At 43.9% G+C, this 72,089-nt stretch overlaps 2 protein-coding genes across 2 annotated transcripts; both read left to right on the top strand.

The window, feature by feature from the left end:
• Positions 1–30,914: 30,914 nt before the first annotated feature.
• LOC130285393 (olfactory receptor 10J4-like) lies at positions 30,915–31,862 on the top strand. The gene has a single exon (XM_056536753.1). The coding sequence runs from the start codon at positions 30,915–30,917 to the stop codon at positions 31,860–31,862; it is 948 nt and encodes a 315-aa protein (XP_056392728.1).
• A 10,643-nt stretch (positions 31,863–42,505) lies between these two features.
• LOC130285392 (olfactory receptor 10J4-like) lies at positions 42,506–62,995 on the top strand. The gene is made up of 3 exons (XM_056536752.1): positions 42,506–42,758; positions 60,634–60,714; positions 62,046–62,995. Exons 1-3 carry the CDS (start codon positions 42,506–42,508, stop codon positions 62,993–62,995), a joined length of 1,284 nt encoding a protein of 427 aa, XP_056392727.1.
• The last annotated feature ends 9,094 nt before the right edge of the window (positions 62,996–72,089 follow it).

Below are 72,089 nucleotides of genomic sequence, written 5' to 3'. Positions count from 1 at the left end.
CCTGTGTGTACTGGTGCATCAGCCAACTCCAGGCTGTGTCCTTCAGACAATAAATGGGTTCCTGATGCCGCAGGGGTGGGGCCTGGGTCTGGGAATTTAACATTTTTGGATTGCGGGTGCTACAAAAAAAGATGGACACACCCTAATCCGTTAAGTGGAGCACGCCTGCGGCCCCGGACATCTGAGGGCATAACACACCTGTTATTGCTCGATCTCAGGAGAAGGAGGTTCATCATTGGGAGAAGAGAGTTGCAGGTTGCCCTTGAGTCAGCAAGGCGGTAGCACGGTTGACAGTCAGCGTGGTGTGGCAGTAGTGGAAATTCTGGAGCCAAACGTGCCCAGGAAAGGCCACCTGCTTCGCGGCAGCTTACCTTTCCGGGAGTTAGCGGGTTACCAGCACCGGTCGATGAAAGATAGAGACACGCTAATCCGTTCAGTGGAGCGCGACTGTGGCCCCGGAAATCAGAGGGCATAACATACCTGGTATTGCTTGATCTCGCAATTGATCGTGCAAAGGTAGGGGGTTATTAAAGCCTCTTGGGTACTGCTGAGGTCTACTCTTGACTGCTCCTGGTGTAATGTATGGGGTAATTAAACACTCTTGGGTAGTGTTTTTTTTAATTTACTGATAATTTTATCAGTAATAAAATAGAATTTTCCAGAATGCTAGTCGTTACACAACAGAACGCTTGTTGCATGTGATTTTTTTATGAAAATTAAAAAAATAAATACGGACAGGGATTAACTCTGCTTCATCATTTTGGGTGAAAAAAGTCCTTTGGTGATCTGATCTTTTGGAGACAGATGCGCTTACACACATATTGAATTAGTTTTTGTAAAAAAATTTCAAACATTGTGTGGTTTATTATTTTTGAGAAGAATGTCTTTGGGTGGTCCACCGTCCTGCATTATAGAGTCTTGTGAACGGTTGGATATGCGCTTGTTCTTACACAAAGGTATTTCTTTAAAAAAATTCTAAAATGTTGTTTTTTGGAGGGGATTGTGAAGCCCGGGTGTGTACTGGTGCATCGGCCAACTCCAGGCTGTGTCCTTCAGGCAATATATGGGTTCCTGATGCCGCAGCGGTGGGGCCTGGGTATTGAAATTTCAAATTTTTGGATAGCGGGTGCTACCAATGAGAAATCTTTGACAAAAATGTCTCATTGTGTTGATTTTCGGGGGGGGGGGGGGGGGGGGGGGGATTGTGAAGCCCTGGTGTGAACTGGTTCAGCAGCCAACTCCAGGCTGTGTCCTACAGGCAATATATGGATTACTGATGCCGCAGAGGTGGGGCCTGGGTCTGGAAATTTCAAATTTTTGGATAGCGGGTGCTACCAATGAGAAATCTTTGTCAAAAATTTCATAATTTGTGTTGTTTTTTTGGGGGGGATTGTGAAGCCCGGGTGTGTAGTGTACTAGTGCATCAGCCAACTCCACGCTGTGCCATTCAGCCACTAAATGGTCTCCTCTTGCTGCCAACATGTCCACGCTGTGTCATTCAGTCACTATATGGTCTCCTGACACTGATGCCACCACCAGGCTCTGTCATTGTGCTGCTGTGCGGCAGTGATTCTAAGAGCGATGCCGGTAATCTGCATGCTATTCTGAATAACAGTATTATTTCACTACCCCAGCACACTCCATATGCGTTTTAGGACACAGCAAAGTGTTCTATACCCCTATAGAGGCTGTATGTAGGCTAGAAATAGCCTTTTTTAACATCGATTCGCCGCAAATAAATTTGGATCGAAACAAACTTTTCGGGAAAATTCGTCGAATCGGCCGAATCGAATTTTTTAAAAGTTCGCTCATCTCTAGTCATTTCTTGTCGAACCAAGCCAAACTGAACCGACAACTTTTCAAAAGTTTAGCAAAAGCAGCAAACTTTCAAAAGTTCTCTCATCTCTAGTTAATTGAATCTCTGCACATTCAGTGTATCCTGTGAATTACTTACTGGAAGAATAATAGATGGAGAGAACATGAGAGATGGATCTCCGGAGTCGTATTATTATCCAGGGACACATCTCAGAGGAGGCAGATGGATATAAAAGCTGCTATCTCCTCATGTCACGTCCTGTATAATGCAGCACAGAGGAACTTCAGTACAGACCACATAACATGCAGGTCCTTCAGATCCCATCACCATAACATGCAGGGAGTTCAGATCACATCACCATAACATGCAGAATCTTCAGATCACATCACCATAACATGCAGGGTCTTCAGATCACATCACCATAACATGCAGGGTCTTCAGATCACATCACCATAACATGCAGGGTCTTCAGATCACATCACCATAACATGCAGGGTCTTCAGATCACATCACCATAACATGCAGGGAGTTCAGATCACAACACCATAACATGCAGGGTCTTCAGATCACATCACCATAACATGCAGGGTCTTCAGATCACATCACCATAACATGCAGAGAGTTCAGATCACAACACCATAACATGCAGGGTCTTCAGATCACATCACCATAACATGCAGGGTCTTCAGATCACATCACCATAACATGCAGGGAGTTCAGATCACATCACCATAACATGCAGGGAGTTCAGATTACAATCACATCACCATAACATGCAGGGAGTTCAGATCAGGTGATGTGCACTTGCAGGAGAGTAACACACTCTGGTGAAGTAAATGCAGGAAGTGTTGGGGAGAATTATTTGCCTCTGTAAACATTGTCTCTTTTTATTTATTTCTGGTCTCCAGTCATGTAACACAATGTGATATCAGACACAGAAAGAAGAGGAATCGCTGTATCTGATTTTATTATCTGAAGAGAATTAAAGGTCTTTTTGATTTTTCCTTATGACTTTACTCCAGTAAGAAGGTAGGATTTTCCTTTAAGGGGCCTGTACTGTACATTTACCGTAGGCTAAATACGATCTAGACAACTTTCCTGTGTCATGTAATTCCTCTTGTTCCCTTTGATTTCTTTTGGACAATTTCTTCCTCTCAGTGGTGTCCATGATCCTATGTGTCCGTCCATCTCTCCATCTTCTTCCACTTTCCTTTGTATTGTCTTTCTTTATACTATAGAGGTTCCCGTACTGTGTTCACATAAGTCTTTATTCAGATCAGGAACTTATGAAACCTGGTTCTACTATAAACCTATTAACCCCAGAGAAATGCATCTCCTAAGATGGAGGAAGACTATGGGGAGATTTAAAAAAGGTTTTCTGTGGTGAGTTAATTTTTATTTTTTTTCTTTCTTTTTGCTTTGTTTTTTCCTTGCATGCACCAAATAAAAATAAAAAATAAAAAAAAAACAATAAATCACTTCAGAACACCATTTGTATGATTTTTCCTTTTCTCTGCAACTTTTCTACAGAAAGAGTCACAACTTTTTGTGTGAATTTTTTTAAAAGAGCTTTCTAGAGGCAGGCCTGACCTGGCTTAGGTTTGCCATTTCTTGAAGTGGTTGGCGACATTTTGTGCATCATTCACAGTTTCTAAATATGTTACCTTGGCAAGTTGAAAAATGAAAATGAATTAAGAAAGTGTGTTTGCACAATTTATCTTACATTTGTAAAAAGCAAGAAAGTCGCACAGAAAAGTGCTTAGGCGAAAATGCCACATTTTATGCGCCAAATGTAAGCAAAAAAAAAAACTTTATAAATAACTTTATAAATCTTCCCCTACATCTCAAGGTTGAACTTATGTGTAATGTCTGTTTATTTGTTTTTAAGTGTTTTGGTGTGTATTCACACACTAGTTTGTTCTGAGCAGTTTGCTATTCTCCCTGGATAGGGAATAGTAGATGCTCTGAAGGAATGAAAACTTTAACTCATTTACGGACATTATTTTGTGATGGAAGATAGTAACGGGAGAAATAGTGCATGCACTACTTCTCCCGTTACTATCTTCCGTCACAAAATAGCGGGCTATAACAGGTTAAAACGGCTATTAGAAAAATCCCATAGACTATAAAGAGATTTTCTAATGGCCGTATAGGATTTTTTAACGGCTGTTTTCAGCTGATTTTCAGATGGATCTTTGTACGCATCTTATAAATGAAGTAATTTTGTAGTGTGAAACAAGCCTAACACTAGAGGAATTTTATTTGGTGGTCGTGTGAACAAGGAGACGCACATCTATGTAGGGGAGAAATGACATCCTAAATATCTACAATGTGGACCGACTCAAAAATCTGGGAACCACTATGTTTTAATGGCTGGAAGATGTCATTCTTGTCACGTGTTCCTTTCAATCTAATAGCTCCACATTAATAGATGGTTGCCAGATGCTTTAGCCATTAATAACCCTCGACTATCTGATTAGTAATAAGTTTAATAACTTTTACCAGAGTGCAACCTAGTGAATTAGTACATTAGGACCCCACTCTCCCAGGTGCAGAAGTTAGATCTCACATGATGTTGGTAAGATACAAATGGCTTCTATTTTGATAAAGACAAAATTGAACATTTGGATGAAATGATACCAATAAGTATGTACGATGAGCAGACCTTTCCTAATCTTCAAGTTGAGGTTGTAGAGTTCTGGCATATGGGCCACCCCTCCTTCTCCTGCAGAGACGTGATCTATGCATATAAGTGCATTTATATAATGTATATCAAATTATTTTATCCTTCACCATCTAATTGGATGGACTTTCCAACAAACTAGGAAGCTTCTGAACTTTCCCTCCAAAAAGTGTACAGTGTATCCTGTAATGTGTCTATAAAAGTGTCTTACCCAGAGTCATGTGTCGTAGTTAGAAGTGGGCGGGGTGTAAGATATTACTCACATTTTTATATATCTAACGAGTAGATATGACTCATTTTGATATCATTCGATTTTGTTTCAGAGTAATAAACCTTCTTTCTGCATAATATGTGAACTAACCTTGTAACTGATGTTATACTGTGATATAGTTGTTATTTTCTTACTTGTAGTTTACTGACATGAGCTTATAAAGCGTTATTAATATCCTTATATATTCATATATTTTATATATATTTCACTGTGTTTGTAATGCACTCATTTATGTTTATTACCTATTACAAATATATCTCTACGTTGTTTGTGGAAGCCACTGCATCTGGTGGACATCTTCCGGCATTTGAATCTCCCACCACTTTTGGAGCTCCAGCACTACTGGAGCTTTGCTGTTCCTAAGTCAGGTGGCACAGGCTCGGCATTCCTTGCCGCCCATCACCCACATGGTAAAGTATTTTGGGACACATCTGCTACAAGCTTACTCCGCCCGCCACAGTGGCAGAATCCGGGAGCAGCAAGCAAGTATAACTTAACTTGGGGCTGTGTCTGTTAATAACTCCCTCAGTATATTTAAAGGGGTACTCCGGTGGATTTTTTTTTTTAAATCAACTGGTGCCAAAAAGTTACACAGATTTGTAAATTACTTCTATTAAAAAAATCTTTTAGTATTTATCAGCTGCTGAATACTATAGAGAAAAATCTTTTCATTTTGGATTTATTTTCTGTCTGTCCACAGTGCTCTCTACTGACACCTCTGTCCATTTTAAGAACTGTCCAGAACAGCATATGTTTGCTATGGGGATTTTCTTCTGCTCTGGACAGTTCCTGACACGGAAAGAGGTGAGAGCACTGTGGACAGAAAGAAAATAAATCCCAAAAAAAAAAAAAGAATTTCCTGTGTAGCATTCAGCAGCTAATATGTACTGGAAGGATTAAGATTTTTTTTTAGTAGAAGTAATTTACAAATCTCATAAATAAAGAAGTGATGAAGGGAGGCACATAAAACCAAGTGTGCAGGTATAAGGGTGGAAGTAGCGTGAACAAACAAAATTAGGGTCCACGTCTCAAGATAAGGTAAGAAACAATGCAGTCTAACCAATATAATAAACTGTAGTCCAGTAGTGGTGCTGGGATCCAAGAAATAGGACAAATACGCAATAAACAAGAGAAAAGATCCAGCAACTCACCGCCGAGATGACCGAACAAGTGGAGGCACAACGAGGAAGCAGGTGGCCAGGTGGATGTATCGGGAGGCTCAGAGGCGACTAACTGGTTTGTTTCGTACAGGTGTACTTCATCCAGCCTCACTGAGGCCGGTCATTTCAGCGGTGAGTTGCTGGATCTTTTCTCTTGTTTATTGCATAATTTACAAATCTGTTTACCTTTCTGGCACAAGTTGATTTAAAAAAAGTTTTCCACTGGAGTACAAATAACCAAATTCCACATAGAGGGGAGGGAGATGGTATTTGGCCTCCGGGAGAGGCTGTACCCTGTAAGCCAGCAGAGAACCAAGTAATTAATCTGTTGTCTAGGATTCTGTCCCCTTCCGAGATTTCGGTTTTATCTAAGGGCTTGGGATTTGTCCCCATCACTCAATTTAAGGCCTTTTATTGGGTCAAAGATATAATTAGTTTTATTAGAAAGCTTAAGTCAAGAGCATTTTTCAAGAATAGTGATAGGAACAAATGTCGACAACTGGGAATCTCAGAGGAAGACTTACCACATGTAAGAACTATGACAGATCTACTTACAGAAAGTGAGAGGGACATTGGTCAGGGACCTTTTACAAATTTGAGATGTAAAAGTACAAGGATGCCTCGCCCAATGAAGTCGTCAAATTTGGACATTTTCCTTGAGGGGGTGACTCTGGAACTTTTGAGAATCCCTTCTTGGAATAAACAAATATCGTCAAATTTGTCAAATAGTGAGATGACTGCACTAAAAGGGTTGGAACAGGATTCCAACATTACAGTTAAACCATCTGTTAAAGGTGGGAATCTGGTGGTGATGGACACAAGTAGATATAGAGAGATGGTGTTGGCACTATTAAGGGATCATGAATCCTACCTATCAGGTTATCCCGAGGGATCCCACTTCCTGTTTTAAGGAGGAACTTGAACAATCATTGATATGGAGTGTTGATCTCCGATCATAAGTTGATCTCCGATCAGAAATGTAGATTCATGTGTCCAGGGTGCCCCCAGATTCCCACTTTTTATGCACTCCTGAAAATTCCCAAAGAGGTGTCCCCTTTGAAGGGGTGCCCCATAGTATCAGGGGTTGATTCTATTACCCGGAATGTTGGAATTTATCAAGATCAGGTGTTTCGAGAATATGTGTCTTCATTACCATATTATATAAGGGACACAAGTGACCTCCTACAGAAGATAGACGGTATTCAACTTGACAATGAAATGCTCCTGGCATCAATAGATGTAAAGGCCCCATATAGTTCGATCAGACATGTGCATAAAAAGAGGGCTGTCTCCTATTTTCTTCAGACCAGGGGCATTTACTTCAGGACCCACAGCGAATATGTCATCCAATTGCTTGAATTTCTTCTGACCCACAATTATTTTATTTTTGATTCATGGTACCACCAGCTTAGGGGAACTGCCATGGGGAGCCCAGTGGCTCCCTCGTATGCAAATTTAACCCTGGACTGGTGGGAGAGTAGGTGGAACCCACATATTATTTTTTGGGGTAGATCGATAGATGACGTGTTTGTTGTCTGGTCCGGAAGTGAAGGTCTATTTAAGGAATTTGGGGAAGACCTTAATTGCAATCCCCTGGGTTTAAAATTTACATTTGAAATCAATAGGGACAAATTACCATTTTTGGATGTGTGTATTAGGAGAGGAAATTGTGTTTTTTTGGAAACATCTATAGGATTAAATTAATCAACCTAAAAAAAAAAAATGCTAAAAAAATTGGTTAGAAGATACCCGACCTATTGGTAATTTCTGTTGCGGCACATGCAATAAAAGTAATTCCCTCAATTTAGGAGGTTTTCATGTGCAGGTCCGGCACGTCGTCACTTGTTGCCCTCTATATGTGGTGTACTGCCTGATCTGTAAATGTCAGCATTTTTACATAGGAAAAACAATTAGACCATTATTTCACAGAATTAGAGAACATGTTTGTTCACTTCACACAGGGATAGGAGCTAGTAGATCACACGCACCGACGCAACTGGCCCATTAGGTTTAAATGAAAAATTAGAATCAGGAGCTCTTATCCTTTATTAGCTAGTGAGCAACTCAACTAAAAGGTTTGTTTTTAGAAAATAATGTTTTTTAGCATTTTGTTAATGGTTTATTATTTACCTTGATCACCTGGGTAAACTACCTTTGCTATAAACACACCCGTTCCCGCACGTCACTTCACCTGAGCCTGACGAAGCGCTTCGGCGTGATAACGGCCCATAGCTCCATACCCCCGTGTCTTCACCATCTGCCTCCCCGCACTGCTGCATTCCCGTAGGTTCGGATGAAGGAATAAAGAAGCCACTGCAGCAACATCTGAGTGAGTGCTCTGTCTTTCTCTTGTACTTGTTACTATTTCTGTATTTTTATTTTCCTTTTTTTCTTTATTAGTTTTTTGTATCTTTACAAAAATATTTCATTATTATTATTTTTAATACTTCAATTATTATGTTATTTTATTCTTCTATCTGATCACCTTTGATTTGTTGCTTATATTATCTTTACCCACTTCTTACTTCATATTCCTGTTGCTGGTGCCTATGATCGTCTGCCCTGTTAGTGTCATATATATTATGGCTGTAACGTTGAGCGCTCCAGGTCCCGCTCCTCCCCCGGAGCGCTCACGGCGTTCTGCTCTTGCTTGCAGCGCCCCACTCAGACTCGCTGACCGGGAGTGCGGCTCTGTGTCTGTCAGCGGGGATGCTATCCCCGCGGCGGGACGTGCCTGCCTGCGAGTTGCATCCCGTGTCACTCACCTGCCCCGTCCTCCTGGTCAGTCCTGGCGCGCGCGGCCCCGCTCTCTAGGGCGCGCGCGCGCGTGCCGGGTCTCTCAGATTTAAAAGGCCAGTGCACCATTAATTGGTGCCTGGCCCAATCAGTTTCAATCACTCCCTACTCTATAAAAACCTGCTTCCCCTTCCTGTCCTTGCCGGATCTTGTTGCCCTAGTGCCCTGAGAAAGCGTTCTGTGTGTTCCCAAGCCTGTGTATCCAGACCCTTGCTGTTGCCCCTGACTACGAACCTTTGCCGCCTGCCTTGACCTCTTGCTACGTCCGACCTTGCCTTTGCCTTGTCCTTGTGTACTACGCCTATCTCAGCTGTTAGTGAGGTCGAGTCGCTATCGGGGGATATGACCTGGGAGTTACCTCTTCAGCAAGTCCATCCTGCCTTGCGGCGGGCTCTGGTGAAAACCAGTAACTTCTTAGAACCGGTCCCCTGGTACGGCCCACGCCATCGCCTCACTAACACAGAGCATTCACTACCCGCTTCCAGTCCGGTTCCTGACAGTAGTTCCGGCCATGGATCCCGCTGAGGTACCACTGCCAAGCCTCGCTGATCTCACCACCGCGATCGCCCAGCAGTCCCAGCAGATCGCCCAACAAGAACAGCAGCTGTCACAGTTGACTGTTATGTTCCAGCAGCTTCTACCTCCACAGCAGCAACCATCTCCTCCGCCAGCTCCAGCATCTCCTCCACAGCGAGCTGCCACCTCCACATCGAGAGTCCGCCTGACCCAGTGTTCGCTGCACCTGGAGATCATGTCTGACCACTTTCCCACGGAACGGTCTAAGGTGGCATTCGTGGTCAGTCTGCTATCTGGAAAGGCCTTGTTCTGGGCCACACCCCTTTGGGACCGCAAAGATCCTGCTACTGCTACCATCCAGTCCTTCTTCACCAAACTTCGCAGTGTCTTTGAGGAACCTGCCCGTGCATCTTCCCCTGAAACAGCCCTGCTAAACCTCGACCAAGGAGACTCTACAGTGGGCGAATATGCCGTACAGTTCCCTACTCTGGCCTCTGAGTTGGCCTTCAATAATGAGGCTCTCTGCGCGACCTTCAAGAAAGGTTTATCCAGCCACATCAAGGATTGCCTGGCCGCTTGAGAGATCCCTTCCTCCCTGTCTGATGTAATTCATTTGGCTACCTGCATTGATATGCGCTACATTGAAAGACGCCAGGACCTTCGCCAGGAAAAAGATCTTGTTCTCACCAGGCGTAATCCGCGCCTGGCTCCTCTCTTTCAGCATCCATTGCAACCTGTTACTGTGCCTTCCGCCGAGGAGGCCATGCAAGTGGACCGGCCTCGCTTGATCCAACAAGAGAGGACTCGCCGTAGGAACGAGAACTTGTGTTTATACTGTGCGAGCTCTGAGCATTTCTTAAAGGACTGTCCTCTTCGTCCTCCGCGTCAGGGAAACGCGTGCACCTAGTGTACGTGGGAGAGGCGTTATTGGTGTGAATTCTTCCTCTCCACGTCTTACCATTGCAGTACGTATTTCCTTGCCCACTAAGTCTTCCTTCTCTGCTGAGGTCTTTCTGGACTCTGGTTCAGCAGGAAATTTCATCGAAGCCTCACTCATCAACAGGTACAATATTCCAGTTACCCGTCTCGTCAAACCTCTCTTCATAGCCTCGGTGAATGGAGAGAGACTGGTCTGCATTGTGCGTTATCGCACTGAACCCCTGCTCATGAACATTGGAGTTCACCATCTTGAAAATATCTAATTTTTCGTATTGCCCAATTGTACTTCAGAAATTCTTCTTGGCTTGCCCTGGCTCCAGCGTTACACACCTATCCTCGACTGGGCCACTGGGGACGTTAAGAGCTGGAGCTGGATTCTTCTTTGTTTCCAAAAAAGACGGATCTCTATGCCCTTGTATAGACTACCGCAGTCTTAATAAAATCACAGTAAAGAATCGCTATCCTTTGCCTCTGATCTCCGAACTCTTTGACCGACTGTGTGGGGCAAAAATTTTCACCAAACTGGATCTAAGGGGCGCATATAACCTCATCCGTATGCGACAAGGTGATGAATGGAAAACCGCCTTGAATACTAGAGATGGTCACTTCGAGTACCTTGTCATGCCCTTTGGACTTTGCAACGCCCCTGCAGTGTTTCAGGACTTTGTTAATGAGATCTTTCGGGACATGCTGTATTCCTGTGTGGTAGTCTATCTAGATGACATCCTCATTTTTTCCCCCAACCTAGAGGAACATCGCCTCCATGTCCGTCAAGTGCTTCAGCGCCTACGCAAAAATCATCTTTATGCCAAGATTGAGAAATGTCTCTTTGAATGCAGCAGCCTACCCTTCCTGGGTTACATAGTGTCCGGCCAAGGCCTTCAAATGGACCCTGACAAGCTATCTGCGGTAATGGATTGCCCACGCCCCATAGGTCTACGAGCTATCCAACGATTTCTCGGATTTGCTAATTATTACCGACAATTCATTCCCCACTTTTCTACCATCGTTGCTACTATTGTAGCATTAACCAAGAAGAATGCTAATCCGAAATCCTGGCCACCACAGGCGGAGGAAGCCTTTAATCATCTCAAAGCCGCCTTCGCCTCTGCACCAGTCTTGTCCAGGCACGATCCTCTCAAACCTTTCTTCCTTGAGGTTGATGCCTCTTCAGTTGGAGCCGGAGCTGTTCTTCTACAAAAAAACGCTAAAGGAAAAAATGTCACTTGCGGATTCTTCTCCAAAACATTTTCCCCTCCTGAAAAAAACTATTCCATAGGTGACCGGGAATTATTGGCCATCAAGTTGGCACTCGAAGAGTGGAGACATCTTCTGGAAGGGTTCATTCATCCCATCATCATCTACACGGACCACAAAAACTTGTCCTATCTCCAGTCCACCCAGCATTTAAATCCTTCCCAGGCTAGGTGGTAGTTGTTTTTTGCCCGTTTCAATTTTCAGATCCATTTTTGCCCTGCGGACAAGAATATCAGGGCAGATGCTCTATCACGTTCCACCGATGTCTCAGAATCTGAAGCTTTTCCTCAACACATCATACCTCCAGAATGTCTGATCTCCTCTGCTCCTGCTTGTCTAGTGCCAATTCCTCCTGGAAAAACATATGTTCCTCCACGTCTTCGCCTCCAAACTCTCAAATGGGGTCATTCCTCCCACCTGGCTGGTCATGCTGGAATCAAAAAGTCCATACAGTTAATTTCCAGACATTATTGGTGGTCCTCTCTGGAGAAAGATGTGACGGATTTTGTACGGGCCTGTACAGTGTGTGCACGTGACAAAACTCCATGCCAGAAGCCGGCTGGTCTTCTCCTTCCTCTGCCTGTGCCTGAACAACCATGGTCCCATATAGGTATGGACTTTATCACTGACCTTCCTATATTTCATGGCAACACTGTCATTTGGGTGGTCGTGGATCATTTTTCCAAAATAGCTCATTTTGTCCCACTTCCAGGTCTTCCCTCTGCGCCTCAATTGGCAAAACATTTTTTTCTCCACATTTTTCGTCTCCACGGACTTCCCACGCATATTGTGTCTGATAGAGGCGTTCAATTTGTTTCTAAATTTTGGAGAGCACTTTGTAGTCAATTAAAAATCAAATTAAATTTCTCTTCCTCCTATCATCCGCAATCCAATGGACAAGTGGAAAGAGTAAACCAGATTCTTGGCGACTACCTTCGACATTTTGTCTCCTTCCATCAAGACGATTGGGTTGATCTCCTGCCCTGGGCTGAATTCTCGTACAACTTCAAAATTTCTGAATCTTCCTCCAAATCTCCATTTTTTTGTGGTGTACAGCCGTCATCCTCTTCCCCCCCTCCCCATTCCCACTTCTTCTGAAGTCCCTGCCGTGGACGAATTGACTCAAGACTTCTCCTCCATCTGGAAAGAGACCCAAAAGTCGCTCCTACTGGCCTCATCTCGCATGAAGAGACATGCTGATAAGAAGAGAAGAATTCCTCCTATCTTTTCCCCCGGTGACAAAGTCTGTCTCTCTGCCAAATACATCAGTTTCCGTGTCCCTAGCTACAAGCTTGGTCCTCGGTACCTCGGGCCATTTAAAATCAAAAATCAAATCAATTCTGTCTCCTACAAGCTCCATCTTCCTCCTTCTCCCCGCATCCCTAACTCTTTTCATGTCTCCCTTCTCAAACCTCTCATACTTAACCGCTTTTCCCCCAAGGTCACCATTCCTGCTCCTGTCACTGGGTCCTCGGATGTCTTCTCCGTGAAAGAGATTCTCGCCTCATAAGTTGTCCGAGGTAAAAAATGTTATCTTATTGATTGGGAGAATTGTGGCCCCGAAGAGAGATCTTGGGAACCCGAGGCCAACATCCTCGACAAGGAACTCATTCGTAAATTCTGGGGTTACAAAAAGAGGGGGAGACCTAAGGGGGGGTACTGTAACGCCGAGCGCTCCAGGTCCCGCTCCTCCCCCAGAGCAGTCACGGCGTTCTGCTCTTGCTTGAAGTGCCCCACTCAGACTCGCTGACCGGGAGCGCTGCTCTGTGTCTCTCGGCGGGGATGCGATCCCCGCGGCGGGACGTGCCTGCCCGCAGGTCACATCCCGTGTCACTCACCTGCCCCGTCCTCCTGCTCAGTCCCGGCGCGCGTGGCCCGTCTCTCTAGGGCGCGCACGCGCTGGGTCTCTCAGATTTAAAGGGCCAGTGCACCATTATTTGATGCCTGGCTCAATCAGTTTCAATCACTCCCTACTCTATAAAAACCCGCTTCCCCTTCCTGCCCTTGCCGGATCTTGTTGCCCTAGTGCCCTGAGAAAGCGTTCTGTGTGTTCCCAAGCCTGTGTATCCAGACCCTTGCTGTTGCCCCTGACTACGAACCTTTGCCGCCTGCCTTGACCTCTTGCTACGTCCGACCTTGCCTTTGCCTTGTCCTTGTGTACTACGTCTATATCAGCTGTTAGTGAGGTCGAGTCGCTATCGGGGAATACGACCTGGGAGTTACCATTGCAGCAAGTCCATCCCGCCTTGCGGCGGGCTCTGGTGAAAACCAGTAACTTCTTAGAATCAGTCCCCTTGTACGGCTCACGACATCGCCTCACTAACACAGAGGATCCACTACCCGCTTCCAGTCCGGTTCCTGACAGTGGCTTTGATATACGGACAGAGGACATAGCTGTCGATCATGAGATGGTCACGTAACATGTAGTCACGTGACACATATTGGTTACCGTTTCTATGTACTGGTCTTGTGACATGCAGCATCTGGAAGTGACACATTTGGCGTTCCGGGCAAGTGCAGTTACATATGGATATATGAAGGTGAGGGAGGGGGTTAGGAAATGTCTGTGGCGTGGATTGGCAGCCGCCGAACACTTTATCTCTGTGAATGGCGGATTGGGGGTAAGGCTTTATCTTACTGGCCTTATGGGATATTGGAGTTTATTGTTGTATGGCCCTAGTACATTGTTACTATGTATCTTTAATAGATTAATATCTTGCTAGCGACAGTTTGTTTTGGACTGATGGCATACAAAACATTGCACTATTTAGGTGAGAATTACCAGGTGATGGGGGATATTGTGGATATTATAGCTATTGTGCTCTGATTCATTTTTATACCCTTAGGGGACATTGCAATCTCTTGGGGTCACCCAGCCTTCTGAATATTGGGAATAGGAGTCAGCCTGTGTATGTGGTCCTAGTGGGCAACTTTACTATTGGTTGCTAGGGATGTTGTTGATAACCTCTGACAAGTGTATTTGCATTATTTTAATTTGCCCACAAGTGAAAAGAAGGAATATGCAAATGTTCACTTATGCGCATATGCAAATAAAAGCAAATATTCACAATTTCGAATATATAGTGAATATATTTGCAATATTAGGGAATTTGCAATATTCATGATAAAAACTCGAAATTCAAATATTCGCGCCCAACACTATTTATTTATTTGGTTTCTTTGTAACATTATTATTATCATCATTATTTTCATTTATTATTTATTTTCCCCTTTTCTTTCCATATTTTCCTCTTTTGTGATTTTTTTTGTTATTATTTTTTCCATCTTCCTCATTTGTGTGCAATGTGAATTGTATTATTGTTTTAATTTATGTCAGTAATTTTATGTTTGCTTTCTATGTGGTATGTTGCTATTTTCTGCTGCAGGACTGGCAACTTTAACCAGATGCTACAAGCAATTTGTCCAGCTATATGTCTGCCTCTATGTGATTTATCGAAGACTTAATTTTATGCGCATGTTTATGCTATTCTAACATCTTACTGTCGCTTACATATAATGTATGTATCTGCTTATATCTGTGTTATATAACTGTGTAACACCATCCCCAATCTGTGTGTATTTGTATGTATATATTTCTTTACTTGTTTTTTTTTTGTAATCTGATGAACTGCTGTATATAATAGGATAAGCTGGGAGACACGTTGGGATATGCAGGTGTTCATCATAGGAGAACCTATTTAATATGTGTATTTTTTCTACTTTTTTGCTTTTGATTACTATGGGAGTTTTTAAGGATATGAATAAATGGACGTTTTAGCTCTATGTGGAATTTGGTTATTTATATTGATTAGCTTAATTAAGACTAGTGTGTCAAATTGTCAGTGATAGTGATTTCCACTGGAGTACCCCTTTAATAATGATCTCAGTATACTTGGTGGGAAGCTGGTGTAGGGGCGTGGGACTGGGCTGCGGTGGTGTCCACTGTGGCTGCTCTAATTACGGTGCCCGCGGTACTTACATGATCTGGCCAGCTCTCACTCCAGGTTACGTGTGTATTAGTTGCAGGCGCCACACACTGGTTTATTTTACTGGCGGGATTTTTTTTCCAGTCACTTCAGTGATTGTAGGCTACAAGTAGTATTGGGTGCGAATATTCGCATTTTGAATTTTTATCGTGGAAATTGTGAATTTTCGAATATTGCGAATATATTCGCTATATATATGAAATTATGAATATTCACTTTTTGCCGCATATTGGCTTATGTGATTATACGCATATTCCTTGTTTTCACTTGTGGGCCAATTAGAATGATGCAAATACACTTGTCAGAGGTTATCAACAACATCCCGAGCAACCAATAGTAAAGTTGCCGACCCCCTCACTGGTGTCTTCCTCGAATACACAAATATGCAAATATGCACATATGCAAATATGCACATATGCTAATATGTAAATTTAACAAAAATGCAAAATTTGCAAATATAGGACGAATATTCGTCTATATATTTGCGAAATATCGCGCATTCCAATATGGGCAATGCCGCTCATCACTAGCTATGAGTGTCCCTGATGTTAGGAAGAGTTTTGCAAAAGAACAGCATGGGTCCATGTACTAAAGTTCTCATCCCATTGACATTAGGTTTTATTGTTATCTGGGAATGTATAAAAGACATTTCTCAAATTCCTCTTTAATCCTCTCTAGTTGCATCAGCTCATCTCTCTGCTATAACAAAGCACATAGAAATATAAAGCACACATATAAAGCACATAGAAATATAAAGCACATAGAAATATAAAGCACACATATAAAGCACATAGAAATATAAAGCACATAGAAATATAAAGCACACGTATAAAGCACATAATGCACATACAATGAAGGTCCTCTCCATCTATAACCTCAGGAGGGCCAGAGAAAGAGACTGAGCTCCCGAACTTAAAGGAAATGTGACAGGATGTAGATTTACATGCATAGAATGTGCAGGTTACTCATTAACTCATAGGACACTTTATAATACGGGGTAAAATAAATGTTGTAATACATACTTCAGCTGTTGCAGAACCTCTTTTTCTATAGTAGTGTAGTACTGCTTGTCCATCAATGTTATACTGTCATAGCATCTACTTTATACATACATTCCTAGCATTTATACTATACATGTGTTCATAGCTTTTATACTGAGCATTAGTTAATAGCTTTATATCATAGCACTTTATAGGATTCATACTATGCACATGTTCATAGCATTTATTCAGTAAATACATACATAAAATTTGCACCATGCACATGTTCATCCCTTTATACCGTGCGTACATTCAAAGCATTTTTACCAGGCGCAACGTTCATAGCATTTATACTGACCATATATTCATAGCATTTATACTGTGCATATATTCATAGCATTTATACTGTTCATATATTCATAGCATTTATACTGTGCATGTATTCATAGCATTTATACTGTGCATATATTCATAGTATTTATACTGTGCATATATTCATAGCATTTATTCTGTACATATATTCATAGCATTTATACTGTGCATGTATTCATAGCATTTATACTGTACATATATTCATAGCATTTATACTGTGCATATTTTCATAGCATTTATACTGTGCATATATTCATAGCATTTATACTGTGCATATATATTCATAGCATTTATACTGTTCATATATTCAAAGCATTTATACTGTACATATATTCATAGCATTTATACAGTGCATATTTTAATAGCATTTATACTTTACATATATTCATAGCATTTATACTGTGCATATATTCATAGCATTTATACTGTGCATGTATTAATAGCATTTATACTATTCATATATTCATAGCATTTATACTGTGCATATATTCATAGTATTTATACTGTGCATATATATGCATAGCATTTATACTGTTCATATATTCATTGCATTTGTACTGTGCATATATTCATAGTATTTATACTGTGCATATATATGCATAGCATTTATACTGTTCATATATTCATTGCATTTATACTGTACATATATCCATAGCATTTATGCTGTGCATATAATCATAGCATTTATACTGTGCATAAAGTTATAGCATTTATACCATGCATATATTCATAGCATTTATACTGTGCATATATTCATAGCATTTATACTGTGCATATATTCATAGCATGCATACCTTCATAGCTGTATACTGTGTTTATGTTCATAGCATTTATACTATGCATACATTCATAGCTTAATACGGTGCACACTTTCATAGCTTTACCAGGCATACATTCATAGATTTCATACAGTGCATTGCATTTATATCATGCATACATTCATAGCTTAATACCATTCATACATTCAACGTTTTCATACCGTGCACACGTTTTATAGCGTAACTACTATTCATTCATCACTATAGATCACACCATGCAGTTGTGTCTTCAGAATTTACTATACTTTGTCACTATGACATTTATAACACGCTTATACCAAGGTAGAGTTCATGCCATGTATATCATTGGCTCATTTTGTGCCTCCTTGCATACTCTGTGGTAGAGTTCACACCATGCACTTACTGCGATAGTTTGCATAATGTATACGCTATGATTCTCTGTACCGGGTATACATTAAGATGGAGTTTCCACCATGCATATGCTAAATCATAGCTATACCATGTGTATTACTGCTACACACCCATCATGCCTGCCACATCTGCTGGGGGTGCAATGCATAGTTATTGTTGCTGACCCGTCTTCAACACATTTTCAGAGCAATAAATAGAATAATATAGGTATTAGGACAAAACTAGATGCTGCCAGCAAAGTTAAATCCATATAGTAACCATAGATAATACTCACCACTATAGCTCCAGTCCTCATTGGACCTTTCACTACTCCCAGCTTTGTCTGTATTGTGTTCAGAATTCCTGTCTTCTCCTCTGGTCATCATTATTTTCCCTCCTTCTGTTCCCATGAGATCTGTGTCCAGTCTATTCATGGTCTTCCAGTAGAAGCTGAAGAACATATAACATCTGCCGATTTCTACTTGGAATTAGTGGGATCACCAAGAGGAAGCCAATGGGATAGAAACAATGAACAAAAATACCCCCAGAAATGTGACAACGTTCCTTCTTCTTGGGTTCTCGGATCTGTCTCTTACGTTTCAGGTCTCTCTCTTCTTGTTCTTCTTTCTTTCTTACCTTCTCTCAATGATTGGTAATGGCCTAATCATTGTGACCATCACTCGCAGTCCTCACCTTCATTCCTCCATGTATTTCTTCTTGAGGACTTTATCATTTGTTGAAATTTGTACCATCAATTCTACAGTTCCTAAGGCTCTAGAAAGCTTCTTCCCTATTGGACGGACAATCTCCTTCACTGGATGTTCTGTTCAGTTGTTTGCCTTTCTCATGCCTGCAGTTTGTGAATGTGTCTTACTCACAGTGATGGCCTTTGACCGGTACATGGCCATATGTCACCCCCTCAGGTACCTGTCTGTGGTGACCACCAGGCTCTGTTATCAGTTAACTCTTCTTTCTTGGAGTTTTGGGGTTGTGATTTCCTTTGTTGCCTGCAATTTGCTTTTTAGTTTGCCTTTTTGTAGCTCTAATATCATTGCACATTTTTTCTGTGATGTTCCTCCAATTCTCAGTATAGCTTGTACCGATACATTTGAGCTTAAACTCTTACTGCTTATTTTTAGTATAACAGCCACCATCCCTCCAATCATACTCATCTTCTGCTCCTACACCAAGATCCTGACCTCCATATTCAACCTCCATTCTACAGAAACCCGCCGTAAAGCTTTCTCCACCTGCGGCTCTCACCTGGTCTCTGTTATTATTTACTATGGGACTGTTATGTTTGTTCATTTTCGATTGGACAATCCATTCTCTTCCTATGATGACAGGATGCTGGCGATTTCCTACTGTGTCATAATCCCAACTATCAATCCCCTGATCTACAGCCTGAAGAATAAGGAAATGAAGGAAGCCATCAGGAAACTCCACCTGAGAATGAGGCCCTCATAGGGATAGGCTTTCAGAATAAATACAGTAGTAAAACCTCCTAAAATGGCTTCCTCCTACCTTTGACCAGAGTCATTTCTATATTTTTCAGATTTTTCCGCATGGACCACCATTGGTAGAACCTCCACGAGGTCGATGGGATCCGGGGGTGTGGGGAAAAAAAGGAAAAAAGAGAACACTTGTATGTCACCGAGTTGTCGTCCTCTAAAGTACCATAATTTTGGCTTTCATTTGTGCTCTGATGGTGGGTCCTCTTCCGGCAGCCTTGCTTTGGGTTCTGGAGGAAGGTGCATTAGCCCGCCCCCCTTGTTCACATATTTATTTTCTCCCTGAGCTCAGCGCTCTGTCTGCAGAGTGCATGCATTTAATTTTTTAACCTGCTCTCATGTGCTGATGACATGAAAGCTGTGCATTGGGAGAGCGCGCTCTGCAGTGTAACTGCACATGCTCCGGTGCCTCACTAGACCCGGAAGACTTCAGACATAGGTACTTCCGGGTGTAGGTGTAGTGAGTGCACAGCTCTCATGTCATCAGGACATGAGAGCTTGGTAAAAAATTCAGCGCATGCAGTCTGCAGATAGAGTGCTGTGCTCAGGAGGGCAGGCTTAGGCCCCTTTCTCTAGAACCCAAGGCTGCAGGTGGAGGACCCGCCTTCAGAGTTCAAATGAAGGCCAAAATTATGTAACTTTAGCGGACGACAACTCGGCAGCAAGAAAAACTGAAAAAGTAAGTGACCCCTGTATGGACTCCAGTTCAACCACACTGTAAGCAAGTGTTTTTGGATTTAGAGTGGGTGAACTGGCTGAAAGTTTTACTTTAAATGGGCACTCTCATTAAAAAAAAAATGCTATTGCACTCCTTATGGTAAATAAAAAAAAGATTTCTATGTTTAAAAAAAAATTAAGTTTTTATGTTTTATTTGTGCTTAAAAAAGCTCAAGAGCACACTTTTTCCCATCTCATGCACAGACTTTGGACCGAGGTCCAAACACAGGCTGCACTTCCATTGTTTGGACCTCGGTCCAAAGTCTGTGCATGAGATGGGAGAAAGTGTGCTCTTGAGCTTTTTTATGCACAAATAAAACATAGAAAACTTCTTTTCTTTAAACAAAGTATATTAGAAAAATTTGTTTTAATGAGAGTGACCCTTTAAAACTAATCATCACACTGCATTAAAAGTATTAAGGAATAATAAAAACTAATGGTAAAAAAATAGACACAACATTTATAACCATATTTGTTATATTACTAAATATAATAAATAATGTTAATAAATGGTAATGTTGTGATGTTGTGTGTAAAATAATACTCCCTTTTCTGATAAGTTAAAGGAGGTCTCGGTCAATATATTACATGTTTTTATCTGTCATCTAGTCAGAAGAGACACGGGTAGAAATAAGGACGGGAGACCAGTTGGGGGAACAGTGTCTATAGTTTGTATTTAAATTGGAGGAGTGTGTTACCAATTACTATGTGGTTTGTGTAAACTCTGCTGAAGATAATAGACGTCTGTCATCCACAAAAGAGGAAATACAAAGGCACTCACCTGTACAGTGATTCTTCTTGCTTTCTTGTTCAAAAGTCCAAACAGACATATGGCTGCGGCATGCAGCTACAGCAGGTGAGAGACGCCAGTGCGCACTGATAGGTGACAGCTGTTTCCTTCCTTTCGGAACTTCAACAGACCAATTCCTCTAGCCCGTGCTCCAGTGACTAAGTACACTCCCCTCTAGTGTGACGTGGAACACAGGTAAGTGGAAGGGATGGTACAAATAGAAAAAGTGATATAATATAAATATCATTATAAAACAGTGTAATACATATTTAAAAATCTATCTGTATCTATTCATTTGCAAAAAGTCACAGAAAGACTCCCATGTCTATCCTGTCATTCAAACCTGCGTATTCTTGTGCTCGCGTTCGCAGGATCCATCTGGCTTCTAATTCACGTAGTCTTTTTACATTATCTTGACCCGCTTCTAACTTGAGTTTTTGCAGACCCATGAATTTAAATTTATTTGTATCGCTATGATGTTCGGATCTAATATGTGTTATTAATCTGGGGGAACCTTTTCCAGTTACTACAGATCTGACGTGCTCTCTAAATCTGGTGTTCATTTCGAGAGCACGTCAGATCTGTAGTAACTGGAAAAGGTTCCCCCAGATTAATAACACATATTAGATCCGAACATCATAGCGATACAAATAAATTTAAATTCATGGGTCTGCAAAAACTCAAGTTAGAAGCGGGTCAAGATAATGTAAAAAGACTACGTGAATTAGAGGCCAGATGAATCCTGCGAACACGAGCACAAGGAAACGCAGGTTTGAATGACAGGATAGACATGGGAGTCTTTCTGTGACTTTTTGCAACTGAATAGATACAGATAGATTTTTAAATATGTATTACACTGTTTTATAATGATATTTATATTATATCACTTTTTCTATTTGTACCACCCCTTCCACTTACCTGTGTTCCATGTCACACTAGAGGGGAGTGTACTTAGTCACTGGAGCACGGGCTAGAGGAATTGGTCTGTTGAAGTTCCGAAAGGAAGGAAACAGCTGTCACCTATCAGTGCGCACTGGCGTCTCTCACCTGCTGTAGCTGCATGCCACAGCCATATGTCTGTATGGACTTTTGAACAATAAAGCAAGAAGAATCACTGTACGGGTGAGTGCCTTTGTATTTCCTCTTTTGTGGATGTCACACCATGCTTGGCCTTTCCTACAAATGAGCACCACCGTAGTTGCAGCATTTCTGTTGTCCTGTTGCCACTAGCATATATACTGCACCAGACCATCTCAGCTAGTCCAGCAAGTGCCTGCATATTTCTTTTCTCCCATTTAAGATTATAGATGTCTGTGTTGGGAGCAAATCTTGTGGTTTAACCTGTAGAGACCTTTTTGATTACTTTCAGCTGAATGTATTTAACTTGTGGTTAACCACACAGAGATGCTTGTGATGGTCGAGAATAGCTGATAGATGTCGCTGTTAAAGGGCAACTTCACTGCTAGACATTGTATCCCCTATCCAAAGGATGGGGAATAAGATGTCTGATATTGGGGGTCCCGCTGCTATAGCCCCCCGCGATCCCTTGCAGCACCCAGCATTCTAAACAAACGACGGGTTCCTGCAGCAATGGTTGTGATGTCACGGCCACACCCCCTTTTGATGCCACGCCCCTCCTATAGACCTGAATGGAGGGGTTGGGGTGTGACATCACAAGGGGGCGTGGTCGTGACGTTACGATCAAGGCCTCTGGTTCCGAGCATTCTGAACAAAATGTCCACCGGAGTACCCCTTATCCAGGAATAGGATAACAGAGCCAATTTCTTTCAAAAAAAGCTCCACGTCTGTCTCCAGGTTGTGTCTGGTTTTACAACTTGGCTCCATTTACTTCAATGGAGCTGAGCTGCAAAACCACACCCAAACTGGAGACAGACGGGAGCAGTTTTTTAAAGAAAGTAACTCTGCTTTTCTCCTGGATAACCCCTTTAGGCTAGAATTCCACTGAGGATTTTCACGCAAAAACGCCCCCCAAAAAATGCCCATTTTTCCGCACTGATGTGTCCAGATGTTAGCTGCAAGTCAATAGTAAACTGCAAAATATCAGATCCACTTGCCGTTTTTCAGTTTGCCGTTTTTATAATCCCTTGGCATTTTTCAGCTATTTTGGGCTCAGAGGCTGTTTTTCATAAACGTCATGAAAATCCTAGTTTGCCATTTTTTTCGGGAAAATCTTGGCACGTAGAAGTCTATGGGAATGAAAAAATGCCATGAAAAACGCCATGTGGGTTTTAACTTTTTAACTTTTTTAGCGTTTTGCGGCTGTTTTTATTCTTTTTTGGACTTTAGTAATCCCAAAAAGTGATATAGATAATTTTTTTAATACAATTTTGTAGGGTACCATTAAAAAATAAAAAGATACAGTAGTGATGGAAACAATTGTATTTAATGACATTTATCGAAATTTTTATTAATTTTATTTTTAAAGAACTTACAGTGAGCCTGCAATGTGTTTACAGTATACACATTGCTGGCTCACTTAACCCTTGCTGAATTTTGCGCTATTCGCCAGCCCGGCAAGGAAAGAGATAGCTGTATATAGTGTCTATAGAAGACAAGGTCCACTTACCCCCTTTAGTCCCGGGTGGGTCTGTGTAGCTCCACCCCCTAGTGATGATGTAATTAGGAGGTGGAGCTTCAGACGGGAGCCAGGCTGGTAAGTTTGAGTCTCTGTTCACATTGTTTTTGTATAATGTAAACAGACCCTTCTGGAAGTGTCCTCCCAGACAGGGAGACTCCAGCTGTTGCTAAACTACAACTCCCAGAATGCCCAGACAGCCAAAGGCTGGGCATGCTGGGAGATGTAGTTTTGCACAAATTGTAGTTTTGCACCAATCGGAGGCTCCCTGTTTGGGTAGACATTGCATTATGGGCGCTCCATAAATGTCCTAACCAATTTTCTTTTTTTCTTCTCATTTCAGATCCGTGTATGTAGAGGATTACGGCAGATTCGGTGGATTACGGCGAATGAACTGGAATTCTTTATTTTAATACAATGGTTAACGAGGGCTGTGGGGAAGTGTATTTTAAATAAAATAATTTTTTAATAGAATTTTCAGGCTTAGTAGTGGAAGCCGTCTTATTGACGATATCCACTACTAAGTCAGGGCTTAGCAGTAGCCCCAAAAACAACTAGCGCTAACCCCCAATTATTACCCCGGTACCCACCACCACAGGGGTGCCGGGAAGAGCCGGTAACAACAGGCCTGAAGCGTCAAAAATGTCGCTCCTGGGCAACCTAAATAACACCAGCCTGTTATCCGCTAGGCCCAGGAGCTCCATATTTGATGCTCCAGGCCTGTTGGTACCAGCTCTTTCCGGCACCCTGTGGCGGTGGGTACCGGGGTAATAACTGGGGGTTAGCACTGTTTTTGTGGATAATGCTAAGCCCTGGCTTAGTAATGGATTCTGTCTATAAGATGGCTTCCACTGCTGAGCCTGGCCTAGCCACTCAGCATGGCACATGGCTCTAAGGTCAGTATGACAGCTGAGGCCCCTGTGATAAACCTGCGCTAAAGTTTAAAGGGGTTATCCAAGAATAGAAAAACAGAGATCATTTCTTTCAAAAAACCCTTCCCGTCTGTCTCCAGATTGGGTGTGGTTCTGTAGCTCAGCTCCATTCAAGTAAATGGAGCCAAGTTGTAATACCACACACAACCGGGGGACAGATGTGGAGCTGTTTTTGAAAGAAATAAGCTCTGTTTTCTATTCCTGGATAACCCCTTTAACCCCTTGTAGGCCACAATTAGATCATACTATATGAGCTATCAGAAGATCACCAGTGAAAGTCTCCTATAGGAGGAGTTAAAATATTTAAATAATCTAATAAAAAGTTGAATAAAATAAAAAAAAACTTCATCCCCCAAAAAATCCCACTGAGCCCACTGAGATGACCAGCAATGCATTTTTCCGCAATTAGATGCTGCGGCATCTAAAGAGTCCATGTAGGGCATTGGCCCGATTGGTGATGTCTGGCATTACGTCAAAGTTACGGCAACATATATGAATATGGGTAAACGGATGGTGCCCGATGGTAACTAACAGCTTCTTTGAAAACACAGTGCATTGGTGAATTTTTGACCCTCCAGCACTTGACCAGTGGCTGCCTCGCAAAACAACTAATCCCGCCATCCTCCCTCCCAAAGTTCAGCCTTGAGCCTTATCCACAAGCTAATATGCCTGTGGTCCCAGCGCAAGGAGGGTCACACCTTCCATTGACAAAATGGTTAGTCATGTCGTAGCCACAAGTTCCCTCCATAAATTCAGTATGCCCCCACAATAGAGTCTAGGTACTAAAAAAAGCACAGAACAACTCTCTAACACTAATCACACTGACTAAAATCACAGGAGATTGGCGCTACCGGGGGGGACGACGACGACGTACCGTCTACCTTTGCTGCAGGGACTATCCGCATTCAGGTGGGGAGGTTAAGCCGGTCTGTGCCGTCCATCTTCACCGGGAGGCCCTCTTCTCTACACCGAGTCTGCCCTGGATTAGTGACGCTGCATTGACGCCGCTGTGCAGGGATGTCCGTGCGCAGCAGGCTTCCTTGACATCAGGGGCGTCTGCTGCGGACGTCCCTAGCCCAGGGCTGGACCGGAGTGGAGAAGAGGGCCTCCCGGTGAAGATGGATGGCCCGGTTCACCCTCCCGACCTGTATGCAGGCAGTCCCTGCAGCTACTAGGCATCAGGAAAGGACTGAGTGAGCAACGACTGGGGAGTTGAGTAGACAATGAAAGGGTGGTCTGTATGATCATGGAGGGGGGACGGTCTAGATGATGATGGGGATGATGACAGGGGGGATGATGGATAATGACAGGGGGGTGATGTATTTCCCACCCTAGGATTATACTCGAGTCAATAAGTTTTCTTAGGTTTTTGGGGTCAAATTAGGGGCCTCGGCTTATATTGGGGTCGTATATTTGAGTATATACGGTAATTCAAGAATGTCCACAGAATTAGTCACTACTCCCAATGCTCCTCTTCCAATTTTCAGTTAAATGCATATCATCAACAGATTTCTTGACCACAGATTCCTCTGCTCCCTTCACCCCCCCAATACCAACCACCACCTCACTTGCTGTTGCACCTTCTGCCTGTGCAGTTACATTCCTCACCGACACCATGGTTGCCGATTCCCATCACTGTTTGACCACTCCAAACCACCAGAAACTAATCCTCATGCCCTACCCCCTGATCCAATTACTCCTTGACCCCTCACAACATTCTGCACATTTTCTTAACTAAAGAAAGCCCCCCAGTCCCAAACCCACAGCAGGAATGCTGGTGAACTCATCCGACGATCCCTGGAAAGAGCCCCAAAAGCCATCGACTCCATGGATATCGAAGACAGTGGCAAACATACAGCTGGCTTTTCAATACAGCACTGGCCACCCATGCTAGCACTTGTTTCAGCCTATTACAAAGCAATACTTCATGGCATCTGCACGTCCTGGCCCAACTATCCTTGTACTGGAGAATGCTCCCCACAACAGCTCTGGCACTAAAAGCAGAGCTATCAGGCCTAGTGCCAACCCCCAAGGGACACATGCACTGCTAGAGACTGGGAAGCAAGATGGCTGCTGATCCACCACTTCCGGTGAGGCCATGGCGCACTCTTTCTCACTATGCCGGGTACTTCTGGCCCATATCAACCTGGCTTTCATTCATAGCTGCTGACCTTCTCTAGCTCCTGCAGCTCCACCCATGGACCTTCAGGCCCTCCCCGGCACATAGCACTTTAGTTCTGGTACTTTGGCTCTAGCCACAACAACCACTGGCTGAAAATGTGGACCAGGAGGTAGGGCAGCTCCATGAGACCTTACATCACTCTCCCGTCCAGCCAGATTCCTCATAGCCCTTACAGAAGCAGAGCGGGGAAGATTCTCTGCCTTTGGGGGCACAAGGTAGTTGCTAACTTGCGGCTCCACCTTCTAACTTCACACGTGCCCTTTACTGCCCTAAGCCTACCCAACCCTATTCCTACATCATTCCAACATTTCCCCTTGTCACGCTTCGCTCTTACTACACCTTTGACTACGTTTTTGGGGTTAATTTTTATTTGTTGGAATTGTTTTCTTCTTTTTGTATTTTCCTTTGTGTATTTTTATTATTTAATTTTTTATATTTTGATACAATTAATAATAAATGAGCAGAGGAGATGGCACAGAGCAGAATAATGGGGAATGATGATGTCCCTAGGAGGATAAGTCACAGGAAGAATAAGAAGATATAAGAAGGACTCCTATCTCCATCTCGGAGCCCTGCTCAATGCTGCCCTGAGGTGAGTCACTGTGTGCGGAGGGACATTCTATGTGACTTCTGTACGACATCCCAAAATTCTTCAAAACCACAGCAGAGGGGACTGGATGAAGACTTTGTGCTTTTCTTCTTGCTCCCATCTATATCCTCTTTATTAAATCATTGACATATAACATTGTGTGGAGTATTACAGTCCCTGTTTCTATCTCATATACAATTTAGAATTCTTCTAGAAGGGGAAGTAGATAGAATCTGATGGGAGAGATGGGATTGGTGACGTCTGTGACCTCAGACATCTCCAGAATGAAGCTTCTATGTGAGGATGAGATCCTGCACTCTGACCTCACTGATCCTGATGGGAATCGACATTTGCTAAAATTGTTGGATGAGAATAACAGAGGACAGGAATGTAAAAGATAACCAGGGCTGGTCACACCTCACAGGTCACCCCAGGTCCATTCTAAAAATGCAATAGGACATCAGTACAGTTATCCCCCCGATCTACGATCACTTCAACACACGATGGCATTGCATGTTGAAGGCAGCATCAACATACGATGCTTTTGTATGCCAGGCTATCGCATAAACGGCTGTCCGGCAGCGCAGATTGCTTCAGCTGCTACCGGATAGCTGTTTAATGTGCCCCGTGTGCTGCGGTGAGTGTCATTCACATGTCCCCGATGTTCCGGACCGTTCTCTTCATGCTCTGCTGCATGGCCGTTACTCTCCTTCATCGTCATCCAATAGGAGCGGCGTGCACAGCAACGTGATGGCGGCAATGGAGAGCGACGTTCCAGGGCCTCGGTGACGGTCCGGAGTGGCGGGACACGTCAACTTTCTATATTATTCTTGCCGGATCCCTCAACATACAATGGATTCAAGTAACGGTGGTTCATTTGGAACAAATTATCATCGTATGTTGAGGGATCAATGTATATCCAAAGTCCCATTACTTTACATTAAAAAACACAACTTTTTGGATTAGAATAGTCCCTTCTCATGCCATCACAGCTTTCATTCTGAAATTTCATTTTGGTATCCTCTGCTGGCAGTGTGCACCATGTATCTGTTACTTTTTCTTTTCTGCACAGAATTAAAGGGGTACTCCACTGAAAAAACATGATTTATTTTTTGTTTTGTTTTTTTTAACCCCTTAAGGACACATGACGTACTGGAACGTCATGTGTCCACTCCCGATCTATAACGCGGGGCCACGGCGTGGCCCCGCGTCATAGCGGTTCGGGCCCGGCCTCTAACAACGGCCGGGACCCGTGGCTAATAGCGCGCGGCATTGATCGCTGTGCCGCGCGCTATTAACCCTTTAGACGCGGCGTTCAAAGTTGAACGCCGCGTCTAAAGTGAAACCGAAACCATGCCGGCTAGCTCAGTGGGCTGTTCGGGATAGCCGCGGTGAAATCGCGGCATCCCGAACAGCTGACAGGACAGCGGGAGGGCCCCTACCTGCCTCCTCGCTGTCCGATCGCCGAATGACTGCTCAGTGCCTGAGATCCAGGCATGAGCAGTCATGCGGCAGAATCATCGATCACTGGTTTCTTATGAGAAACCAGTGATCAATGTAAAAGATCAGTGTGTGCAGTGTTATAGGTCCCTATGGGACCTATAAAACTGCAAAAAAAAAGTGCAAAAAAAAAGTGAATAAACATCATTTAACCCCTTCCCTATTAAAAGTTTGAATCACCCCCCTTTTCCCATAAAAGAAAAAACACAGTGTAAATAAAAATAAAAATAAACATAAATGGTATCGCCGCGTGCGGAAATGTCCGAATTATAAAAATATACCGTTAATTAAACCGCACGGTCAATGGTGTGCGCGCAAAAAAATTCCAAAGTCCAAAATAGTGCATTTTTGGTCACTTTCTATATCATGAAAAAATGAATAAAAAGCGATCAATAAGTCCTATCAATGCAAAAATGATACCGTTAAAAACTTCAGATCACGGCGCAAAAAATGAGCCCTCATACCGCCCCATACACGGAAAAATAAAAAAGTTATAGGGGTCAGAAGATGACAATTTTAAACGTATGAATTTTTCTGCATGAAGTTATGATTTTTTCCAGAAGTGCGACAAATTCAAACCTGTATAAGTAGGGTATCATTTTAATCATATGGACCTACAGAATAAAGGTAAGGTGTAATTTTTACCGAAAAATGTACTACGTAGAAACGGAAGCCCCCAAAAGTTACAAAATGGCGTTTTTTTTTTCAATTTTGTCTCACAATGATTTTTTTTCCCGTTTCACCGTAGATTTTTGGGCACAATGACTGACGTCATTACAAAGTAGAATTGGTGGTGCAAAAAATAAGCCATCATATGGATTTTTAGGTGCAAAATTGAAAGAGTTATGATTTTTTAAAGGCAAGGAGCAAAAAACGAAAATGCAAAAACGGAAAAACCCCCGGTCCTTAAGGGGTTAAATCAACTGGTGCCAGAATGTTAAACAGATTTGTAAATTACTTCTATTAAAAATTCTTAATACTTTTCAGCTGCTGTACGCTCCAGAGGAAGTTCTTTTCTTTTTGAATTTCCTTTCTGTCTGACCACAGTGCTCTCTGCTGACACCTCTGTCCATGCCAGGAACTGTCCAGAGTAGGAGCAAATCCCCATAGCAAACCTCTCCTGCTCTGGACAGTGCCTGACATGGACAGAGGTGTCAGCAGAGAGAACTGCGGTCAGACAGAAAAGAAATTCAAAAAGAAAAGAACTTCCTCTGTAGTATACAGCAGCTGATAAGTACTGGAAGGATTTTTTTTTTTTATGGAAGTAATTTACAAATCTGTTTAACTTTCTTGCACCAGTTGATAAAAAAAAATAATAATAATGTTTTCCTGTGGAATACCACTTTAATCTTATGTCAATGGTCTCAAACTAGTTGCAAAACTTCAACTTCAGCCGTTGGCTGTCCGGGCATACTGGGAATTGAAGTTTTGCAGCACCTGGAGGGCCACAGATTGAGACCACTGTCCTACGTAAATGGGTTTGTTTCTATGGTGGAGTCTCAGGCTACTATGAAAGCTCAGGGAACGCCTAGGACTGAGCTACATAAACATTGAGATACACTTATAATTCTGTGTAATTCTGTATAATTTGTGTGCATTATGTAACGAATTATAGGTTATTTGCTTAAAGATGTGGCACTGTATGTATTCTTATTATGGCATTAAAGTCTTCATCTCATTGCTGTCGATACAGGTCCCCATCCTCATTACTTCACCCAAAAATAGTAGACGATAGCTCCATCTCCGATGGCGAACAATTGTGCAAATGTATTCCAAAACTAGCGACCCGATTCCAGCGTCTATCCCGCTATCTAGATCCACACAGCTGATATCTCAAGAAACAGTCAATAAAACATCACTCTCACAGTAGACTGTATTAGGCAATTGTTTTTTGAATTTACGAAGTTGCATAGAAATATTACGTGGCTCAAATCAAATTGTATCCAAAATTCGGATAAAGAAATCTGAGGTTTCTTCACAAAGTGTTTCTCAAATAATATTACTGCACCCCCTTTGATCTACTGACCTGCCGCCAAATCCCCATCTACCACCTTCCAATATGTAAGATAGTCCGAGTCTTCCCTCCAAGCCATCAGCTGGATCTCATATATGAACCATATATACCATATAGAGCTCAGTCACCTCAAAGAAAATGCAAAGAAGAGATGTCTCCTGCAATGGGACAACATTCATCCTTCTTGGGTTCTCAGATTTGTCTCTTGTTGCCCAGATTTGTCTCTTCCTGTTCTTCTTCGTTTGTTACCTCCTCTCATTGGTCGGTAATGGTCTCATCATATCGGCCGTCACGTTCAGTTCTCGGCTCTACACTCCTATGTATTTATTCTTGAAGGTTTTGTCCTTTGTTGAACTTTTATCCATCAATTCTACGGTTCCTAAGGCTCTTCAGAGCTTCTTCTGGGATGGACGGAGCATCTCGCTGGTGGGTTGCGCCACTGAGTTTTTCACCTTCGTAGTGGCCGCTGCTTGTGAATGTGCCTTGCTCACGGTTATGGCGTTTGACCGGTACGTGGCCATATGTCACCCCCTCAGGTACACCACTGTGATGACCACAAACCTTTGTTATCAGATAACATTCTGTATATTTGCTTTTGCTATAGGAAATGCTGTCATAGAATGTTTCTTGATATTCAGTTTGCCCTATTGTGAGTCCCATCTTGTAGCTCACTTCTTCTGTGACATTCCACCAATGATGAGCATAGCCTGTGCCAATACATTCATTGTTGAAGTCTATCAATTACTTATTAGTGTGACCGCGACGGTGCTCCCAACCATATTAATATTCTGCTCCTACGCCCGGATACTGACCTCCATATTCCTCCTCAGCTCTACAGAGTCCCGCCATAAAGCCTTCTCCACCTGTGGCTCTCACCTGGTCTCTGTTATCATATTCTTTGGGACCGCCATGTTTGTTCACCTTCGATTGGACAACCCATTTTCTTCTTACGAGGACAGGATGCTGGCGATTTCCTATTGCATTATTATTCCGACTATTAACCCTTTGATCTACAGCCTGAAGAATAAGGAAATGAAGAAAGCCATCAGAAGACTCAACCTAAAATTTGTAGACTCACATACATGACTCGATGACACTTTCTTAACATATTAAATCAGTGTTTAATGTTCTGATTCGGTAATAACATTGATCACAGATGACTGTTATGCCGAGCGCTCCGGGTCCCTGCTCCTCCCCGGAGCGATCGCGGCGTTCTTCAGCGTGCAGCGCCCTGGTCAGACCTGCTGACCGGGAGCGCTGCTCTGTTATCACCGGCGGGGATGCGATCCGCATAGCGGGACGCACCTGCACATGGGCCGCATCCCAATCTTCTCACCTGTCCCGTCCTCCTGCTGTCCTGTCCCGGCGCGCGTGGCCCCGCTCTCTAGGGTGCACGCGCGCCGGCTCTCTGAAATTTAAAGGGTGAGTGCACCATTAATTGGTGCCTGGCCCAATCATTACTTATCACTTCCCACATTATAAAAACCCACTTCCCCTTCCTGTCCTTGTCGGATCTTGTTGCCTTGTGCCAGTGAAAGCATTCCCGTGTGTCCATTGCCTGTGTATCCAGACCCTTGCCATTGCCCTTGACTACGAACCGTTGCCGCCTGCCCTGACCTTCTGCTACATCTGACCTTGCCTTTTGCCTAGTCCTTGTGTACCGCGCCTGACTCAGCCGTCAGTTGGGGTTGAGTCGCTATTGGGTGGAACGACCTGGGGGTTACCTGCCGCAGCAAGTCCATCCTGCCTTGCGGCGGGCTCTGGTGAAATCCAGTAACCCCTTAGATTCCGTTCCCCTGGTACAGCCCACCCCATTACCTCACTGACATAGAGGATCCACTACCCATGTCATCCCTGCATACCACTCCGGACCCTGACAATGACACAGGGAGGACACACAATGGGACTGATTTTTCCCTTAGACCTAAAAACCATTTGATCTCTTTGTAAGTTTAATCAGAGGGTACCAAGTCTTAGGGTCTTGTCAGAAGGTTTTATTAGTGAGGATCTGAATGTAAAGACATCAACTGATCACTAACTGCGCACTTCTCTCCCTGCTCTTTGACTATGTAAGCGTGACCGTCCCAAAGATTTCCATTTTCAGAGGGTTCCAAACATTTCCAGTATGAGACCGTCTCAGTGATGTGAAGCAGAACTAGAAGAGAACATACAAAGCCTGCACTTCTCCTTGCTTGCTCTAGTGATCGGTGGGATCTGAACACTCAGACCCTGATCGATTAACACTTTTGTATGTCTTCATGACATATCAAAAATATTATTCTTAATCATAATCATACTAATAATAATAATAATTTAGATGTAAGAGAATTGAAGGGGTTTTGTTCAGAAGATAATTTTTTACCAATTAACATTTTTTTATGAAGAGCAGGGAACATTCCAATCTTTATTTTGTCTATTAGTCGGTTCAGGGCAATTTTTAGGTATTTATATCATGGCTGATCCATTGCTCTGGATCAGCTAGTCTCGCTACTAGAGATAAACAAGCCAAGCCCGGTAAACCTGGTCTCACTTAGATCTTTGGGGAAAAAGCGGCTCACTGACTATGAGAACTTCATCCTCAAGCCTGGTTTTTAGATAATTAGTTAAAATATAGTTGGGATTAACCCCTTAAGGACCAAGGGCGTACAGGTACGCCTTTGCTCCTTGGTAATTAAGGACCAAGGGCGTACCTGTACGCCCGTGGGAATTTCGGTCCCCGCCGCGCGTCGGGCGGGGATCGCGCCGGGGTGACTGCTGATATCTATCAGCAGGCACCCCGCGCAAATGCCCAGGGGGTCATTAGACCCCCCCATGTCGGCAATCGGCGCAAATCGCAAGTGAATTCACACTTGCGATTTGCGCCGATTCCGGGACATACGGGTCTATGGTGATCCGGTGCCCGGAATAGAAGGGGGATCGCGGGTGTCTTAGACACCCACGATCCACCTGTAGCGATAGGAGTGAGGTGGCAGGGTTGCCACCCCTTCTATCTCTGCTATTGGTGGTCTAGACGCGACCACCAATAGCAGATCGGGGGCGGAGGGGTTTACTTTCGGTTTCCCCGTCCTGCCCACCCACAATAGGCGGGGCAGAACGGGGAAACCGACAGGGACCGGCGCCCAAGATCCACTTACCCATCGGCGACGGCAGCGGGAGACGATCAGCGCCGGCAGCGGGCGATGATCGGCGGAAGAAGAGGACCGCGACTCAGCTTCCTGGATCCGACTGAAGCCGGTGAGTTACTTAGCAACATCTGGAGGGCTACAGTCTGAGACCACTATAGTGGTCTCTAAACTGTAACCCTCCAGATGTTGCAAAACTACAACTCCCAGCATGCCCAAAGAGTTGTTTAGGCTTGCTGGGAGTTGCAGTTTTGCAACAGCTGGAGGTCTACAGTTTGAGACCACTGCAAAGTGATCTCTATACTGTGCACCTCCAGATCTTGCAAAACTACAACTCCCGGCATGCCCAGACAGCAGTTTGCTGTCTGGGCATGCTGGGAGTTGTAGTTTTGCAACATCTGGAGGTCCACAGTTTGGAGACCACTGTGCAGTGGTCTGTAAACTATAGCTCTCCAGATGTTGCAAAACTACAACTCCCAGCAAGCCTAAACAGCAAACAGCTGTCTCTGCATGCTGGGAGTTGTAGTTGCGATCCCTCCAGCTGTTGCATAACTACATCTCCCAGCATGCCTTTCGGCGATCAGTACATGCTGGGAGTTGAAGTTTTGCAACAGCTGGAGGCACACTGGTTGGAAAATACTGAGTTAGGTAACAGAACCTAACTGAAGGTTTTCCAACCAGTGTGCCTCCAGCTGTTGCAAAAGTACAACTCCCAGCATGCACGGTCTGTCAGTACATGCTGGGAGTTGTAGTTTTGAAACAGCTGGAGGTTTGCCCCCCCCCCCCCCCCATGTGAACGTACAGGGTACATTCACACTGGCGGGTTTACAGTAAGTTTTCTGCTTCAAGTTTGGGCTGTGGCAAATTTTTCACCGCAGCGCAAACTCCTAGCGGTAAATTCACTGTAAACCTCTGCCAGTGTGATCGTACCCTAAAAACACTACACTTACACATAATAAAGAGTAAAACACTACATATACACCCCCTTACACTGTCCCCCTAATAAAAAATAAAAAACATTTTGTACGGCAGTGTTTCCAAAACAGAGCCTCCAGCTGTTGCAAAACAACAACTCCCAGCATTTCCGGACAGCCACTAACTGTCCAGGCATGCTGTAGAAACAGCTGGAGGCACCCTGTTTGGGAATCACTGGCGTAGAATACCCCTATGTCCACCCCTGTGCAATCCCTAATTTAGTCCTCAAATGCGCATGGCGCTCTCTCACTTCGGAGCCCTGTCGTATTTCAAGGAAACAGTTTAGGGCCACATATGGGGTATCTCCGTACTCAGGAGAAATTGCACTACTAATTTTGGGGGCTTTTTTCCTTTTAACCCTTATGAAAAAGAAAAGTTGGGGTCTACACCAGCCTGTTAGTGTAAAAAAAAAATTTTTTTTTGCACTAACATGCTGGTGTTGTCCTTTACTTTTTATTTTCACGGGAGGTAAAAGGAAAAAAAGACCCCCAAAATTTGTAACGCAATTTCTCCTGAGTACGGAGATACCCCAGATGTGGACGTAAAATGCTCTGCGGACGCACAACAAGGCTCAGGACTGAGAGCGCACCATGTACATTTGAGGCCTAAATTGGTGATTTGCACAGGGGTGGCTGATTTTACAGCGGTTCTGACATAAACCCCAAAAAATAAATACCCACATGTGACCCCATTCTGGAAACGACACCCCTCACGGAACGTAACAAGGGGTATAGTGAGCCTGAACACCCCACAGGTGTTTGACAAATTTTCATTAAAGTTGGATGGGAAAATGGAAAAAAAAAAAAATTTCACTAAAATGCTGGTGTCACCCTAAATTTTTCATTTTCACAAGGGAAAATAAAAAAAAGCCCCCCAAAATTTATAACCCAATTTCTTCTGAGCAAGAGCATACCCCATATGTGGATGTAAAGTGCTCTATGGGTGCACTACAATGCTCAGAAGAGAAGGAGCGCCATTGGGATTTTGAAGAGAAAATTTGTCCGGAATTGAAGGCCACGTGTGTTTACAAAGCCCCCATGGTACCAGAACAATGGACCCCCCCATATGTGACCCCATTTTGGAAACTACACCCCTCATGTAATGTAATAAGGGGTACAGTGAGCATTTACGCCCCACAGGTGTCTGACAGATTTTTGGAACAGTGATCTGTGAAAATGAAAAATTGCATTTTCCATTTGCACAGCCCACTGTTCCAAAGATCTGTCAAACGCCAGTGGGGTGTAAATGCTCACTGCACCGCTTATTAAATTCTGTAAGGGGTGTAGTTTCCAAAATGGGGTCACATGTGGGGGGGGGGTCCACTGTTCTGGCACCACGGGGGGCTTTGTAAATGCACATGGCCCCTGACTACCATTCCAAACTAATTCTCTTTCCAAAAGCTCAATGGTGCTCCTCCTCTTCTGAGCATTGTAGTTCGCCTGTAGTGCACTTCAGGTCCACTTATGGGGTACCTCCATACTCAGAAGAGATTGGGTTACAATTTTTTTTTCTGCTATTAACCCTTGCAAAAATGTGAAATTTGGGGGGAAACACACATTTTAGTGAAAAAAATATATATATTTTTTTTACATATGCAAAAGTCGTGAAACCCGTGTGGGGTATTAAGGCTCACTTTATTCCTTGTTACGTTCCTCAAGGGGTCTAGTTTCCAAAATGGTATGCCATGTGTTTTTTTTTGCTGTTCTGGCACCATAGGGGCTTCCTAAATGCGACATGCCCCCTGAGCAAAATTTGCTCTCAAAAAGTCAAATATGATTCCTTCTCTTCTGAGCATTGTAGTTCGCCCGTAATGCACTTCATGCCAACTTATGGGGTGCCTCCATACTCAGAAGAGATGGGGTTACAAATTTTGTGGGGTATTTTCTGCTATTAACCCTTGCAAAAATGTGAAATTTGGGGGGAAACACACATTTTAGTGAAAAAAAAAAATGTTTTTTTACATATGCAAAAGTCGTGAAACACCTGTGGGGTATTAAGGCTCACTTTATTCCTTGTTACGTTCCCCAAGGGGTCTAGTTTCCAAAATGGTATGCCATGTGGGTTATTTTTGCTGTTCTGGCACCATAGGGGCTTCCTAAATGCAACATGCCCCCCAAAAACTATTTCTGAAAAACGTACTCTCCAAAATCCCCTTGTCGCTCCTTCGCTTCTGAGCCCTCTACTGCGCCCGCCGAACACTTTACATAGACATATGAGGTATGTGCTTACTCGAGAGAAATTGGGCTACAAATATAAGTACACATTTTCTCCTTTTACCCCTTGTAAAAATTCAAAAATTGGGTTTACAAGAACATGCGAGTGTAAAAAATAAAGATTTTGAATTTTCTCCTTCACTTTGCTGCTATTCCTGTGAAACACCTAAAGGGTTAAAACACTTACTGATTGTCATTTTGAATACTTTGGGGGATGTCGTTTTTATAATGGGGTCATTTGTGGGGTCCTTAAGGGGTTAAATTAGATGCATAATGGAGTTTACATGAATATAGAAATGGGTCGGTCAGATAAAAGTAAAAGTAAAATATTTAATTGTACCACATAAAAATTATGCTGTGTACCAACTGCAGGGCCCTTGCAGATGAACTCAAAAAGTTATACTCAAATATAATACATAATAAAGTGGTATAACATAATAATTCTAACAATAATAATAATAATAATAATTGTTATTGAATACTATACTAATAACACCCATATGTAGCTGTTTAAAAAGTATGCATTAAATAATTAAATATATATATATATATATATATATATATATATATATATATATATATATATATATATATATATTGTGAGAAGGTGAAGGGCATGGTGGTTGATGGGCGATATGTGTCCCCGAGGCTCCTGGCCTTGGTGAAGTAAGAGCCGGTATTATTCAGGGTCTGTGCTGCGATGCAGACTGACACTGTGGCCGTAGTATGGCTGGAAGGCCAATCCGGGACGGCTCTTACTGGGAATGGTCAAGTGTTGAGTGGGGGCCATTCCCCACAATCCAGGCCATCTTTTGTTGGCCTTAAAGAGGTACTCCCGTGGAAAACTTTTTTTTTTTTTTAAATCAACTGGTGCCAGAAAGTTAAACAGATATGTAAATCACTTCTATAAAAAAATCTTAATCCTTTGAGTACTTTTTAGGGGCTGTATACTAAAGAGAAATCCAAAAAAGAAATGAAAAGACCACAGTGCTCTCTGCTGACCTCTGCTGTCCATTTTAGGAACTGTCCAGAGCAGCATATGTTTGCTATAGGTATTTTCTCATGCTCTGGACAGTTCCTGAAATGGACAGCAGAGGTAAGCAGAGAGCACTGTGGTCTCAGAGGAAATTTATTTATTTTTTGGATTTCTCTTTAGTATACAGACCCTAAAAAGTACTGGAAGGATTAAGATTTTTAATAAAAGTGATTTACAATTCTGTTTAACTTTCTGGCACCAGTTGATTAAAAAAAAAAAAAAAAAAAAAAAAAAAAAACGGGAGTACCCCTTTAACCCCTTAAGGACTCAGACAATTTTGGCCTTAAGGACTCAGACAATTAAATTTTTACGTTTTCGTTTTTTCCTCCTCGCCTTCTAAAAATCATAACTCTTTTATATTTTCATCCACAGACTAGTATGAGGGCTTGTTTTTTGTGCGACCAGTTGTCCTTTGTAATGACATAACTCATTATATCATAAAATGTATGGCGCAACCAAAAAACACTTTTTTTGTGGGGAAATTAAAAAGAAAAACGCAATTTTGCTAATTTTGGAAGGTTTCGTTTTCACGCCGTACAATTTATGGTAAAAATTATGTGTGTTCTTTATTCTGAGGGTCAATACGATTAAAATGATCCCCATTATTACATACTTTTCTATTATTGTTGTGCTTAAAGAAAATCACAAACTTTTTAACCAAATTAGTACGTTTATAATCCCTTTATTTTGATGACCTCTAACTTTTTTATTTTTCCGTATAAGCGGCGGTATGAGGGCTGATTTTTTGCGCCATGATCTGTACTTTTTTTTGATACCACATTTGCATATAAAAAACTTTTAATACATTTTTTATAATTTTTTATTTTTTTCGTTCACGCCGTTCACCGTACGGGATCATTAACATTTTATTTGAATAGTTCGGACATTTATGCATGCGTCGATACAAAATATGTCTATAAAATTTATTTTTTACGCTTTTTGGGGGTAAAATAGGAAAAAACGGACGTTTTACTTTTTATTGGGGGAGGGGATTTTTCACTTTTTTTGTACTTTTACTTTTACATTTTTTTAAATTTTTTTTACACTTGAATAGTCCCCATAGGGGACTATTCATAGCAATATCATGATTGCTAATACTGATCTGTTCTATGTATAGGACATAGAACAGATCAGTGTTATCGGCGATCTTCTGCTCTGGTCTGCTCGATCACAGACCAGAGCAGGAGACGCCGGGAGCCGGAAGGTAAGGGGACCTCTGTGCGGCGTTCTGAATGATCGGATCCCCGCAGCAGCGCTGCGGGCGATTCGATCATTCATTGAAATTGCGCACTTCCGCAGATGCCGGGGTCTGTATTGATCCTGGTACATGAGGGGTTAATGGCGTACGCCCGCGGGATCGCGGGCGTCGGCCATTGCCGGCGGGTCCCTGGCTGTGATAAGCAGCCGGGATCAGCCGCGCATGACACGGCATCGCTCCGATGCCCGCGGTTATGCACAGGACGTAAATGTACGTCCTGGTGCGTTAAGTACCACCGCACCAGGACGTACATTTACGTCCTGCGTCCTTAAGGGGTTAAAGGCAGCCTGCTTCACCAGCTGAGAGAGATTTGCTATTTGGAGCTCACACTGCCAGAGAGAGCTGAGTGTGGAGATCTTCCCTCATGTTGCTCCAAGAAAGGAAGCTGCTGAACAGTGTAGCTGGAAGCTTGGAAAAGTCTTGCTTAGTGCCGCATGGCATGAACTCAGGTGTGAACAAACACCAAGGAAATACAGGGGGACTTGGTAATGTATTTCTTTGTTCTGTGTTTAAAGACTGTTTTGCTGTAAGCTGAGTGTGAATAAACACAGGACTTTGATTTAAAAACCTTACCTTACCTCAATACTGCAACAGCACCTATCTGCAAGAGCGAGTCATCACAATATATACATATATATATATATATATATATATATATATATATATATATATATATACATAAGAATACATATATCAATACATATAGTCCGGGGCAATCGACAGTATGCAATACTTGGCAATATTCTTGCTATTAGAATTGACGACTAATGTCCATATACCGGAGATGGATAGTTCTCATTGCCTTCTATGAAGACTTCTTACTATTGGGTACTATGTATATTGCACTTCTATGAAGTGACAGTAAATATGAGATACATTCCATTACAACGGATACTCTATGTAACAGTTCATGTAGCTCTCACCAGTCTCAACGGGGTCCCGCCGCGCTTTCACACTTACACTCTATGGCTGGCAGCACGGAAGCCTAGTCACTCCTGGGATCGCGAGTTGTCAGTGCCGGCAAGCCTGGGAAGGAATAGGTCAGCTGCCGACTCGATATCTGTCAGAAGTTGAAACTGATGGCGTTCTTCTCGTGCAATCTGCGTGCCAACATGCAGTGATAGTTTTGGACTGCCGGGACTATTGAATAGCAAATAAAAAGCGTTCTGGGTTGTGTAGATGATAGCAGCTGTACATAAGGAGAAGCTAGACGCATTTCGAGATCTGCTAAATCTCTTTTTCAGCGATATCTGAATGTCATAATAGTGCTTCTTTTCTGGCCGTGTTATGACCCCTATAAATTTTTTGTCACCTACGGAGCTGTATAATAATTTTTTTTGTGCCGTGAGCCGTAGTTTATAATTGTACCACATTTGCATAGTTCTGCCTTTTTGATCACTTTTTTATCAAAGTTTTTTTTTTTTTTTTTTCTTTCTGGTATGTGACTAAAAAAAAAGGGGCATCAGAAATGTAATAATTTAGTCGTTCAGACAATTACACATGTGGCCAGTGTTATATTTAAAAAACATTTTGTACTTTATCTTTGCAAATTTTTGGCCACCATAGGGGCCTATTATAAGCCATCAGTAGATGCTATTGCATTACACAAATATATGTTATCTGCACTCAATTGCTTCAGCCTGAAAAATGCAGCTTCAGCAATCACTGAGCCAGGGAAGACCCTAAGAAACAGGTGAGGCCCCGGGCTTCCACAGCACCCATCCATTGGCACCGCACATTTACAATCCAGGTGTGTTGATGGGACCAATAGACACCAAGAATTACCAGCATTTAATGTCTAAGAGCTGTGATCGCTATTGATCATGGCATTTAACCATTTAAATGATGCACATTGGCAGATGTCAGTAGTGGCAGATGTCTACTGCTGATAGCAATGGGCATCTGCCGGTTTTGACCCGGATTTGCAGGCCTGCATCATGTTCCTCTCACCAGACCAATGACATACTGCTATGTTATGGATCAGGAAGGGGTTAAAGAGGCTAATAAAACCCTATGCACTGCATTGCGGCCACCATCTTGGAGAGAAAGCTGACTAGCAGTGAGCAGTGTACAGATGAACTGTGGAACTACTGATCCCAAGTCTAAACAAAGTCAATACAAAACAAATAAGCAAAGCATTGTGTAGAGCAGCAATTTTCAAAAATGTCATAAAAATTGCTAAATCTGAAGGGACAGATGTTACAGAACTACAACTCCCAGCATGCCTGGGCAGTCGAGGCATGCTGAGACTTGTAGTTTGGCAACATCTGGAGGGCTACTGTTTGGGCACCACTGTAACAGTGGTCTCCAAACTGTGACCCTCCAGATGTTGCAAAACTACAACTCCCAGCATGCCCAGACAGCCTTTGGCTCTCTGGGCATGCTGGGAGTTGCAGTTTGGCCCCCCTAGTGGTTGCCACAGTAAAGATCGATTTACTTTCACTTTCAATTCCCCCCCCCCCCCCCCCCCCCCCCCCCCGCTGTCGATTCCCTACCTGATCAGGATCCAGCAGGCTCCAGCGAAGATCCCAGGTCCCCAGGCATCTTCTCCTGCAGGTACGGCCTCCATCTTCTTCCCAGAGCCCCTCGACATCCAGGGGCGGGCAGAACGGGGGGTTGCCATGGCAACCCCCTGTCCTGCGCTGCCATTGGTCAGAATTCCGTTCTGACTAATGCCAGGGGATAGGAGGAGATCGCAGCTTTGCAACCTCACTCCTATCCTTTAGGCTGATCGGGGCTGTTGCTGACAGCTCCGATCAGCCCTATTTTCCGGGTGATCGGGTCACCAGAGACCCGATCAGCCCGGAATTGGAGAAAATCGCATGTCTGAATTGACATGCGATTTTCTCCGATCGCCGACATGGGGGGGGTCTCAGGACCCCCCTGGGCGATGTGCCTGGGTGCCTGCTGAATGATTTCAGCAGGTATCCGGCTCCGGTCCCCAACCGGCTAGCGGTGGGGACCGGATTTCCCACGGGCGTATGGATACGCCCTCGGTCCTTAAGGACTCGGAATGCAGGCCGTATCCATACGCCCTGTGTCCTGAAGAGGTTAAGGAATTGTTGGACAAGGTAGGTGTATAAGAAAGAACACCCCTGATATGTCCACTGCCGGTAAGGATATTCATGACAGTACCAGCTCTGTCTGGCCTGTACAGCCTGGTGTCTGGTAGTAATAGTATCCGCTGTTTCAGCAAGCAAAAGTCATTACTGTCTTCCAAGGGTTGTGTTGTTTTGACTGATATTACAGCCATTGTGGACTGGAAAGCACTAATGGGACTGGTAGTCGTGGGCATAGTGGGGATCATGGTGGCTGTGCTGAGGGAGAACAAAAAGGAGCAGCATGATCACACATCAGAAGTTCTTACTGAGAGGAGTGGTGGGTATGATGAGGATTTCGGGGAACAATAGTGGAGAGGAAAAGGTGCAAGACATCGGCCTCCTAGCTTAGGAGCAGGCAGGGACTCACTGACCGGCTGGTCCATTTGGCCATGGTCCGAAGGCCCGGCCAGGTAAAGGGCCCGCCGCAGCTGCTGAGGATTAAGTTCATTTGTCCCGGATCCCCAGACAGACAAGCGCTACCTTCAGGTGACGTCTTTCTCTATGTAAATATCCCTGCGCTGCTCCTGCTCTGCGTATGCTCAGCAGACACAGACAGCAGTGCAGGGATGAAGGGTACCTGATTGTCGGCTCCGCTCCCAGTACAGGAAGAGGACGGTGCGAGAGCTGACAGGTCTCCCGGAAACACAGAGCGGCCGCTTCATGTGAGGTGAATGATTTCCCTGTGTGCTGCCTCTCTCCCCTCTGATCAGCAGTATAACCTGGGGCTGGGGGGGGGGGGGGGTGTATAGTAGCAGCCCAGTGGGGTCACTTTCCCTCCTCCAGTGTCCCCAGGTCACCGAAAGGTCACATTACAAATTTTTTGGGAAAAATCGCGGCAAACATGGTGCGGTTTTACCGCGATTTTTCAAAAAAATTGCTCTGGTAACGTGACCTGTTGGTGACCTGTGGACACTGGAAAGTGACCCCACTGGATGACAACATGTGACCACACTGCTTGTTTATTTATCATTAACCCCTTAAGGGTACATTCACATGTACAGGATCTGCTACATATTTTTGCTGCATATTTTGTGCAGCTGATTTTGCTACCTATTGAAGCTAATGGGTTGCAAAACCCATTAGCTTCAATAGGTAGCAAAATCAGCTGCAGAAAATATACAGCAGATCCTGTACGTGTGAACGTACCCTAAGTGCTTATTCACATGGACGAATCCACAGCATATTTTACGTTGCAGTTCTACCGGCAATAGACCCTACAGTGCTGCCTCCATCTGTGTCTGTGCGTACATGTACGCCTTGTGTCCTTAGGGCTCATTTACATGGACGGATCTGAAGCGTATTTTACGCTATGGATCCGCCGGCAATGGACCCTACAGTGTTGCCTCCATCTGTGTCTGCTCATAGCGGCAATCCACCACTACGAGCAGACACGCTTCGAGGTGCATGTTCGCCATGCGCATGCGCAGTATACTTGCACACATCACAGCCGCTCCTCCTGTTCCCTGAGCTAGGCCAAGAGCAGTCGCGATATGTGTGAGTATACTGCGCATGGGCGTGGCGAACGCATTTTGAAGAGCGTCTGCTGGTAGCGGGGAATTGCCACTATGAGCAAACACAGATGGAGGCAGCACTGTAGGGTCCATTGTCGGCGGATCCGCACCGTAAAATGCGCTGTGGATCCATCCGTGTACATGAGCCCTAAGGACACAAGGAGTATGCACAGTGCCTGCTAGGTGTGGAGCAGAGGTGTGGCCAAGGCACAGTCGGGTGGTGACATATAGGGGCACAGTCGGGTGGTGATGTACGGGGGCACAGTCGGGTGGTGACATATAGGGGCACAGTCGGGTGGTGATGTACGGGGGCACAGTCGGGTGGTGATGTACAGGAGCACAGTCAGGTGGTGATGTACAGGGGCACAATCAGGTGGTGATGTATAGGAGAACAGTCGGGTGGTGATGTACAGGGGCACAATCAGGTGGTGATGTACAGGGGCAAAGTCGGGTGGTGATGTACAGGGGCACAGTCGGGTGGTGATGTACAGGGGCACAGTCGGGTGGTGATGTACAGGGGCACAGTCGGGTGGTGATGTACAGGGGCACAGTCTGGTGGTGATGTACAGGGGTACAGTCTGGTGGTGATGTACAGGGGTACAGTCGGGTGGTGATGTACAGGGGCACAGTCTGGTGGTGATGTACAGGGGCACAGTCTGGTGGTGATGTACAGGGGTACAGTCGGGTGGTTATGTACAGGGGTACAGTCTGGTGGTGATGTACAGGGGTACAGTCTGGTGGTGATGTACAGGGGTACAGTCGTGTGGTGATGTACAGGGGCACAGTCGGGTGGTGATGTACAGGGACGTAGTCGGGTGGTGATGTACAGGGGCACAGTCGGGTGGTGATGTACAGGGGCACAGTCAGGTGGTGTTGTACAGGGGCACAGTCAGGTTTTGATGTACAGGGGCAAAGTCAGGTGGTGATTTACAGGGGTACAGTCGGGTAGTGATGTACAGGGGCACAGTCGGGTGGGGATGTAAAGGGGCACAGTCAGGTGGGGATGTACAGGGGCACAGTCAGGTGGTGATGTACAGGAGCACAGTCGGGTGGTGATGTACAGGGGCACAGTCAGGTGGTGATTTACAGGGGTACAGTCGGGTAGTGATGTACAGGGGCACAGTCGGGTGGGGATGTAAAGGGGCACAGTCAGGTGGGGATGTACAGGGGCACAGTCAGGTGGTGATGTACAGGGGTACAGTCGGGTGGTGATGTACAGAGGCACAGTCAGGTGGTGATATACAGGGGCACAGTCAGGTGGTGATATACAGGGGCACAGTCAGGTGGTGATGTACAGGGGCACAGTCAGGTGGTGATGTACAGGGGCACAGTCGGGTGGTGATGTACAGGGGCACAGTCAGGTGGTGATGTACAGGGGCACAGTCAGGTGGTGATGTACAAAGGCACACTTGGGTGGTGATGTACAGGAGCACAGTCAGGTGGTGATGTACAGGGGCACAGTTAGGTGGTGATGTACAGGGGCACAGTCAGGTGGTGATGTACAGGGGCACAGTCAGGTGGTGAAGTACAGGGGCACAGTCGGGTGGTGATGTACAGGGGTACAGTCGGGTGGTGATGTACAGGGGCACAGTCTGGTGGTGATGTACAGGGGCACAAACAGGTGGTGATGTACAGGGGCACAATCAGGTGGTGATGTACAGGGGCACAGTCGGGTGGTGATGTACCGGGGTACAGTCAGGTGGTTATATACAGGGGCACAGTCAGGTGGTGATGTACAGGGGCACAGTCGGGTGGTGATGTACAGGGGTACAGTCAGGTGGTGATGTACAGGGGCACAGTCGGGTGGTGATGTATAGGAGCACAGTCGGGTGGTGATGTACAGGGGCACACACAGTCAGGTGGTGATATACAGGGGCACAGTTAGGTTGTGATGTAGAGGAGCACAGTCGGGTGGTGATGTAGAGGAGCACAGTCTGGTGGTGATGTACAGGGGCACAGTCAGGTGGTGATGTACAGGGGCACAGTCTGGTAGTGATGTAGAGGAGCACAGTCGCGGGTGATATACAGGGGCACAAGTGGGTGGTGATGTACAGGGGCACAGTCAGGTGGTGATATACAGGGGCACAGTCAGGTAGTGATGTACAGGGGCACAGTTGGGTGGTGATGTACAGGGGCACTGTCAGGTGGTGATGTACAGGGGCACAGTCAGGTGGTGATGTACAGGGGTACAGTCAGGTGGTGATGTACAGGGGCACAGTCGGGGGGTGATGTATAGGAGCACAGTCGGGTGGTGATGTTCAGGGGCACAGTCTGGTGGTGATGTACAGGGGTACAGTCTGGTGGTGATGTACAGGGGTACAGTCTGGTGGTGATGTACAGGGGCACAGTCGGGTGGTGATGTATAGGAGCACAGTCTGGTGGTGATGTACAGGGGCACAGTTAGGTTGTGATGTAGAGGAACACAGTCGGGTGGTGATGTAGAGGAGCACAGTCTGGTGGTGATGTACAGGGGCGCAGTCTGGTAGTGATGTAGAGGAGCACAGTCGCGGGTGATATACAGGGGCACAAGTGGGTGGTGATGTACAGGGGCACAGTCGGGTGGTGATGTACAGGGGCACAGTCAGGTGGTAATATACAGGGGCACAGTCGGGTGGTGATGTACAGGGGCACAGTCAGGTGGTGATGTACAGGGGTACAGTTGGGTGGTGATGTACAGGGGTACAGTCAGGTAGTGATGTACAGGGGCACAGTTGGGTGGTGATGTACAGGGGCACTGTCAGGTGGTGATGTACAGGGGCACAGTCGGGTGGTGATGTACAGGGGTACAGTCAGGTGGTGATGTACAGGGGTACAGTCAGGTGGTGATGTACAGGGGTACAGTCAGGTGGTGATGTACAGGGGCACAGTCGTGTGGTGATGTACAGGGGCACAGCCTGGTGGTGATGTACAGGGGTACAGTCGTGTGGTGATGTACAGGGGCACAGTTTGGTGGTGATGTATAGGAGCACAGTCTGGTGGTGATGTACAGGGGCACAGTCGGGTGGTGATGTTCAGGGGCACAGTCGGGTGGTGATGTACAGGGGTACAGTCAGGTGGTGATGTAGAGGATCACAGTCGGGTGGTGATGTGCAGGGGCACAGTCTGGTAGTGATGTAGAGGAGCACAGTCGCGGGTGATATACAGGGGCACAAGTGGGTGGTGATGTACAGGGGCACATTCAGGTGGTGATGTACAGGGGCACAGTCTGGTGGTGATGTAGAGGAGCACAGTCAGGTGGGGATGTACAGGGGCACAGTCTGGTAGTGATGTAGAGGAGCACAGTCTTGGGTGATATACAGGGGCACAATTGGGTGGTGATATACAGGGGCACAGTCAGGTGGTGATGTACAGGAGCACAGTCTGGTAGTGATGTAGAGGAGCACAGTCGCGGGTGATATACAGGGGCACAAGTGGGTGGTGATGTACAGGGGCACAGTCTGGTAGTGATGTAGAGGAGCACAGTCAGGTGGTGATGTACAGGGGCACAGTAAGGGGGTGATGTACAGGGGCACAGTCGGGTGGTGATGTACAGGGGCACTGTCAGGTGGAGATGTATAGGAGCACAGTCAGGTGGTGATGTACAGGGGTACAGTCTGGTGGTGATGTACAGGGGTACAGTCTGGTGGTGATGTACAGGGGCACAGTCAGGTGGTGATGTACAGGAGCACAGTCAGGTGGTGATGTACAGGGGCACAGTAAGGGGGTGATGTACAGGGGCACAGTCAGGTGGTGATGTACAGGGGTACAGTCAGGTGGTGATGTACAGGGGTACAGTCTGGTGGTGATCTACAGGGGCACAGTCAGGTGGTGATGTACAGGAGCACAGTCAGGTGGTGATGTACAGGGGCACAGTAAGGGGGTGATGTACAGGGGCACAGTCAGGTGGTGATGTACAGGGGTACAGTCAGGTGGTGATGTACAGGGGTACAGTCTGGTGGTGATCTACAGGGGCACAGTCAGGTGGTGATGTACAGGAGCACAGTCAGGTGGTGATGTACAGGGGTACAGTCAGGTGGTGATGTACAGGGGTACAGTCAGGTGGTGATGTACAGGGGTACAATCAGGTGGTGATGTACAGGGGTACAGTCAGGTGGTGATGTACAGGGGTACAGTCAGGTGGTGATGTACAGGGGCACAGTCTGGTAGTGATGTAGAGGAGCACAGTTTTGGGTGGTGATGTACAGGGGTACAGTCAGGTGGTGATGTACAGGGGCACAGTCTGGTAGTGATGTACAGGGGCACAATTGGGTGGTGATGTACAGGGGCACAGTCAGGTGGTGATGTAGAGGACCACAGTCTGGTGGTGATGTACTGGGGCACAGTCTGGTAGTGATGTAGAGGAGCACAGTCGCGGGTGATATGCAGGGGCACAAGTGGGTGGTGATGTACAGGGGCACAGTCTGGTAGTGATGTAGAGGAGCACAGTCAGGTGGTGATGTACAGGGGCACAGTAAGGGGGTGATGTACACGGGCACAGTTGGGTGGTGATGTACAGGGGCACAATCAGGTGGGGATGTACAGGGGTACAGTCAGGTGGTGATGTACAGGGGCACAGTCAGGTGGTGATGTACAGGGGCACAATCAGGTGGGGATGTACAGGGGTACAGTCAGGTGGTGATGTACGGGGGCAAAGTCAGGTGGTCATGTACGGGGGCACAGTCAGGTGGTAATGTACAGGGGCACAGTCAGGTGGTGATGTACAGGGTCACAATCAGGTGGTAATGTACAGGGGCACAGTCGGGTGGTGATGTACAGGGGCACAATCAGGTGGTGATGTACAGGGGCACAGTCGGGTGGTGATGTACAGGGGCACAGTCAGGTGGTGATGTACAGGGGCACAGTTAGGGGGTGATGTACAGGGGCACAGTCAGGGGGTGATGTACAGGGGCACAATCAGGGGGTGATCTACAGGGGCACAATCAGGTGGTGATGTACAGGGGCACAGTCAGGTGGTGATGTACAGGGGCACAGTCAGGGGGTGATGTACAGGGGCACAGTCAGGGGGTGATGTACAGGGGCACAGTCAGATGGTGATGTACTGGGGCACAGTCGGGTGGTGATGTACTGGGGCACAGTCGGGTGGTGATGTACTGGGGCACAGTCAGATGGTGATGTACTGGGGCACAGTCGGGTGGTGATGTACAGGGGCACAGTCAGGGGGTGATGTACAGGGGCACAGTCAGATGGTGATGTACAGGGGCACAGTCAGATGGTGATGTACTGGGGCACAGTCAGGGGGTGATGTACAGGGGCACAATCAGGTGGTGATGTACAGGGGCACAATCAGGTGGTGATGTACAGGGGCACAGTCGGGTGGTGATGTACAGGGGCACAGTCAGGGGTGATGTACAGGGGCACAGTCAGATGGTGATGTACTGGGGCACAGTCAGGGGGTGATGTACAGGGGCACAGTCAGGGGGTGATGTACTGGGGCACAGTCGGGTGGTGATGTACCTAGCTATTTATGGTATCCTGTTGTGTGGAAATTATTTTCAATGTTACCAGTGCAGGAAAGCAGGCACAGTGCCGTATCTGCAAAGAGAAAGTAAGGTACAGGCAGTGTCCGAATTTAGGAATTAGGCCTCTACGTCAATACATGAAAAGGTATCACAAGACCTGGTTACAAGTATCACTAGTCCATCAATGCCTTCTGTCTGATGGCTACAGCTAACACTACCTCACAACTGCCTGCTGTCCACTAGAAACTACTACTAACACTAATTCACTATCACCCCTACTGCTACTGCTAATAGCAGCCAGGCCTACAAATACACAACCCATAATTCCCCCCAAAAAAGGTTAAAGGGGTATTCCAGGCAAAACCTTTTTTTTATACATATCAACTGGCTCCGGAAAGTTAAACAGATTTGTAAATTACTTCTATTAAAAAATCTTAATCCTTCCAATATTTATTAGCTTCTGAAGTTTTCTGTCGAACTGCTCAATTATGATGTCACGTCACGGGATCTGTGCATGATGGGAAAATATCCCCATAGGAGCTGCACAGCTCCCGGGATGTGAGTCATCAGAAAGCAGTTAGACAGAAAACAACAACTCAACTTCAGAAGCTAATAACTATTGAAAAGATTAAGATTTTTTAATAGAAGTAATATACAAATCTGTTTAACTTTCCGTTCTTGGCCTGGAATACCCCTTTAATTTTTTTTAGCATTTCATACAAAAGCTATTTTTTCTTCACCATTTGGGGTCACCAATCCTGTTGCAAATCCCAAAAGGACTAATATTTGGAATGTTTGGAAAAATCTATGGCGTCTTCCGATACCTCCATGTGCATTATAACACCGGCAGGCATCGACAAACAACCAGGGAGACTTTATGTTGTTTTATCTAAACAAGCTTTTAGTTACCATGGGTTACCGAATGTTGTCAAAACTTAGCCTTAAAGGGGTACTCCACCCCTAGACATCTTATCCTCTATCCAAAGTATAGGGGATACGATGTCTGATCGCGAGGGTCCCGCCGCTGGGGACCCCCACGATCTGGGCTGCGGCACCCCAGACATCCGGTGCAGGCGTACCGGATTACTGGTGATGTGGGGCAGAGGCTGGTGACATCACGGTCATGCCCGTTTGTGATGTCACAGCTGCACTCCCTCAATGTAAGTCTATGGGAAGGGGGCGTGACGGCCCAGTCACGAGCCTTCGGCACTGCACTCGACGCTCGGGCTGAGTACCCTTTTAAAACCACTTTAAACTAGGGGTCCCTAGCAGTGTTATACAGGGCTTTAGAGCTCTTAGGCAGTGTTATTTATGTGTTTTAAGGGTCATTTATTACCACAAAGAGAACTTTATCAAAAAGTTCTGTGAGCTAGGTGAACCACACATTTGAAAAGCTCGCTAAACTCTAGTCAATACCAACCTGGACAGGTAAGATTGGAGTTCCTATTGTTGAGTCTGTCTGTCCCTGGTTTGTACAGTACTATGTGATTTAGAGTGTTTGTTGATGCCAAGTATATATAATACCGTAGCCTTGTCCTACTGTAGTTACTTCAGGGGGTTTTCATTGTAGTTCTTGTGTTTTGATGGTGCTCTTGTGATACTCAGTGTCCTATTTGTTCAGCTCTTGTTATTTAGTTTGTTTTTACTTTTTTGTCTCTGTGTCCTAGTGCCTTTTTGTTGTTTCTGCTATATAAAGTATGTCTAGGGGTTTCCTTATTGGCATCTGCAGGGACAGTGAGGCTTTGTTACTCTGCTGTTACTCAGGAAAAGATCTAGGAAAAGATGAGGGACAGCTAGTAAGTACATTGTTTGTAAGCCTGAAAAAGACATCTGTCCATTCAGTTCAGTCTATTACCCTATAGTGTTGATTCAAAGGATCTACCGCTATTGATTTGTATTTTCTTCTGAACAAGTGCTTGTCGTAGTGTTCTCATCCAGAGGCATAACTTGTAGCTTCTGCCCCCTAATGCAAACTCAGCCACGCGGCCCCATGGGCCTTTTATAAAGTGGGTTACTTATGGGGCAGATGTGCTTTGGGGCCCCAGGGCCCTGGAGCGACTGCTACCTCTGCCACCCCCCCTCCCCTCCTATAGTTATACACCTACTCTCTTCTAATGTAAGTCCTGGTGGTATCTGAGAACCGAGAGCACAGAAAGGACCCAGAAAAAGTGACCAATAATGGTGAAGTCCAGTTCTGCTTTCAAGTACCCAGTTGGCATTCTTACCCTATCCAGTTCTCCAATGTGAATACCTGGAAAGTTAATGAAATCCTGACCCGCAGAAGCCTGAAAACCCAATGTTCTAAAGCCACAATGAATGTAGAGATGAGGGCGATTTCATAGCACACAACCGTAAGAATAATGTATGGCTCTTGATTAAAAAATAATACAATAACAAAAAGAAAATCTTCATAACAATTGTCTTCTGCTTGTCAACATGTGATCATAAGCTACAATAACCTTGATTTACTAATGTAAAACAGAAAAGTTTTTGGTCATGTTTTTAGCTTTAAAGCTTATCCGCCCCTTTTTAGATGGATTCATTTTGGCTTTCTGTTTTTTGTTTTTTTTTCTTGATTTAGTATCAACCTACACAATGAATTGATTCCTGATGCATTCATTACAGGTTTCCCTACAGATTCTGAAGCATGGTGTTTATACTTTTCTGCCAAACTTTAAGCCTGTTTTTATATCAGTGATGTGATTAACACATTGGTGCAAGCAGGGGGACAATGTCGCAAAAGCCAAATACATTTTGCGGCAAACATACAGATAAATCTAGCGAGATGAGAAACTAAAACCACGTGACGTCATTTTGAATACCAGACAATCTTAGATTAAATCTGAGCCAATAGTAAACCCGACATGTTTTGTCGGGTTGTGCGCCAGATTCTGGCAGAATTGAAAAAAAACTTGACTAACTCTTTATTTTACCAAGAAAACCCAGAAAAGGGGCGTGACCATTGGGAAAGTGGGGGTGACTACTGAAAATGGGGCATGTCCTCGACATTTTCACAAAAACCCAACATATTTACTAAGGTTTCCACAGAAAATGTGGTGGATTAGAGCTGAGGAAACCGATAGATCAGAGTGGGCCTCATTTACTAAGAGTGTCTGGTTTTTACTAGTGTGAAAAGTTGTTTTAGACAAGCAGGATTCCTCTCTATTCACTATTGGGAAAAGTCGGGAACATTTTCTGACCAGCTTTTTCTAGGTTGATATTTCCAGCCATTTATCCACAGGAGTTTCTGTGAATTCAATAGTAAATCGGTCGGGTTGTGAAACCACGCCCCTTTTCGGACCGACCACACCCCCTTTGTGGCAGACCATGCCCCTTTTTCGGCTTTTCCCAGTGCAATGTCGGATTTGTCGGTTTTTCCAGGCGCACACTGTCGCAGACTGTCACACACTGGCGCAGACATGTCTCCGACACTCTGCGCCAAAATAACCTGTCAAAAACTGGTTGGTTTCAGCTTAGTAAATGAGGCCCAGTATGTGTAAAAAAAGCAAAATGTAGGGAAAAGTGCAAAATGTAGTGAAACATTAGTAAATACCGGGGAAAAAATTGTAGGGAATTAAAACCCACAAATAAACCTACACAACACTCTTAGTAAATCAGGGCCAATGTGTCTACTTTAGCGGATCAGTAGTATTAGCAGGTGCTAAAGGAAGTGTCATCTCTCTTTATTTGACGAGAAACATTGGAAAAAGTTCTGGTTGATCCTTCTAGATGTAATGAACCTAATTGAGGGATCCTTTATGAAAAATCAGATTTAGTGACAAAGGGCTCTCAGACTAAGACAGTACAAGTGAGACCGGGCAGTGAGAGCCTGTATTATTTAGGGGACAAAATGTTTATTTTTTTGGAGGTTCCAGGTAGTTGGCCTCTTTACCTGTCTGGCCTCTTTACCTAGGTCTAATTATCTGTCTCCTGCCACTGTCTGAGATCTTTTTCTCTGGTCTGCCTTCTGGCAGAGTCTGGGCACTATCTGGCTGGTGTTATTAGGCTAGAAACTGCCAATACAAATGGCCTTTGCCATCCAGGTAATGTCAGGCTGCTATTGCTTGATTTTGTATCTGGCTGGCTATGAAAATTGGAGGGAACCCCACACATTTCTTTATATAATTAAATAAATGAATACAAAATATATATGCGGTCCCTCTATTTGAACCACAAACATTTATTTAATAAATAAATGAATGAACAATATATATATATATATATATATATATATATATATATATATATAGCCATAACCAGCCAAGTACTAAGCTAAACAGCAGTAGCCTGACATCTTTCTGTCTGTTGCCAGCCTAATAATACCAGCCTTCTGCCGCTCAGTCCCGGAGCATCATTATTTTGATTCTTCGACACTGACAGAACTCGGGATAATAGTGGTGGTGGTGGGGAAGGAAGGGTTAGTGTTATCCGTTTTAATTAGCAAAGTGTAAGTAAAAAAAAAAGACACCCAAGTTTAAAAAACAAATAAAGAAAATAAAGAAATAGAAATATGTTTATGTTTTTCTATTTTTGTGAAATAAAAACATGCTAAAGCTTCTTTCTTCTGTTTATGTCTTGAAGTAGTGCTGGTCTTTTTCCTGTAAAAAAAAAAAAAAAAAAATATATATATATATATATATGCTAAAAAAAATAAGAAATTAAAACAAACATTCTTACCTCATGTCTCTAGCATCTTTTGGGGGGCCAGAAGCACAAACTTTCTGCTTTTGGCTGGAAAACCCTATAGCAGATGGCAATTTGAAGCAAACCAATACTGTGTAAGGCCCGGTAAACCTATTACAGTAAGCTGGGGTATAAAGCATCCCTAGATTATGGTATATTATCAAATTTGGCTGAAGCGCATTTCCTAAAGTTCTGACCGAACTCAGGTTCTATTGGTTCTGTTCATTCAACACTACATAGTGGATCCATGGCTAAAGTTGGCCACTGATAGAATTTGTTTCTGCCTTATCAGACGTTGAGGACACAGAAATTCCTTGGATCTTTCCTCTTAGGATGATGCAGCATTTTCTTGTTCATTCTTTGTTTTTTCATTTTTAAATTTCTCTATTTTAATTTAGCATTATGACAGAATATCTAGACTGACATCCTAAACATCTCGGTATTCTTATCTATTTCACCTCTTGTTACTTTCTCCTCAGTTTTAGGTTTCTTAGGTTCCCAATCTCTTTTCATGGACCATTATGTTCTTCAAAGAGATTTCTAGGTTGAGCTTGTTTTTTTGTTTTGATTTCCCTACAGGTCTCTGAATTGTTAATGTTATTTATATGTTAATGCATTTAACAATTATTAGAATGGAGGACATAACAAAAAAATGATTGTGTGTATGGTCCTGGGACTAGACCTCTAAGGATGGTTGAGACAATATAATATTGCATCAGGTTTCTTTCCTTAGCTCTGCCCAACACCAATCTTAGGTGAGTCTCTGTGTTCATGGGATTTGTTATATGTTGCTTCTTCTTGGGTTCTCAGGTCTTATAGACAAACAATATCTATCAGCTGTATTATGTATCTTTATGGTTATGTATCTTTCCATATATGTCATTGTGACTTCATGAGAGACCTACTAGAAAGATACAACACTCGGTTCTACAACCTGTATACTTCTTTGTTTCATTGACAAAGCAGGTAATAAGGCAATTATTTGTAGATAATATATATCAATGAAATGTTATCAGAGTATTTGTAAATCACACAGTCTTGTATATCTCAGGAGTCATGCAGAGTAATTCTAGAGACAGCTCAGTTTTCTTGTCAGATTAGGTCAAAGAGATTGCATAGAAAAGTCCTCTGAGTTATCGGAGTTTGGAAAGCCATTGTTCGGACCCAGGCATAACAAATGCTATAGGTGAAGCCAAGTTCTGCTGTCTAGTGACCATTTGCCATGAGCCGTAACTTTTCCTTACATATTGGAGAAGATTGAAGTAAAGAGACATTTGTGGAAAATTTTCCATCACAAACCCCAATAACTCCTCATAGATATATAAATATATATATATATATATATATATATATATATATATATATTTTATACCCTCTTCAAAGTGATAACAACAGGTTCACCCTTTAAGAACTAGGCCCATTTTAGTTTTTGCTATTTCCTTTTTTCCTCCTCCCCTTCTAAAAATCATAACACTTTGAATTTCACACCTACAGACCCATATAAGGGCTTGCTTTTTGCATCACCAATTGTAATGACATCAATCATGTCATAAAACCTATGACGAAACAAAAAAAAAAATTGTGGACGCACCCGCATGCGAACCCCACTCCGTCACTCTCCAGATGTTTCCCCTGCCTCTGCTTCCACCTCTCTGCTCCGGCACACGTGTAGCCGTCCCTTAGGGCGTGCGCGCGCCGGAGCTTTAAGATTTAAAGGACCAGTATGCTCATTAGTGTAACCACCTGTGTCTTGTTGATAAATTCCTCCACCCTCCTCAGTTCTCTGCCGGATCTTTGTTGTCTTGTGCCCTAGAGAAAGCGTTCCTTTGTATTGCCCTGCCGTGTACCAGATCTCCTGCTCTTGTGACCTTGCTTCTCTGCCGCCTGCCTACTGAACTTCTGCTACGTCCCGACTACGCTACTGTGCTGCCTGCCCTGACCTACAGCTATCTTGACTATGAGTTGTCTCATCCCTTCTGTGCTTCGCATCTCCTCAGCCGCCTGTGTGGTCAAGCCGTTGCCGGGGGTTATGACCTGGGTGTCGCCTGCAGCAGCAAGCCCAACCTGCTTTGCGGCGGGCTCTGGTGAAGACCAGCCGTACCTTAGACTCCGTTCTCTGGCACGGTCCGAGTCATCTGCCACACAGGTCCAGCGGATCCACATTCACCGGAGTTCACATGGTCTTCTCCAAGCTGGACTTACGCGGTGCGTATAATCTCAATGGAATGGATGAATGGAAAACGGCCTTCAATACTCGTGATGGACATTTTGAGTATCTTGTTATGCCATTTGGTCTCTGCAATGCTCCAGCCGTTTTCCAGGAGTTCGTTAATGATATCTTCCGTGATCTTCTTTACACCTGTGTTGTTGTATTCCTGGATGACATCCTGATCTTCTCTTCCAACTTAGAGGAGCATCGTGCTCATGTTCGTCTGGTTCTTCAGAGACTATGGAGAAATCATCTCTACGCCAAATTGGAGAAATGCCTGTTCGAAAAGTCTAGTCTTCCGTTTCTTGGCTACATTGTCTCTCATCAGGGCCTGCAGATGGATCCAGATAAGTTCACCAAAAAACAGCTGCCACTGGAAACAAGATGCACTCCACTAATTTTACAACAATATCTTTATTAGTACAAAAACACGGATCAAGTTAACATACATATTAAAACCATTTAAAAGGCTCCTGAAGAGCCACAACACAGCCTCAGAGCAGGGCCATGACCCCCTGCTCCGGGTAAATGACCCCGTCCTACTGAAGATATAATATGATAGATAGTGTCCACCCAATGTGGCTACTTAAGACAAATAAGGGCACAGTAAAACCACAATAATGTAGCATAAGGAATGTATCTAACTAGAATACAATGGTAACCTATAATACTGCCCTATTGCCAATATACAATACCACACGTGAATGTACTCCACATGGGCCAACGACACAGATGCTGCGACAGAGGACGGGGTCATAGTGATATGGTATTGTATATTGGCAATAGGGCAGTATTATAGGTTACCATTGTATTCTAGTTAGATACATTCCTTATGCTACATTATTGTGGTTTTACTGTGCCCTTATTTGTCTTAAGTAGCCACATTGGGTGGACACTATCTATCATATTATATCTTCAGTAGGACGGGGTCATTTACCCGGAGCAGGGGGTCATGGCCCTGCTCTGAGGCTGTGTTGTGGCTCTTCAGGAGCCTTTTAAATGGTTTTAATATGTCTGTTAACTTGATCCGTGTTTTTGTACTAATAAAGATATTGTTGTAAAATTAGTGGAGTGCATCTTGTTTCCAGTGGCAGCTGTTTTTTTGGTGATATGATGTATTGCACTGAGTTGCACCCATGTCTATATATTGTATTGCGGTGAGCCCCCCCCATAGTGCTTTCTCTTGTTGGATCCAGATAAGTTATCTGCAGTTTTGGATTGGCCTCGTCCCTCGGGCCTACGTGCTATTCAATGCTTTCTGGGATTCGCTAACTATTATGGTCAGTTTATCCCACATTTTTCATCCTTGGTTGCTCCTATTGTAGCTCTCACTAAAAAAGCATCTAATCCTAAGTCTTAAAAACGAATGACCAGGGAGTCAGGAGTTTGTCTGGCGCAGAGAGGAACCATCAGACAGCCAAGTAAAATCAATGGATTTATTAGATGCAACGCGTTTCGCTGCGCATGCGCAGCTTCATGCCTGATGAAGCTGCGCATGCGCAGCGAAACGCGTTGCATCGAATAAATCCATTGATTTTACTTGGCTGTCTGATGGTTCCTCTCTGCGCCAGACAAACTCCTGACTCCCTGGTCATTCGTTTTTGATTCTACTCTTACCCAGGAGGGCTGCAGTGGACCTTCTTCCATATCTCTTCTGCTCTTAACCTTGTTGTGTGTGGGCGCACAATCAACTTCGGTAAGCGGCTTGGGAATCACCGTCCCCCACCCCCACCTACAAGATCTACTGATCCCGCACATGAGGCGCCTTCCTTCCTTTCTCTAGAATCCAAGTCTTGGCCTCGAGAGGCTGAAGAGGCCTTCTCCCGTTTAAAGTCTGTGTTTGCCTCTGCTCCCGTGCTTACAAGACCTGGTCCAGAGAGGCCCTTTGCGTTGGAGGTTGATGCCTCATCTATTGGAGCGGGAGCCGTCCTCACACAGAAAAACGCCAAGGGCAAGAGTGTAACTTGTGGGTTTTTCTCCAAGACTTTCTCTCCTGCTGAGAGGAATTACTCCATTGGAGATTGTGAACTCCTCGCTATTAAGTTAGCTTTTGAGGAATGGCGACATTTACTGGAAGGTTCTTCTCATCCGGTCAGCATCTACTCCGATCATAAGAATCTTCTATACCTTCAATCTGCTCAGCGTTTGAACCCCGCCAGGCAAGATGGTCACTGTTCTTTTCCCATTTCAACTTCTTCATTCACTTCAGTCCTGCAGACAAGAACATCAGGGCTGATGCACTCTCCAGGTCCTCTGACGTCATTGGTTTGGACTCCACGCCTAGGCACATTATTTCTCCTGACCGTTTGATTCCTGCTGCCCCTGACGAGATTCAGCAAATTCCTCCGGGAAAATCCTTTGTGCCCACCAGATTGAGACGCAAAGTCTTGAAATGGGGTCATTCTTCCTTGACAGCAGGACATCCTGGAATACGCAAGACCCTACTTCTTATTTCCCGGCACTACTGGTGGCCTCATCTTGAACGCATGGTGTGGCTTTCGTCCAAATACATCCGCTTCAAGATCCCCTGTTACAAGCTCGGTCCCCGCTACCTTGGTCCCTTCCAGATTCTACAAAAGATCAATCCTGTTTCCTACAAACTCTGTCTACCTGCTACGTTACGTATTCCCAATTCCTTCCACGTCTCTCTCTTCAAGCCTCTGGTTGTAAACCGGTTTTCTCAGAAGAATCCTCCCCCAACACCTGTCTCTGGCTCATCAGATGTCTACAAAGTTAAGCAGATCTTTTCTGCAAAAACTGTGAGAGGTAAACAATTTTTTTTGGTCGACTGGGAGGGTTACGGTCCTGAGGAGAGATCTTGGGAACCTGAGGAGAATATCCTGGACCGTGACCTTCTCAGGAGTTTCCTCTCTCGGGGGGGTACTGTTACGCTATGCGCTCCGGCCTCACACGCTGGGAGTGAGCGCATGGTCCACTTACCTTCTGCTGGTGACGGGGCTGGGACTCGCACTGTGGGACGCACCCGCATGCGAGCCCCAGTCCGCCACTCTCCAGGTGTTTCCCCTGCCTCTGCTTCCACCTCTCTGCTCCGGCACACGTGTCCCCATCCCTTAGGGTGCGCGCGCTGGAGCTTTAAGATTTAAAGGGCCAGTACGCTCATTAGTGTAACCACCTGTGTCTTGTTGATAAATTCCTCCACCCTCCTCAGTTCTCTGCCGGATCTTTGTTGCCTTGTGCCCTAGAGAAAGTGTTCCTTTGTATTGCCGTGTACCAGATCTCCTGCTCTTTTGACCTTGACCATGCTTCTCTGCCGCCTGCCTACTGAACTTCTGCTACGTCCCGACTGTGCTGCCTGCCCTGACCTACAGCTATCCTGACTACGAGTTGTCTCATCCCTTCTGTGCTTCGCATCTCCTCAGCCGCCTGTGGGGTCGAGCCGTTGCCGGGGGTTACGACCTGGGTGTCGCCTGCAGCAGCAAGCCCACCTGCTTTGCGACGGGCTCTGGTGAAGACCAGCGGCACCTTAGACTCCGTTCCCTGGATCGGTCCGAGTCATCTGCCACACAGGTCCAGCGGATCCACATACACCGGAGTTCCTGTCTTCAGAAACGTGAGTTTTACAGTAGTATTTATCGGCACCATTTTTGTTTTCATGAGACATTTTATTCGTTTTTTTTAGGGTGTATGAAGTGACCAAAATTGCACAGTTTTGGACACTATTTTTAACTAACCTTATATTTTAATAGTTTGGACATTTACACATGTGCCTTACCACATATGTTTATGTTTATTTTTTATTACATTATTTTATTTAAAAAATGGGAAAAGGGGGTGATTCAAAATTTTATTAGGGTAGGGGTTAATTCACTTTTGTTAACTTTTTTTTGTCCCAATAGGACTCTATACCATGTGATCTTGTGATTACATACACTGTCAATGCTAAGCTATGGCTCAACATTGATAACTGTTATTGGTGCTCTGCTGCTCCAGCCTGCCATGGCTGGCTGGGAACATCAGAACACCGATCGGACGGAAAGGAGGCAGGGGAACTCCCACCATCTTCTCAGCTGATTGAGACATCCCGATTTTACAGCTCCGCTGAGCAGTCAGGATATTTTTTTAACATTTCAGACACCGCAATCAATTTGGATCGCAGCATTGATCTTGAGTTCCGGGTATGAAGCATGCTCTGCTCGTGAGCATGATTAAAATCCCTGTAATGGGACCAGGGTGTACAGGTACACCCTTGGTCCCTAAGTACCAGGATGCAAGGGTGTACCTGTACACCCTTCTGCCTTAACTGGTTAAGATATATGTTTTTTTTGTCAGGAGGAGATGGGTACATTGTCACATATATGGTGTTGGTTGATTCAGCCTTTCTGGCAGGAGGTGGAGAGAATAATCAATCAGGTAAGTTTCTCTAATATTACATAAAATTAACTCTGGTAGCATTAACACTTCCCACTTCCTTCCTTTGTCCCTCTTAATACTCTTTACCCACCCACATGATCACAGCTGCCAAGCTGCTTATTCCTCTCCTATGGCTTAAAGGAGATGTCCGGTGTGGACTTTTCCTATTCCATCCTGCCCGGGCTGCAAAAAAAAAGAGAAAACAAACTTTCACTTACCTTCCTACGTTCCCCTGGAGCTCCGCAACAGCTGATCAGTTGGCCAGGCTGTCTGCTTCCTACTTCCTTTAGTCCGATATGTCACATGGTACTTCAGCTTATCACCGGCCGAGACGGGACATTGCTGTGGTTGGTGATAGGCTGAAGTGCTGTGTGACATACCGGGCTAAGGGAAGTAGGTAGTAGACAGCCCGGCTGACTGATTAGCTGTTGCGGACATCCGGGGGAATGTAGGAAGGTAAGTGAAAGTTTGTTTTCTCTATTTTTGCAGCCCAGGCAGTATGGAATATGGAAAAGTCTGCACCGGACATCTCTTTTAATACTGCCGCTCCATCCATCCACCAATGGATTGATAGAATTAACCAAATTTGAAAAATGGAGGAGCTTACCTGCTAGGCAAATGGGACTCATTATAAGTGTACTGCCACCTGGGACCAAATGCCACCTTGGATCAAGCTCCCAACTCATAGAGCGATGAACCTCCCCAGATGCCTATGACCTGCCCTCATATAAACTCTGACTCGGATAACTGGAACACAATGTGCAAGATGACAGACCATACTATCTTGCACAGATTTCCTCTGGTTCTCCCCAGTGCCCTCCATGGTGTGCTTATCAGTGCTCCCACACCTCTTAAGAGTTAACCTCCTTTAAGCTTTTCATAAGTAGGATAGACCATGTATTTACCATCTTTCTACTTCTGTGACACATTCTTTGCACATGAGTCCATGGTCCAGCCAAGTCAACAACATTAAAAAGGCCATTTATTTCCTTGCTGCCCTCTTCCCCTACCCCCCCCCCCACCTCCATTTGTTTTAGATAATTTTTCATTTTACTACTATCTGCACATAGGCCTCTATTCTGCTTTTGTGCTATTAGTTGTTCAATAAAAACAGATTAAATAAAAAAAGAGATATGCTTTTTTCCACAGTAGGATTCTTACAGACTGTGCTACATCTGTACAATCTCAGAATCTTTTGACTAATAACCTACTGTCCAGAACATTGCAGAATATAAACAGCTAAGAAAAGGCTCTATGAAGAATGTGTCCAGCGCTACACACTAAAACCAATAGGATTGTCTATATATAAACTGAGGATACTTGCTTTGTAGGGAAGAGTTCATCTCAAAAGATGAAAAGAAGAGAGATCCCCACTAATGGGACAATATTCATCCTTCTTGGGTTTTCAGACTTGTCTCTTATGGCCCAGGTCTCTCTCTTCCTTTTCTTCCTTTTTTCTTTCTTTCTCTCATTGGTCGGTAATGGTCTCATCATCTTGGCTGTCACGCTCAGTCCTCGGCTCCATACTCCTATGTATTTCTTCTTAAAGGTTTTGTCATTTGTTGAAATTTTATCTATCACTTCTACAGTCCCTAAGGCTCTTCAGAGCTTCTTCTGGGGGGGACGGACTATCTCCCTGTTGGGTTGTGCTGCTCAGTTCTTTTTCTTTATAGTGGCCGCAGCTTGTGAATGTGCCTTGCTCACAATGATGGCCTATGACCGGTACATGGCCATATGTCACCCCCTCAGATACATGTCGTTTATGACTGTGAACTTTTGTTATCAAGCCACACTTTATCTCTTTATTTTTGCTATTGTTAATGCAGTCATAGAATGTTTCTTGATATTCAGTTTGCCCTATTGTGATTCTCATCTTATCGCTCACTTCTTCTGTGACATTCCACCAATGATGACTATAGCCTGTGCCAATACATTCATTGTCGAAATTTATCAATTACTCATAAGTGCAACTTCAACCGTGGTGCCATCTATTTTAATAATCTGCTCCTATATCAGGATCCTGACCTCCATATTCCTGCTCCACTCTGCAGAGTCCCGGCAAAAAGCTTTTGTTACTTGTGGTTCTCACCTGATCTCTGTAGTTATTTTCTTTGGGACCGCCATGTTTGTTCATCTTCGATTGGACAATCCATTCTCTTCCTATGATGATAGGATGCTGGCACTTTCCTACTGTGTCATAATCCCAACTATCAATCCTTTGATCTACAGCCTGAAGAATAAGGAAATGAAGGAAGCCATCTGGAAACTGAAGCTAATATGATAGATTTACATAAGTCTACATTCAAATGTTGCATAAAACTTACTAAAAGAGTTTTTTTTTAGGAAAATCTCACAATTAACCCAATCACTATGTGAAATAAAAAAAATAAAGAAAGCCTGCATACTTACCTCACCTGCTCCCTTGACACTGCAACTGTCATGTCTTTTTGTCTCCATTCCTGTCTTGTTTCTTCTTCCCGTAAAGACTTGCTCCCCACTCAGCCAATCACAGAGAAGATCGGGGAGAGGGACATAAACCAAATGTTACTTTAAATGGTCTTAAAGGGAACCTGTCATAAAGTGTTACCGTATATAACATGTATAAAAAAAAAAAATAGAAGGCACTCAGGGAATTGCAGGTAAAACTTGTAGATGGCTTTATTCAGAACGCAATAGGCAGGACAAAATCTGACGAGTTTTGCACGCTCAGGTGCTTAGTCGTAGATAGACACACATTCAAAAGTACGTGTTAAAATACACATGAATTTGGTCACATGACCACATGAGTCTTAATTAAAACAGTTAATTACCAAACATGGAACTGGGATTCCTTGAACATATATATATATATATATATATATATATATATATATATATATATATATATATATATATATAACCAGTCCTCAAAGGACAGTAGAAGATAGAAAAAATGAAGAAAGTAGAGAGGGGGAAAAAAAGAAGAAATAAAAAGGAAGAATGGGAAAGAGAAGAAGAGAGAAAAAATAAAAATAAAATAAAATGGAATAGAATAAAATGAAATAAAATAAAAAGGGAAAAAAAAGGAAAAAAAAAGAAGAATAAGGGTGAATAATGTGAATAAAAATGAATAATTAAGGTAAATGGTGGTAAACCCGAATCAAGGATGAATACAATAATGAATACAATATAGACAATATTTATTACAATATGACCACTCCCATCTGGGCAGGGCGCTTGCACCAGATGTTATATATAGAATAGAAATAAAATTCATATATTAATAAAAATAAATGATAAAAAATATTAGAGAGTAACCACCTAAAATTAGATAAATAAATATGTATACAGTGGTCCCTCAACATACGATGGTAATTCGTTACAAACAAGCCATCGTTTGTCGTATCCATCGTATGTTGACGGATTTGTGCAATGTAAAGTATAGGAAGCTGTACTCACCTGTCCCGGCCGCTCGCGATGGTGTCCCCGCCGCTCCCAATGGTGACCCCGGGCCTCCGCTGGGCTCTTCTGGTCATCTCCGGTCCTCTGCTGGGCTCTCCTGGTCTTCTCCGGTCCTCCGCTGTCTTCCGCAAGGCCTTACTGGGCCTGCGTAGCCACGTCATTACGCCGCTGCGTACGCCATTCCTATTGGATGACGTGCGCAGCAGCGTATTGACGTCACCGGAGAGGGCCGAGAAGACACCGGAAGACCAGCGCTGGACCCAGAGGGCACCCCGGAGCATCGTGGAGGGGTAAGTAATACTTACCGCACCACACGGGGAACATTAAGCTGCTATCCGGCAGCAGCTTAAGCATTTTGCGCTGCCGGATAGCACTTAATGCGATGACCCCGACATAAAAAAGCATCGTATGTCGATGCTGACATCGACATGCGATGGCCTCTGAGAGGCCATCGTATGTCGATTTGATCATATGTCGGGGCCATCGTAGGTCGGGGGGTTACTGTATAGTATATGAATCTGTAGATAGCCTTGCAGTGTCCATATTTGGGGAAAAATAGTCCAACAATATGATAATCATTAGTGGTCCAGAAAATAAGGTACAGCAGCGCTGCCAAAGGCTAAAACATAGGCTATCAGAGTCTTATAAGGTGGTTGTAGTATAAAAATAAATGAATATATAAGGCGTAGGCGTTTCAAGACAACAGTCTCATTCCTCAGTAGTGATGAGCGGCACAGGTCATATTCGAATTCGCGATATTTCGCCAATACATGGACAAATATTCGTAATATATTCGTTAAATTTGCATATTTGTAATATTCATGTTTTATTTCCGCTAATGCGAAAATTTACATATATGGAAATTTGCATATACAAAATTTGCATATACGAAAATTTGCATATACAAAAATTTGCATATGCGAAAATTCGCACGCCAGTCTCACACAGTAGTATTAGAGCCTTCTATACACCACACAAGCTGGAAGCTGAGAGGGGTGATCACTGTGATGTGTACTGTGAAAAAAAAAGACGAATATTCGTAATTGCGAATATATAGTGCTATATTCGCAAATATTCGCAAATAAAATTTGCATTGCGAATATTCACGCGCAACACTATTCCTCAGTAGCCATATATAGTAGGCAATATAGATTTATTCTATTCCATTCTATTTTATTCTTCATTTTTCTTTCTTTTTTCTCTCGTCTTCTCTTTCCCTTTCTTTTTTTTTTTTTCTCTTTCTCTGCCTTCTTCATTTTTTCTATCTTCTACTGTCCTTTGAGGACTGGTGTATATATATATATATATATATATATATATATATATATATATATATTATATGCATTTTGTACAGTACTAGGTCTTTTTGGGATTTAGACCAACCCTGTTAATCTCGGGACGATTGGTGTGAGTGAGCTACACATCTTTTTGTTATATTTTATCTGTTTTTCATATATAACATGTGGCAAAGCCTTATATATGGTAAAATCATCTTCCTTACTATCCCTGGGAGATGTTCCTTCCCTTGGGGATGATGAGGTTAGAAAGTTAGAAAGTCTACCTTATCAACCTTGTAAGTAGTCCCCTGGGCATAGAGCTATACTGACCTAGTCCATACTTTTCCGGCTGTGCCCACGCTCTCTCAGGGGGATTGACAGCCCAGACATGGACCGTGTCTTAGCTCTGCTCCATCTGTTTAGGGGGCAGAGCAGTGATGTGAGCTGTCAGTGTCAATCATGCTGAGTGGTTACAGTTAAGTTGATTACAGCTGGAGATTACAGTGATTACAGCTGGAGATGACAGGACTAGGTGAGTATAGCTGCTTGCCCAGGGGAATACTTACAGGACCAGAGGTGGACACTTTTTAAGTTCATATCCTCTCCATCACTGTGGGCAAAAATGTCTCCCAGGGATGGTGAGGGAGAAAATTTTACTATAGCATGGTTCCCTTTAAGAATACAATTATATAGGCTAGACATACTATTTATGACCAAGGGAATGTTTCCCCAGCCTTTGTAAAGCAGCTCTCACCCCACCTTTTCAGGTAGCTTTCCTTTAACCCCTTAAGGACTCAGGGTTTTTCCGTTTTTGCACTTTCGTTTTTTCCTCCTTACCGTTTTAAAAATCATAACCCTTTCAATTTTCCACCTAAAAATCCATATTATGGCTTTATTTTTTGCGTCAGCCAATTCTACTTTGCAGTGACATTAGTCATTTTACCCAAAAATGCACGGCGAAACGGGAAAAAAATCATTGTGCAACAAAATCGAAGAAAAAACGCCATTTTGTAACTTTTGGGGGCTTCCGTTTCTACGCAGTGCATATTTCGGTAAAAATTACACCTTATCATTATTCTGTAGGTCCATATGGTTAAAATGATACCCTACTTATATAGGTTTGATTTTGTCGCACTTCTGGAAAAAATCATAACTACATGCAGGAAAATTTATACGTTTAAAAATGTCATTTTCTGACCCCTATAACTTTTTTATTTTTCCACGTACAGGGCGGTATGAGGACTCATTTTTTGCGCTGTGATCTGAAGTTTTTATCGGTATGATTTTTGTTTTGATCGGACTTTTTGATCACTTTTTATTCATTTTTTAATAGTATAAAAAGTGACCAAAAATGCGCTCTTTTGGACTTTGGAATTTTTTTGTGCGTACGCCATTGATCGTGCCGTTTAATTAATTATATATTTTTATAGTTCAGACATTTACGCACGCGGCGATACCACATATGTTTATTTTTATTTTTTGCACACTGTTTTATTTTTTTTATGGGAAAAGGGGGGTGATTCAAACTTTTATTAGGGAAGGGGTTAAATGACCTTTATTAACACTTTTTTTAAACTTTTTTTTGCAGTGTTATAGGTCCCATAGGGACCTATAACACTGCACACACTGATCTCTCATCCTGATCACTGGCGTGTATTAACACGCCTGTGATCAGTGTTATCGGCGCTTGACTGCTCCTGCCTGGATCTCAGGCACGGAGCAGTCATTCGTTGATCGGACACCGAAGAGGCAGGTAAGGGCCCTCCCGGTGTCCTTCAAGCTGTTGAGGACGCCGCGATTTCACCGCGGCAGTCCCGAACAGCCTGACTGAGCAGCCGGGTCCCTTTCACTTTCACTTTAGAAGCGGCGGTCAGCTTTGACCGCCGCTTCTAAAGGGTTAATACCGCACATCGCTGCGATCGGCGATGTGTGGTATTAGCCGCGGGTCCCTGCCGTTGATGAGCGCCAGGACCGACGCGATATGATTAAATTAAATAAAAAACAACAATACTTGCAGTGAATATAAAAAGTCTATACAATCTTTAATAATGCCAGGTTCTTGTAATGTTAAAAAATAAGACAAAGATAAATCCTGTCCGAACTTTTTCCTGACCTATAACCTGAACAATTCAATTTAATAACAAACTTTCTTTGAGGTGAAAGCAAAAAAAAAATTATCCCGTAAAACCTGATTGCATAAGTCTGCACACCCTAAAACTAATATCCAATCAATCAGTATTTTGGGGTAGGGATCTAGCATTTCAAATCTCGATATGGTAATATGGATTGGGAGGACATCTTCTGTGCACATCACCCCACAAATCTTCCATTACATTTAGGTCTGGGCTCTGGCTGGGCCATGTAACCCTCCTTCTGGTGAATCCATGCTTTTGTGGATTTGGATGTATACTTTGAGTCATTGTCCAGCTGAAAGGAGAACTTCTTCATCTTTAGGTTTCTAATAGATGCTTAAAGATTTTGGCCCAAATTGTCTGTCATTTGAAGCTGTCCATATTTCACTGCACCCTGACTAAGGCCCTGGTTTCAAAAAAAAAAAAAAAAAAAACTGCCACAAAGCAATATGCTGCCCCCACCGGGCTTCACTGTGTGGATGGTGTTTTCTGGGTGGAGTGTTTTACATTTTGGAATTTTGGACAAAAAGTTCCCCCTTGGTTTTATTAGACTATAATACATTTTTCCATATGTTGTCGGAGGATGTTTGTTGTTACAAACTTCAGCCAGGAGGTTTTTCTTTGTAAGAAGAGGCTTCCATCTTGCCACTCTACCCCATTGCTCATTCATATAAAGAATACGGGAGAATGTTGTCACTTCTAGAACACAGCCAGTACTTGCCAGAAATACCTGCATGTTGCAGTGGACGTCTTGAAAGCCTTCCTGAACAGTCTTCTTTCTTGTCTTTTTATGAGTTTTTGAGGGACGACTAGTTCTTAGTAATGTCTCTATTGTGTCATATTTTCTCTACTTAATGATGATGTATTTACTGTGTCCCATGGTCTATCTGATGCCATTTAAATTATGTTGTTCCTTCTCCTGGCTGATATATTTAAACAATGAGATTCTCTGCTGCTTTGGAAGCTTTCTGTGGACCATGGCTTTTGCTCTGAGATGCATATAAGCAAATGTCAGGAAAATTGTATGAGAACAGCTGAATTTTATTTGTGATAATTCAGAGTCACTTTTTAAATGATGGCTTGTGTGACCAATCAGACTTATCTTTCTAGTGCCTTCTGCAGGCTGAAAGTATGGCACACAGCCAGATAAACTTTCTGCTTCTACTTGGCAATCCCCATAGCAGTCGGCAATTGGCAGCAAGCCAATGTTGTGTATAGCAGCATTGCCTTGCTATGTAAGGATGGAGAAAGCTTCTCTGGGTCGGACACAGTGTGTAAATGGCACATACTACAATTATCTGTATTGGGAGCAATGGAATCCACAAGGATTTGTATTGGGAGCAGTGAAGACCACAATGATCTGTGCTTTAAGTGGGGGCCAAAAAGATCTGTATAATTAGCAGTAGATAATGCAAATACCTGTAGTAGAAGCAGTGGAGGACCACAGGAGTTTAAATAGGGGCAACAAGGATCAGTGCAAGGACCAGTGGAGACCACGAGCATCCATACTAGAAGCAACTGATATCTTAAGGATCTGTTTTAGGGGCAGTAAAGACCCCAATGAACTGTACTGGAAGCACTGGAGACCACAAACATTTGTACTTTTAGCAATTGACACCACAAGGACCTGCATTGGGAACTATGGGAAATCTCAAAGATCTGATCAAATATTTTTCATTTCTTTATTAATACCACTGTAGATGGGATTGAAAGCAAAGTTTTGGTTATTGTTGATGACAAAATTCAGCTTAACAGTTACATTTTATAAAAAATAAAATAAAAACCATGATGGTAGATAGATTGTAATAAATAACAATATATATATGTAAGAACCCGAATGGTTAAACATCCCTGAGAGTGTTTGTTTATTTTGGTTGCTCGGCTACGCCTAGCTCTCTGGGATGGTCAGCTGATCTCGTTGGCTTTTCACCTGTGTAGCTGCCTATTTAAACCTGTAATGTATTATCAGACCTCGCCTACAAAAGAGGTTATCTCTAGTAGCTAGTGTTCATATCTGTAATCCTGATCACTTCTTAGCTTGGCATTCTGACCTTTCTCCTGTTTTTGCAACTTGTCACCTTTGACATTTCCTGGTACAGACTCGGCTAGTTGACAACTTGGGTGTGTTTGTTTAGTATTATTTCTGTTAGTTTGAGTGCTTACTGACTGTATCCTGTCCTGTGTCTGTTTTTATTTATTTTTTATTTAGTTGACAGTGACTTCCATCACTTACTTAGGAAGGAACCGTCACTGTGATTGTTGATCCGCTGTTTAGGGTGGATAGGCAAGTAGGCAGGGTCAGAGGGAGTTGGTGAGATTAGGGATGCACTCCTTCCCTGCCTATACGTGACAATATACAGGTGTGTATATTACATGCAATAAAATTTCTTTTAACAGAACACAGGAAGGACCCGGGCTACACTGGATATGAGTAAGCTAAGCAGAACTCAGTGTCAGGTAGCAGCAACAAAAGCAAATATGATTTTAGAATAAATAAAAAAAAGGTAAAAATCTAAAATTCTAATATATTATTTATTTGCTCTAAATATCTTCTTGGAACTCATCTCATCTCCATGCCAAGTTTTGTTGCCAAGGACACCAGTTGATTGCACAGTGGTATGTCTAGTATATAGAAAAAGTCTAGAATCCTCAAAAGAGCTATAAAAACTTCTAATATCTTTATTTCATCTCAAGAGGAAGTAGAAAAGGCCATTAAAGGGGTACTGCACAGAAAAAGGATAGGGGTAAGATGTCTGATTGTGGGGGGTCCTGCCGTGGCACCCCAGTCAACAAAGCGAACTTCACTCCTTGCTGGGTTACTGGTGACTACAGCAGCCAAGCTCCCTCTATTCATGTCTATAAGAGGGGGCATGATGGCTAGTACGTCACGCCGTCACGCCCCCTCCCATAGACATGAATGGAGGGGACATGGTGTGATGTCACGAACACGGACTCCTCCGCTGTCGGCCCTGAGATCACAGGGGTCCCCATCCGCGGGACTCCCACGATCAGACATCTTATCCCCTATCCTTTGATTAGGGGATAAGATGTTTTTCAGCAGAAAACTATTAGAATAGTCACCCGCACAAACCAGTGGTAGTGCAGGGGATGCTGAGAAAAACAATGCTTACAATGCTTACAATGCCTGGATCCGTTGCTCCATTTGTCTGATATCTCCTTCTTTTTGAATATGCAAATTAGATGTAAGTGGCATGGGGCGGGGTTACGATTCAGCCTTCGGGCACTGTGATGTCAGCGCTGTTTCTTCCGCTCTCGGCCCGACTAATCATTATTCACTGCCTCCCTCCGCCTCTCCCCTTCTCCCCGCTCTGTAATCGTGTTTACTGCGCATGTGCAGCCTCCTGGCTACACCCGGAAGCGGCTTCAGCGCGGCCGAGAGCGGAAGAAACAGCGCTGAGATCACAGTGCCCGAAGGCTGAATCGTAACCCCGCCCATGCCACTTACTGCTAATTTGCATATTCAGAAAGAAGGAGATATCAGACGAATGGAGCAACGGATCCAGGCATTGTAAGCATCGTTTTTCTCAGCGTCACCCGCACTACCAGGCAGTACCACTGGTTTGTGTGGGTGACTATTCTGACAGTTTTCCTCTCCAATAGACACGTTTAAAGCATAGGCTCTTGTTCGGAGCATGTGAGAAAGTGCTCATGCTTGAATGTGTTGCATGGATGTGGGTTTTCTATTTTGTCTTGAGTTAGAATAAAGATCAAAGCAGTTTTCTTTAGCTCGACTTTGTGGATGATGGATTTTTTTCTTCTTTTATATACATTGCTCTTAGCTCCGGGGAGTGACACACGTCCTGCTGCACCTAAATGCCCCTTTTCTTTCATGTAATGATAAAGTTTATTGCTCGTATTTTCTATAAAGTCTGGGTTCCTCCACAGCAGTAAATATTTTAAACACTGATAGGACAAGTCACACCACGGCATAGAACCTTCTACGCAAAAATGGCCTTGCGGAGCAGAACCGAGCATTTCATGTCAGAAGGGAGAGGAAGAAACTCTGTGTGAACCATAGATATCAGACCCCAAAATCAATTACTACAACAAAAAATGAGAACTCCGACACTCGACAGGGTTCTGCCTCGCACAATAACATACTCTGAGAAAACAACGAAAGAAAAAACTTCTTTGCAGTTCTACCACAGTTACCCAGTACTCATACAGTAATCGTCATAAGCAAAGTTTAGCATTTTGAAGGGGTTATCCAGAGCTGCGACTCCAGTCTCAGAAAGCTCTGTGTTTACGGGACTGGAGACGTGATGTCACGCCACGCCCCCTCCATTCATGTCTATGGGAGGGGGCATGACCGCTGTCACACCCACTCCCATAGACATGAATGGAGTGGGCGTGGAGTGGCACCACGAGGGGGCGTGGCATTACATCACGTCTCTAGTTCTGGAAACAAAGAGCTTTCCGAGACTGGAGACGCAGCTCTGCATAGAAAGCAGGTGCTACTCTTTGGCCGGAACCCCTTTAAGCCTGATTTGGCAAATTTGACAAG

Source organism: Hyla sarda, chromosome 8, assembly GCF_029499605.1.
Source record: "Hyla sarda isolate aHylSar1 chromosome 8, aHylSar1.hap1, whole genome shotgun sequence".
In the NCBI taxonomy this organism is placed as follows: domain Eukaryota; kingdom Metazoa; phylum Chordata; class Amphibia; order Anura; family Hylidae; genus Hyla; species Hyla sarda.
This window is presented reverse-complemented; position numbering and strand designations above follow the sequence as displayed.

Coding starts and splice junctions, on each gene's coding strand:
- LOC130285393 (XM_056536753.1), top strand. CDS start 30,915: ATGCAAAGAAGAGATGTCTCCTGCAATGGGACAACATTCATCCTTCTT.
- LOC130285392 (XM_056536752.1), top strand. CDS start 42,506: ATGACAGTACCAGCTCTGTCTGGCCTGTACAGCCTGGTGTCTGGTAGT. Junction 42,759..60,633: donor AGTTCTTACTGAGAGGAGTG/GTGGGTATGATG, acceptor TTTTTTTGTCAG/GAGGAGATGGGTACATTGTC. Junction 60,715..62,045: donor TGGAGAGAATAATCAATCAG/GTAAGTTTCTCT, acceptor CTTGCTTTGTAG/GGAAGAGTTCATCTCAAAAG.